Here is a 72,089-nt window from a genome sequence, read left to right on the forward strand (position 1 = left end):
CCCTTCTGGATACGGGGTCACAGGTCACCACCATCCAAAGACCTGCCTTTGACAAGTTCTGGGATCCAAGTCTCCTCACCCTGCCACCAGAGTCCTGGATGGATATCATTGCCAGCAACGGGAAGCCAGTGAAAGTTCACGGATACTGGGAACCTACTCTTCAGGTGGGAGAGGCCACCCTACCACAGCAAGGTGTAATTGTGGTACAAGCAGGAGATAAAGGAGGACACCCTGTGATCCTAGGGACCAATGTCCTTAAAAGTTGTTACTCTGAAGTGCTTGAGGCATTGAACCAAACTATATCCTCAGCCTCGCCTGCTTCTAGAAGGGTTATCCAAAAGACTATCAGCGTGCTGTGCGCTCAACAAAGGTTTGCCAACAAAAAAGGGGAAATTTGTACTGTTCTGATCTGGGACAACCGGCCAGTAACCCTGCCTCCAAATTCTCAAATCATCCTTTGCTGCCGTTCGGTGTTAGGGATCCAGGGTCAGGACTACCAAGCCCTAGTGGAACCCATCCAGACTGAGAATCACCCCTTCGTACGGACAGCCAAGAGTCTGGTGACCGTGTCCCAAGGTAAAGTGCCTGTCCGTTTAATTAACTTTGGTGATCACCCCGTTACTCTTTTTAAGCACTGCCCCGTTGCTCAGCTTTTCCAGGTGTCTTTCCAGGATGTGATCTGTCTGCCTGCCACGGAGGCGTTCCAGACCACACAGAGCAGCAGCATCACCCCCAACACCTCAACAGCATCCTGGTGGGAAGAGCTTCACGTGGGGAACGAATCCACACCGAAAGAGCAAATAGAGGGAGTTCTGAAGCTGGTGATAGAACATCACAAAGCTTTCAGCAAGCATTCCACAGACTATGGAGAGGTCAGTGTAATCAAACACACCATACCCACTGGCTCTCATCCTCCTATCAAGGAGAGGCACAGACCCATACCACCTACTACCTATCAGTCTGTGAAAGAGATGATACAAGAGATGAAAGACTCTAACATAATCCGGGACAGTCACAGTCCCTGGGCTGCGCGCCTAGTCCTTGTGCGAAAAAAAGATGGCAGCATAAGGTTCTGCGTGGATTACAGAAAGATAAATCAAATCACCCACAAAGATGCCTATCCACTACCACGCATTGAGGAGTTCTTGACTGCCCTGGGGTCATCAGCCTATTTCTCCACCTTGGACTTGACTAGTGGGTACTGGCAATTACCTATGGCCCCAGAAGATCGAGAAAAGACTGCTTTCACTACACCTATGGGCCTGTTTGAATTTAACTACATGCCATTTGGACTGTGTAACGCTCCAGGGACATTTCAACGACTGATGGAACGTTGTTTAGGCCATAGGAACTTTGAAACCGTATTGTTATATCTAGATGACGTCATTATATACTCCAATACGTATGAGGATCAACTAGAACACCTGGCAGAAGTGTTCCAAGTCCTTACCAAATATGGCCTCAAAATCAAGCCATCAAAGTGCCACCTGCTGAAACCAGCGGTAAAATACCTAGGGCACGTTGTCAGAGCTGAAGGAGTACAGCCTGATCCTGATAAACTTGCTGCTGTCCGCAATTGGCCTACTCCTACCACCGTAAAAGAGGTGAAAAGTAGGGATGAGCGAACCCGAACTGTATAGTTCGGGTTCGTACCGAATTTTGGGGTGTCGTTGACACGGACCCGAACCCGAACATTTTCGTAAAAGTCCGGGTTCGGGTTCGGTGTTCGGCGCTTTCTTGGCGCTTTTTGAAAGGCTGCAAAGCAGCCAATCAACAAGCGTCATACTACTTGCCCCAAGAGGCCATCACAGCCTTGCCTACTTTTGGCTAGCTGTGATTGGCCAGTGCAGCATGTGACCCAGCCTCTATATAAGCTTGGGTCACGTAGCGCTGCACGTCACTCTGCTGATTCAAGCATAGGGAGAGGTTGCTTCTGCGACGTTAGGGCGAGATTAGGCAGATTAACTCCTCCAAAAGTCTTCATTCTGTGATCGATCTCCAGCTGTGGATCATTGAAGTGCTAATATCGAATTGCTCACTTTTTTTAGGCTGCCCAGAGCGTTTTTATATCACTTTTTTCTGGGGTGATCGGCGGCCAATTTGTGGCTTATGGTGCGCCAGCACAAGCTACCACCAAGTGCTTTTAACCATCAATAGTGTGGTTATTTTTTGCTATATCCTACATCAGCTGCAGGCTGAGCCTGTGTCATCGAAGTGCATTTAACCATCAACAGTGTGGTTATTTTTTGGCCATATACTACATCAGGTGCAGGCTGAGCCTGTGTCACCCAAGTGCATTTAACCATCAACAGTGTGGTTATTTTTTGGCCATATACTACATCAGGTGCAGGCTGAGCCTGTGTCACCCAAGTGCATTTAACCATCAACAGTGTGGTTATTTTTTGGCCATATACTACATCAGGTGCAGGCTGAGCCTGTGTCACCCAAGTGCATTTAACCATCAACAGTGTGGTTAATTTTTGGCCATATACTACATCAGGTGCAGGCTGAGCCTGTGTCACCTAAGTGCATTTAACCATCAACAGTGTGGTTCATTTTTGGCCATATACTACATCAGGTGCAGGCTGAGCCTGTGTCACCCAAGTGCATTTAACCATCAATAGTGTGGTTATTTTTTGGCCATATACTACATCAGGGGCAAGTTGAGCCTGTCACCCAGTGCCTAAAAAATAGACCTGACATTTATATTCCTCCAAATCTGTACTGTTTCAGCTGGTCAAATTATTTGTAGTGACCGTTAAAGCAAAGTTTTTGTTCTGGGTTTAAAAACTATTCCCAAATTTGCCATTCTCAAAATAAGTAGTTTCTGCTATATTAGGCCTACTTTAAATCTATCCCAAAAAGGATATCTTAGATTCAAGGGGCTGATAGTGTCATTCAGAAAAACTTAACACACACGCTACCGTGCAGATACAAGTCTAATTCTGTGATTAAACGTATACCTGTCACACAGCGCAAAAAAAATAGGCCTCACATTTCTATTCAACCAAATCTGTACTGTTTTAGCTGGTCAAATTATTTGTAGTGACCGTAAAAGCACAGTTTTTGTTCTGGGTTGAAAAACTATTCCAAAATTTGCCATTCTCAAAATAAGTAGTTTATGCTATATCAGGCCTACTTTAAATCTATCCCAAAAAGGATATCTTAGATTCAAGGTGCTGATAGTGTCATTCAGAAAAACTTAACACACACGCTACCGTGCAGATACAAGTCTAATTCTGTGATTAAACGTATACCTGTCACACAGCGCAAAAAAAATAGGCCTCAGATTTCTATTCAACCAAATCTGTACTGTTTTAGCTGGTCAAATTATTTGTAGTGACCGTAAAAGCACAGTTTTTGTTCTGGGTTGAAAAACTATTCCCAAATTTGCCATTTTCAAAATTGTGGTGAACGGGAACAATGAGGAAAACATCTAATAAGGGACGCGGACGCGGACGTGGACATGGTCGTGGTGGTGTTAGTGGACCCTCTGGTGCTGGGAGAGGACGTGGCCGTTCTGCCACAGCCACACGTCCTAGTGAACCAACTACCTCAGGTCCCAGTAGCCAGCAGAATTTACAGCAATATTTGGTGGGGCCCAATGCCGTTCTAAGGATGGTAAGGCCTGAGCAGGTACAGGCATTAGTCAATTGGGTGGCCGACAGTGCATCCAGCACATTCACATTATCTCCCACCCAGTCTTCTGCAGAAAGCGCACAGATGGCGAATGAAAACCAAGCCCATCAGTCTGTCACATCACCCCCATGCATATCAGGGAAACTGTCTGAGCCTCAAGTTATGCAGCAGTCTCTTATGCTGTTTGAAGACTCTGCTGCCAGGGTTTCCCAAGGGCATCTACCTAGCCCTTCCCCAGGGGTGGAAGAGATAGAATGCACTAACGCACAACCACTTATGTTTCTTGATGATGAGGACATGGGAATACCACCTCAGCACGTCTCTGATGATGACGAAACACAGGTGCCAACTGCTGCATCTTTCTGCAGTGTGCAGACTGAACAGGAGGTCAGGGATCAAGACTGGGTGGAAGACGATGCAGGGGACGATGAGGTCCTAGACCCCACATGGAATGAAGGTCGTGCCACTGACTTTCAGAGTTCGGAGGAAGAGGCAGTGGTGAGACCGAGCCAACAGCGTAGCAAAAGTGGGAGCAGTGGGCAAAATCAGCACACCCGCCGCCAAGAGACTCCGCCTGCTACTGACCGCCGCCATCTGGGACCGAGCACCCCAAAGGCAGCTTCAAGGAGTTCCCTGGCATGGCACTTCTTTAAACAATGTGCTGACGACAAGACCCGAGTGGTTTGCACGCTGTGCCATCAGAGCCTGAAGCGAGGCATTAAAGTTCTGAACCTTAGCACAACCTGCATGACCAGGCACCTGCATGCAAAGCATGAACTGCAGTGGAGTAAACACCTTAAAAACAAAGAAGTCACTCAGGCTCCCCCTGTTACCTCTTCTGCTGCTGCCGCCTCAGCCTCTTCTGCTGCTGTCGCCGCCTCGGCCTCTTCCTCCGCCTCTGGAGGAACGTTGGCACCTGCCGCCCAGCAAACATGGGATGTACCACCAACACCACCACCTGCGTCACCAAGCATCTCAACCATGTCACACGGCAGCGTTCAGCTCTCCATCTCACAAACATTTGAGAGAAAGCGTAAATTCCCACCTAGCCACCCTCGATCCCTGGCCCTGAATGCCAGCATTTCTAAACTACTGGCCTATGAAATACTGTCATTTAGGCTGGTGGACACAGACAGCTTCAAACAGCTCATGTCGCTTGCTGTCCCACAGTATGCTGTTCCCAGCCGCCACTCCAAGAGAGCCGTGCCTTCCCTGCACAACCAAGTGTCCGATAAAATCAAGTGTGCACTGCGCAACGCCATCTGTGGCAAGGTCTTTTAACCACAGATACGTGGACCAGTAAGCACGGCCAGGGACGCTATATCTCCCTAACTGCACACTGGGTAAATGTAGTGGCGGCTGGGCCCCAGGCGGAGAGCTGTTTGGCGCACGTACTTCCGCCGCCAAGGATCGCACTTCACCACTAACTTCAGCACAGCCCGGTGTAAACGTCAGCAGGCCGTTCTGAAACTCATATGTTTGGGGGACAGGCCCCACACCGCACAGGAGTTGTGGCGGGGTATAGAAAGACAGACCGACGAGTGGTTGCTGCTGGTGAGCCTCAAGCCCGGCCTGGTGGTGTGTGATAATGGGCGAAATCTCGTTGCAGCTCTGGGACTAGCCGGTTTGACGCACATCCCTTGCCTGGCGCATGTGCTGAATTTTGTGGTGCAGAAGTTTATTCGCAACTACCCCGACATGTCAGAGCTGCTGCATAAAGTGCGGGCCATCTGTTCGCGCTTCCGGCGTTCACACCCTGCTGCTGCACGCCTGTCTGCGCAACAGCGTAACTTCGGCCTTCCCGCTCACCGCCTCATATGCGATGTGCCCACCAGGTGGAACTCCACCTTGCACATGCTGGACAGACTGTGCGAGCAGCAGCAGGCCATAGTGGAGTTTCAGCTGCTGCACGCACGGGTCAGTCGCACTGCGGAACAGCACCACTTCACCACCAATGACTGGGCCTCCATGCGAGACCTGTGTGCCCTGTTGCGCTGTTTCGAGTACTCCACCAACATGGCCAGTGGCGATGACGCCGTTATCAGCGTTACAATACCACTTCTATGTCTCCTTGAGAAAACACTTAGGGCGATGATGGAAGAGGAGGTGGCCCAGGAGGAAGAGGAGGAAGAGGGGTCATTTTTAGCACTTTCAGGCCAGTCTCTTCGAAGTGACTCAGAGGGAGGTTTTTTGCAACACCAGAGGCCAGGTACAAATGTGGCCAGACAGGGCCCACTACTGGAGGACGAGGAGGACGAGGATGAGGAGGAGGTGGAGGAGGATGAAAATGAAGCATGTTCACAGCGGGGTGGCACCCAAAGCAGCTCGGGCCCATCACTGGTGCGTGGCTGGGGGGAAACACAGGACGATGACGATACGCCTCCCACAGAGGACAGCTTGTCCTTACCTCTGGGCAGCCTGGCACACATGAGCGACTACATGCTGCAGTGCCTGCGCAACGACAGCAGAGTTGCCCACATTTTAACGTGTGCGGACTACTGGGTTGCCACCCTGCTGGATCCCCGGTACAAAGACAATGTGCCCACCTTACTTCCTACACTGGAGCGTGATAGGAAGATGCGCGAGTACAAGCGCACGTTGGTAGACGCGCTACTGAGAGCATTCCCAAATGTCACAGAAGAACCAGTGGAAGCCCAAGGCGAAGGCAGAGGAGGAGCAAGAGGTCGCCAACGCAGCTGTGTCACGGCCAGCTCCTCTGAGGGCAGGGTTAGCATGGCAGAGATGTGGAAAAGTTTTGTCACCACGCCACAGCTAACTGCACCACCACCTGATACGGAACGTGTTAGCAGGAGGCAACATTTCACTAACATGGTGGAACAGTACCTGTGCACACCCCTCCACGTACTGACTGATGGTTCGGCCCCATTCAACTTCTGGGTCTCCAAATTGTCCACGTGGCCAGAGCTAGCCTTTTATGCCTTGGAGGTGCTGGCCTGCCCGGCGGCCAGCGTTTTGTCTGAACGTGTATTCAGCACGGCAGGGGGCGTCATTACAGACAAACGCAGCCGCCTGTCTACAGCCAATGTGGACAAGCTGACGTTCATAAAAATGAACCAGGCATGGATCCCACAGGACCTGTCCATCCCTTGTGCAGATTAGACATTAACTACCTCCCCTTAACAATATATTATTGTACTCCAGGGCACTTCCTCATTCAATCCTATTTTTATTTTCATTTTACCATTATATTGCGGGGCAACCCAAAGTTGAATGAACCTCTCCTCTGTCTGGGTGCCTGGGCCTAAATATGTGACAGTGGCTTGTTCCAGTGGTGGGTGACGAGAAGCCTGATTCTCTGCTATGACATGAAGACTGATTCTCTGCTGACATGAAGCCAGATTCTCTGCTATGGCATGAATAGACTGATTCTCTGCTGACGTGAAGCCCGATTCTCTGCTATGGGACCTCTGTCCAATTGATATTGGTTAATTTTATTATTATTTTTTAAATTCATTTCCCTATCCACATTTGTTTGCAGGGGACTTACCTACATGTTGCTGCCTTTTGCAGCCCTCTAGTTCTTTCCTGGGCTGTTTTACTGCATTTTTAGTGCCGAAAAGTTCGGGTCCCCATTGACTTCAATGGGGTTCGGGGCGAAGTTCGGGTCGGGTTCGGATCCCGAACCCGAACATTTCCGGGAAGTTCGGCCGAACTTCTCGAACCCGAACATCCAGGTGTTCGCTCAACTCTAGTGAGAAGCTTTCTCAGTTTTGCAGGGTACATGCGTTTCATTCCCCATTTCGCACAAATTGCGGATCCAATCCAGGAACTCCTGAGGGGGCATCCAAAGAAGAGCCCAAAAACTCCAATTCCTGTTGAATGGAACGAAGAACGGGAAATTGCCTTTCAGCTCCTAAAGAAGAAGTTGACTGAACCCCCTGTTCTGGGTTACCCAGATTATCAGAAGCCATTCCACCTCTACACAGATGCCAGTAAAAGAGGCCTGGGGGCCGTGTTGGCTCAAGTGCAAGATAACAAAGAGAGGGTAATTGCCTACGCCAGCAGATCCCTGAAGGGAGCTGAGAAGAACGACCAGAACTACAGTTCCTTCAAGCTGGAGTTTCTTGCCTTAGTGTGGGCTGTGACTGAAAAGTTTAAAGACTATCTCGCCGCCACACCGTTTGTTGCCTTCACGGACAATAACCCCCTGGCACATCTGAATATAGCCAAATTAGGGGCACTGGAGCAAAGATGGGCCTCCCGCCTTGCCAACTATGACTTTACTGTGAAATACCGGGCAGGTCGCTCCAACGATAACGCTGATGCCCTGTCGCGGCTTCCCACTACAGAAGCCCCAGATGAACCAAAGGATGCCTGGGAAGAAGAAGAAATGCCAACGTTCTACAATAAATTTGCCCAGCAGGATAATATCCATACTGAAAACCTCCCTGCTGCTGATCCTCCCTCATCAGATGTTCCTGAGTCCAGAGGCGACCAAGAAAGGTGGATTAAGCTCCAGTCCGAAAGTAGAGTCCTTGGTGAACTGCTCGACTTCCTCACCAGTGGGAAAACCCCTGAGAGAATCCGCAGGAAGAGTGCAGACCCAGAGCTAGCGAGACTGTGGAGACATCGCCACCAACTATTCCTTCAAAGAGGCCTGTTGCTCAGAAGGAGTCTGGATCCAGTGTCCTGTGATAGGATATATCAGATCCTCATCCCATGTCGAGATGCCAGTCTGGTGCTAGAAATGTACCACAACCAGTCCGGATACTTCGGGGTGCAGAAGACTGAGGCAACCATTCGCAGAAGATTCTATTGGATTGGGATGAGAGAAGATATTGAGAAATGGTGCAGAGAATGCACTGCCTGTGCTGTGGGGCGGACTGAACGCCATGACCAGAGGGCGCCTCTCCATCCTATCGTAAGTAAAGCTCCTTTAGAGCTTGTTGCTATTGACCATGTGAAGTTGGAGCCGAGTCGCTCAGGGTATACTTATGCCATGACTATTATTGATCACTTCACTAAGTTTGTCGTAGCAGTGCCTGTGAAAGACCTGACAGCTAAGACTACAGCAGAGGCGTTCTGGAAGCATTTCCTTTTGCCCTACGGCTGCCCAGAGAGAATCCTCACTGACCAAGGGTCTGCGTTTGAGTCACAGCTGTTTCAAGAGATGTGCCTGCTACATAATTGCCAGAAAGTCCGGACCACCGCCTATCATCCGCAAGGTAACGGACTCTGTGAAAAGATGAATAAAACTCTCATTGAAATGCTGAGAGCAGTACCCCCTGAAACGAGGGGTGATTGGCCTACTCTGTTGCCACAACTCATGTACACCTACAACAACACCATTCATTGTTCCACCGGCTACACCCTGTTCTATTTGATGTTTGGCCGACAAGGGAGGTTGCCTGCGGATCACTCCCTGGGTGTGCAAGTGCCGGATGTGATTAACCCACTGCCAACGACTGATTGGGTAGTGGAGCACCAAAGACGTCTCCTCAATGCTAAAGAGATTGTTCAGGAACGCATGGAAAATGCTCGGGAACGACAACAAAAAGACTGTGACCAGGCTGCTCATGCGGAACCAGCAAGTTGGACAGCAAATGGGAAAGGATTCCCTATATTATCTCTGCCATCCCTAATACTGAAGCACATATTTACCAAGTCTCCAGAGAAGGTAAAGGTTCTCAAATTGTTCATAGGAATCGTTTAAAGCCTTGTATAGAAGGAGAACCGGCGGCAGAGGATATGGAGCCGGAGTCTCCTGAACCTGAATTGCCAGCTCCACCTGTGGACCCTATGCAGGCTGTGGAGAACTTACTCTATGACAAAGAACCGCTCCATTGGTTTCTCACACCCTGGTTGAACTTGATGGTCCCAGCTCCAGTTCCTGTTAGCCCTCAGCCTCAGGACACCTTGCCCCAGAGAGCTCCTGAAGTAGCTCCAGAGGCGGTGGGCTCCTCTGACCTTCCTGAGTCCAGGCAGGAAGAACCTCTGCCAGTAAGAAGGTCCACGCGGTCTACCAGGGGGCACCCACCGTTACAGGCACTGGCGTCACGATCCTTAAAGGGACCTTGCCTCAGGCACTCAAAACACCTGCAACATCCAGGGCACCTCACCCAACACCAGGCTAGGTTTCTCCATACAGAGTCTGCCCCAGAGGAACTTGTGTCTACCTCTCCTTCACTGCCGCATGCCTGCCCAGGGTCCTCCAAAAAGTGAGTAACCCTCGATTACCCATAACCGTGACCTCACTGTCGCTATACCCTGCAGGTCTGGCGTGCTGCACATGCTGGTGTAAGGCGGGCACGACACATCATAAAAAAATTGTGGCGACTGGGGACTGCGTACTGAGGGATGGCTCCCGACATCATGCTGCGGAAGGCCTCAGTGTCCACAAGCCTAAATGTCAACATTTCAAGGGCCAGTAATTTCGAAAGTTGCGCATAAAGTGCTATGGCCTGTGGGTGGGTATTTGCGCTTGCATTCAAATGATTGTGTTATGGACATTTGGATGCTGCGCTGGGACAGGGAAGTGGATGTTATGGCTGATGGTTCATGCGAAGGTCCAGATGCAGGGCAAGGGGCATCCAGGCCTGTCCCTTCGACAGGAGATTGGCCAGCAGTGCGTAACACAGGGGAAGAGGAGGCAGTGGTGTAACCTGCAGGGCCAGATTGTTGACCCAGGCGTTTGGCCCATTTATTAGGGTGCTTGGATGCCATGTGGCAGATCATGCTGGTGGTGGTGAGGTTGCAAGTGTTCACGCTCCGGCTCATTTTGGTACGGCACAGGTTGCAAGCTACCACTCTTTTGTCATCTGCACTTTCCTCATAAAAGCGCCACACTGTGGAACACCTACCCCTTGGCAAGGTAGATTTATGCATGGGGGTGCTCAGTGTAACGGTTGCGGGCCTGTTTGGTGTGGGCCGACATCTCCCTTTTGCAACCCCACTGCCTCTTCCAGCCTGTTGCGGTGCTGCGGATCCCTCCCCCTCTGTACTGCTGTCCTCGCTCGGCTTTTCACCTTCCCATGTTGGGTCAGTGACCTCATCGTCAACCACCTCCTCTTACACTTTCTCACTCTGCTTAACCGACTGGAAGCATTATCTTTAGCAATCCAACCGACCAACTGTTTGCACTGGTCCGACTTGGACAGGTTGTCCTGCGCCGCCCAGCTAACTTGGACATAAAGCTGGGTACAGTGGATGTTTTTTTTTTCTGGTGCAATGGCAACAGGCACAGTTTTATTGCGCCGAGGGCCACGGCCTCTGCGTGCACCATCAGCATCACGCCCACTTCCCCGTCCCTTAGTGCTCGCCTTCTTCATGTTAATGGTTTTGTCACTTGATGTGGTGCAGATTGTTTCACAGTCCGCTAAAGACACCGTTTTCGAATGCAGGACAGTATATGTCATAGAAACTCACAGAATATGGACACTATATTAGGCCCAGATTAGTTAAATTTGCCATAAAGAAACAGTTATTGGATGGTGTACTGTATATGTCACAGAAAGCCATACACTATGAACACTAGATTAGGCCCAGATTATTGGAATTTGCCCTAAAGAAACAGTTTTCGGATGGCGTACTGTATATGTCACAGAAAACAACACACTATGGACACTAGATTAGGACCAGATTATTTTAATTTATGCTAAAGAAACAGTTTTCTGATGCAGTACTGTATACAGTACAGACCAAAAGTTTGGACACACCTTCTCATTCAAAGAGTTTTCTTTATTTTCATGACTATGAAGGCATCAAAACTATGAATTAACACATGTGGAATTATATACATAACAAACAAGTGTGAAACAACTGAAAATATGTCATATTCTAGGTTCTTCAAAGTAGCCAACTTTTGCTTTGATTACTGCTTTGCACACTCTTGGCATTCTTTTAATGAACTTCAAGAGGTAGTCCCCTGAAATGGTCTTCCAACAGTCTTGAAGGAGTTCCCAGAGATGCTTAGCACTTGTTGGCCCTTTTGCCTTCACTCTGCTGTCCAGCTCACCCCAAACCATCTCGATTGGGTTCAGGTCCGGTGACTGTGGAGGCCAGGTCATCTGGCTCAGCACCCCATCACTCTCCTTCATGGTCAAATAGCCCTTACTTTCAAAGTTTTCCCAATTTTTTGGCTGACTGACTGACCTTCATTTCTTAAAGTAATGATGGCCACTCGTTTTTCTTTACTTAGCTGCTTTTTTCTTGCCATAATACCAATTCTAACAGTCTATTCAGTAGGACTATCAGCTGTGTATCCACCTGACTTCTCCTCAACGCAACTGATGGTCCCATCCCCATTTATAAGGCAAGAAATCCCACTTATTAAATCTGACAGGGCACACCTGTGAAGTGAAAACCATTTCAGGGGACTACCTCTTGAAGCTCATCAAGAGAATGCCAAGAGTGTGCAAAACAGTAATCAAAGCAAAAGGTGGCTACTTTGAAGAACCTAGAATATGACATATTTTCAGTTGTTTCACACTTGTTTGTTATGTATATAATTCCACATGTGTTAATTAATAGTTTTGATGCCTTCAGTGTGAATCTACAATTTTCATAGTCATGAAAATAAAGAAAACTCTTTGAATGAGAAGGTGTGTCCAAACTTTTGGTCTGTACTGTATGTCTACAGAAACAGTAGATGAGGACTGGCCCCTGATTATTTAAATTTACGCTAAAGAAACTGTTTTCAGATGGCGTACTGTGTATGTCATAGAAAACAACACACTATGGACACTAGATTAGGCCCAGATTATTGGAATTTGCAATACAAACTCAGTTTTCGGATGCAGATAGAAAACAGAGGGTGGTTATTAACGGTACATACTCAGATTGGGTCACTGTCACTAGTGGAGTACCTCAGGGGTCAGTATTGGGCCCTATTCTCTTCAATATATTTATTAATGATCTTGTAGAAGGCTTGCATAGTAAAATATCAATTTTCGCAGATGACACTAAACTGTGTAAAGTAATTAACACTGAAGAGGACAGTATACTACTACAGAGGGATTTGGATAGATTGGAGGCTTGGGCAGATAAGTGGCAGATGAGGTTTAACACTGACAAATGTAAAGTTATGCACATGGGAAGGAATAATGCAAGTAACCCGTACATACTAAATGGTAAAACACTGGGTAACACTGACATGGAAAAGGATCTAGGAATTTTAATAAACAGCAAACTAAGCTGCAAAAAACAGCGTCAGGCAGCTGGTGCCAAGGCCAATAAGATAATGGGTTGCATCAAAAGGGGCATAGATGCCCGTGATAAGAACATAGTCCTACCACTTTACAAATCATTAGTCAGACCACACATGGAGTACTGTGTACAGTTCTGGGCTCCAGTGAACAAGGCAGACATAGCAGAGCTGGAGAGGGTCCAGAGGAGGGCAACTAAAGTAATAACTGGAATGGGGCAACTACAGTACCCTGAAAGATTATCAAAATTAGGGTTATTCACGTTAGAAAAAAGACGACTGAGGGGAGATCTAATTAATATGTATAAATATATCAGGGGTCAGTACAGAGATCTATCCCATCATCTATTTATCCCCAGGACTGTGACTGTGACGAGGGGACATCCTCTGCGTCTGGAGGAAAGAAGGTTTGTACACAAACATAGAAAAGGATTCTTTACGGTAAGAGCAGTGAGACTATGGAACTCTCTGCCTGAGGAGGTGGTGATGGTGAGTACAATAAAGGAATTTATGAGGGGCCTGGATGTATTTCTGGAGTGTAATAATATTACAGGATATAGCTACTAGAGAGGGGTCGTTGATCCAGGGAGTTATTCTGATTGCCTGATTGGAGTCGGGAAGGAATTTTTTATTCCCCTAAAGTGAGGAAAATTGGCTTCTACCTCACAGGGTTTTTTTGCCTTCCTCTGGATCAACTTGCAGGATAACAGGCCGAACTGGATGGACAAATGTCTTTTTTCGGCCTTATGTACTATGTTACTATGTTAGGACAGTATTTGTCACAGAAACCCACAGAATATGGACACTATATTAGGCCCAGATTATTGAAATTTGCGCTAAAGAAACAGTTTTCGGATGGAGTACTGTATATGTCACGAATGTGTATTAAACACACACTATAGACAATAAGTGTGATTATTTGAATTTACGCAAAAAGACACAGTCTGCGGATGATGTACAGTATATGTCAATAGGTATTAAAGAAAAACATCTTGCTGCTGACAAACACACACACAGTAGTCCTTAAAAGGACTTTGGGGTCTTTGAAAAGCTTTTGGTAGTAAAAACAGCAAATTTCTCTCCCTGCACTATCTGTCCCTTCCTCAGCACGGATGTCCCTGAGACTGATCAATTTGGCGCAGGTAAAAATATATTGCTGCTCTAAAACACACACACACACACAGTAGTCCTTAAAAGGACTTTTGGGTCTTTGAAAAGCTTTCTTAGAATAATAACTGTGAATTTCGCTCCCTAAACTGCCTTTCTCTTCCTACCCTCTGCTCTCCCTGACTATGACTGATCCGAGCATGTGTCATCGGGTGCTATATAGCACCCGATGATGCGTTCCGGCCAGCCAATCACTGTAATGCCAGCAGCCAACATGGCTACTGGCATTACAGTGATGGCAGTACTTAACTGCACGTTTATTGGCTGCTTAGCAGTCGCGAAACGTGCGGGAGGGAGACTCGAGCATAGCGCTCGAGCACATGCGGAACTCGGACGAGTACGGCCATGTGCCGAGCATAGCGATGCTCAAGCCAAACCGGTATTCGGTCGGGCATGCACGCTCATCACTAGCTAAAGATAATCACTTTAAAGCTGATACATTATGTATCTTTGAGGAGGATCTGTGACTGATACCCCTTCTGTTAGGCTACTTTCACACTTGCGGCAGAGAGATCCGGCAAGCAGTTCCGTCGCCGGAACTGCCTGCCGGATCAGGCAAAATGTATGCTAACTGATGGCATTAGTAAGACTGATCAGGATCCTGATCAGTCTTAAAAATGCCTGATCAGTCGAAAAAATGCATTGAAATGCCGGATCCGTCTTTCCGGTGTCATCCGGCAAAAACGGATCCGGCATTTATTTTTTCACCTTTTTTTCAGTCTGCGCATGCGCATACCGGAAGGACGGATCCGGCATTCCGGTATTCTGAATGCCGGATCCGGCACTAATACATTCCTATGGGAAAAAATGCCTGATCCGGCATTCAGGCATGTCTTCAGTTTTTTTAGCCGGAGATAAAACCGTAGCATGCTGCGGTTTTCTCTTTTGCCTGATCAGTCAAAACGACTGAACTGAAGACATCCTGATGCAAACTGAACGGATTACTCTCCATTCAGAATGCATGGGGACATACCTGATCAGTTCTTTTCAGGTATAGAGCCCCTGTGACGGAACTCTATGCCGGAAAAGAACAACGCAAGTGTGAAAGTAGCCAGTAGAATGAAGGTGTACACAGAAGATAGTGGGCTAAAAGTTCAAAATAAACTGTTACCATCCACAAAAAAGTACTTACAGTATTATTAAATATTCAGAACATGATTTGATATATCATATTGTATAGTTAGTGCAATTAAAACATAGAGTTTGTCTTGCACTCTTCATGGGTTTGATTGTCATAGATTACTACAAGTAAATACACGTCAGATATATTTTAATTACAATAGACAGATTAATGACAACTGTTGCGTAAACAATCTGGATACTCAAGAGTAATCTTGTATGTCCTATATACAGGTGTCTCCTTTTAAGTATTAAGTTCAACTGGCTGTTACAATCCAACATAAAATGATAATGTACCCTAATGATCGTGAGAACATTGCAGTGATTAGATATAGGGAAATAGATTGCTGAGTTTAAACAGTGCAAGCAAAGCAATATTTCCCAAAGGTGTGATCAGTTAAGCAGATTGATAGGTGGTTGCCAGCTTTGCCAAACCCACTATTGCATTAAACTGGTCTCTTGACACCCATGCAACCAAGCCCAAGTTTCAAACAGATAAAAAGGGACACTGTTGTCTCTCAGTGCAAAGGGGCCCACACTCCTTCACCTTATCTCTACTTTTCGTTCCCTTTCAATTTCATTTTTCAGAATCCATTATGGCTTATTTGCAAAAGCAAAGCAAAAGTGGTGGTGGAAGCAGGGGATTTAGTACCTGCTCAGTAGGTGGCGGAAGAACAGGAAGCTCCCGAGTTTCTGGTTTTGGATCAAGAAGTTTATATAATCTTGGTGGACAAAGGAAAACTTCAATTGGTGCTACCAGCTATCACGCTGGGGGAAGCCATGGTAGTGGTGCAGGAGGATTTGGTAGTGGTGCAGGATATGGTTTTGGTGGAGGAGGATCTGGTGGTGCAGGAGGATTTGGTGGTGCAGGAGGATTCGGTGGGGGAGCAGGATATGGTGGTGCAGGAGGATTAGGTGGGGGAGCAGGATATGGTGGTGCAGGAGGATTCGGTGGGGGAGCAGGATATGGTGGGGGAGTAGGAGGATTTGGTGGCCATGGAGGTGACCATGGTTTTCCTGTTTGCCCACCTGGTGGAATCCAGGAAGTCACAATCAACAAAATCCTTTTGCAGCCAATGAATGTGGAAATAGATCCAGAGATTCAAAAAGTAAAAACTCAAGAAAGAGAACAGATTAAAGCCCTCAACAACAAATTTGCAACTTTCATTGACAAGGTAAGACTCCTATGGAGAAAAACTAAATCAATTGAACATTTGTAAATTGTATAACTTTTTTAAGTAAATGTGTTTATTTATTATAGTCAGCGCATTGAAATTAATTTGGACAAAGCTGTTTCTCAGTTTATAAACATGACTTCCATTTCATTTATAGGTTAGATTCTTGGAACAGCAGAACAAAGTACTAGAGACAAAATGGAAACTCTTGCAAGAACAAGGATCAAAGGGTGGTACCAAAAGAAACAGCTTAGAGCCAATTTTTGAAGCTTATATTAGCAATCTGCAGAAACATCTTTACAGCATAACAAGCCAGAAAGCCAATCTAGACAATGAACTGAAGCGCATGCAAGAAATGGTAGAAGAATTCAAGAAAAAGTATGATGGCATTATAGTTTAGAATATTGATCTGATTACTAAATTAATTAACCTTTCTTTGACTTCTTGGCAAGAGAACAATTTCTAAACTAAGATCTTTTTTTTTGTATATTATACACTAAGCTTTTCCACAACTCAAGTACAAATCATTTATAATAAGGATCAGCCATTTTACATTGTATTTGTACTTTTTGTAGATATGAAGATGAAATGAATAGGCGCACTCAGGCAGAAAATGAGTTTGTGGTGCTTAAGAAGGTGAGTTGTGTTCAAGTGAACTAAGGCTAATTCGACATTATTTTTAAGTAAGCGAAGTTATGGAGCCTCAAAATAAATGAATTGTTGGAATGCATTGACTATTTCTATTTTACAGGATGTCGATGCAGCATATATGATCAAGGTGGATTTGGAAAGCAAGGTAGATGGCCTGACAGAAGATCTTCACTTCTTGAGAACTCTATATGATGCTGTAAGTCTTCTGGTTTATTAACCATTTTTCATTGTACATGGAGTTAAATAAAGGAACAATACCGGTGATTAATTCTGGCTAAAATATATCATCATTTTATGTCATTTTAACAGCATTATTTAATATACCTTAAATTAAAATTAAATTAATAGAAACATTATTATCGTAGCTTTGAACCTTAGCTTATGTGTGATGCTTTGTGTGATTTACAGGAGCTCTCACAAACACAAGGAGGAAGTGAGGATACCTCTGTTATTCTGTCCATGGATAATAACCGAAACTTCGACTTGAATAGCATCATTGCGGCAATTAAGGAGCAATATGAACAGATTGCACAGAGAAGCAGAGCTGAAGCAGAAGCATTATATGACAATAAGGTTAGTGTCAGCCACCTGCTAATGCATGCTAATCTAAACCCTATCAACGCTTATAATTAGACCCCACCCTGTACTCCTAATAGATATATTGCCAATGCAAGTCGAAACTTAGACAGTGTGTTATGAAATACTTTATGGAATACGTATAATTTGTTACATTAAAGGGGTTGGCCACCCTAAGTATCAAAAATCCAAAGTGCCCCAGACAATAGCCAAAACCATGAAGTATTTATATCCTGTGACATGCACTGGCTATATGTCATTTTTCTAACCTGTTCACCATGACATGCCTCCCTGGAGGAGCTCCTCAGACCGGCTGTGTGGGAGGAGCAGCGGCAAAGTGAAAGTAAATATCCCAGCATGCACTGCAGCAAGCATGTTCAGAGGAGCGGTCACATGACATCCCCGCCCACCTGTGTTTCCATAGAGACAAGAGCCCCTCTGACCACTGTACAGACATAGCAATAGGAAGTAGGCCCCAGTCCCAGCAGCACACAGGAATATGATGCTAATGTATCACACATATGTTACTGGGGGGAGGGGGGGCCCTGTTCATAAACCTGCTGTAGGGCCTAGTCATTTCTAGTTGCACCACTGGATTTAAACCATGAACAGAATGAATAGAAGGGGAGATTTATCATTTCCTTTGTTTCTGAAAAGTGGTGTTAAAAAGTTGCAAACTATGTGTTTGCAACTTTTTAACTGTGCCTTTAAAAAAGAAAAAAAAAGGGGCGTGACAATGGCAGGGAGGGGGCGTGACCAGTCGCCCCAACAAATTTACGTTAATTTTCACCAGTTTTCTGACACAAATGAAGCCAGAAGTCCATGGCAGCTCTGAGCTGTCATAGATTTCTGTTTAGGTGCATGGACGGCCATAGAGGGGGCTGTTGAGCGGGGGACAGATCTCTGATGAATACATTTGTAGAAATCGATCTGCTCACATGGAGAGGAGCCTCCTGTCTATCATCACACGACTAAGGCTACTTTCACACTAGCGTTAGCAGGGTCCGGCAGGCTGTTCCCCTGCTGGATCTGTGCTAACGCTAGCCCACTAGTGCCGCCGGAAGTCCGCTCCGGCCCCATTCACATTCACTGATGCCCAGCACGCTGCGTTTTTACTCCGGCCGCCTCCCGGCAAGTTTGTCGTGCTGTGGCCACATCTCCGACCTTAACCACTTCAGCCCCCAGTGCTTAAACACCCTGAAAGACCAGGCCACTTTTTACACTTCTGACCTACACTACTTTCACCGTTTATTGCTCGGTCATGCAACTTACCACCCAAATGAATTTTACCTCCTTTTCTTCTCACTAATAGAGCTTTCATTTGGTGGTATTTAATTGCTGCTGACATTTTTACTTTTTTTGTTATTAATTGAAATTTAACGATTTTTTTGCAAAAAAATGTCATTTTTCACTTTCAGTTGTAAAATTTTGCAAAAAAAAACGAGATCCATATATAAATTTTGCTCTAAATTTATTGATCTACATGTCTTTGATAAAAAAAAAATGTTTGGGTAAAAAAAAAATGCTTTGGGTAAAAGTTATAGCGTTTACAAACTATGGTACAAAAATGTGAATTTCCGCTTTTTGAAGCAGCTCTGACTTTCTGAGCACCTGTCATGTTTCCTGAGGTTCTACAATGGCCAGACAGTACAAACACCCCACAAATGACCCCATTTCGGAAAGTACACACCCTAAGGTATTCGCTGATGGGCATAGTGAGTTCATAGAACTTTTTATTTTTTGTCACAAGTTAGCGGAAAATGATGATTTTTTTTTTTTCTTACAAAGTCTCATATTTCACTAACTTGTGACAAAAAATAAAAACTTCTATGAACTCACTATGCCCATCACGAAATACCTTGGGGTCTCTTCTTTCCAAAATGGGGTCACTTGTGGGGTAGTTATACTGCCCTGGCATTCTAGGGGCCCAAATGTGTGGTAAGGAGTTTAAAATCAAATTCTGTAAAAAATGACCTGTGAAATCCGAAAGGTGCTCTTTGGAATATGGGCCCCTTTGCCCACCTAGGCTGCAAAAAAGTGTCACACATCTGGTATCTCTGTATTCAGGAGAAGTTGAGGAATGTGTTTTGGGGTGTCATTTTACATATACCCATGCTGGGTGAGATAAATATCTTGGTCAAATGCCAACTTTGTATAAAAAAATGGGAAAAGTTGTCTTTTGCCAAGATATTTCTCTCACCCAGCATGGGTATATGTAAAATGACACCCCAAAACACATTCCCCAACTTCTCCTGAGTACGGAGATACCAGATGTGTGACACTTTTTTGCAGCCTAGGTGGGCAAAGGGGCCCATATTCCAAAGAGCACCTTTCGGATTTCACAGGTCATTTTTTACAGAATTTGATTTCAAACTCCTTACCACACATTTGGGCCCCTAGAATGCCAGGGCAGTATAACTACCCCACAAGTGACCCCATTTTGGAAAGAAGAGACCCCAAGGTATTCGCTGATGGGCATAGTGAGTTCATGGAAGTTTTTATTTTTTGTCACAAGTTAGTGGAATATGAGACTTTGTATGAAAAAAACAAAAAAAAAAAAATCAGCATTTTCCACTAACTTGTGACAAAAAATAAAAAATTCTAGGAACTCGCCATGCCACTCACGGAATACCTTGGGGTGTCTTCTTTCCAAAATGGGGTCACTTGTGGGGTAGTTATACTGCCCTGGAATTTTCCAGGGGCCCTAATGTGTGGTAAGTAGGTAAATGACCTGTGAAATCCTAAAGGTGCTCTTTGGAATATGGGCCCCTTTGCCCACCTAGGCTGCAAAAAAGTGTCACACATGTGGTATCGCCGTATTCAGAAGAAGTTGGGGAATGTGTTTTGGGGTATCATTTTACATATACCCTTGCTGGGTGAGAGAAATATCTTGGCAAAAGACAACTTTTCCAATTTTTTTATACAAAGTTGGCATTTGACCAAGATATTTCTCTCACCCAGCATGGGTATATGTAAAATGACACCCCAAAACACATTCCCCAACTTCTCCTGAGTACGGCGATACCAGATGTGTGACACTTTTTTGCAGCCTAGATGCGCAAAGGTGCCCAAAGTCCTTTTAGGAGGGCATTTTTAGACATTTGGATACCAGACTTCTTCTCACGCTTTGGGGCCCCTAGAATGCCAGGGCAGTATAAATACCCCACATGTGACCCCATTTTGGAAAGAAGACACCCCAAGGTATTCAATGAGGGGCATGGCGAGTTCATAGAAATTTTTTTTTTTTGGCACAAGTTAACGGAAATTGATATTTTTTATTTTTTTCTCACAAAGTCTCCCGTTCCGCTAACTTGGGACAAAAATTTCAATCTTTCATGGACTCAATATGCCCCTCACGGAATACCTGGGGGTGTCTTCTTTCCGAAATGGGGTCACATGTGGGGTATTTATACTGCCCTGGCATTCTAGGGGCCCTAAAGCGTGAGAAGAAGTCTGGAATATAAATGTCTAAAAAATTTTACGCATTTGGATTCCGTGAGGGGTATGGTGAGTTCATGTGAGATTTTATTTTTTTACACAAGTTAGTGGAATATGAGACTTTGTAAGAAAAAAAAAAAATAGTTCCGCTAACTTGGGCCAAAAAAATGTCTGAATGGAGCCTTACAAAGGGGTGATCAATGACAGGCGGGTGATCAATGACAGGGGGGGTGATCAATGACAGGGGGGGTGATCAATGACAGGGGGGTGATCAATGACAGGGGGGGTGATCAATGACAGGGGGGTGATCAATGACAGGGGGGGGTGATCAATGACAGGGGTGGTGATCAATGACAGGGGGGTGATCAGGGAGTCTATATGGGGTGATCACCACAGTCATTGATCACCCCCCCTGGAAGGCTCCAGGGAGACGCCTGTATGTGTTTTGCAGATCCGATCCATCTATCAGTGGATCCGTAAAAATCATGCGGACATCTGAATGGAGCTTTATAGGGGGTTGATCAATGACAGGGGTGTAATCAATGACAGGGGGGTGATCAGGGAGTCTATATGGGGTGATAACCACAGTCATTGATCATGCCCCTGTAAGGCTTCATTCAGACGTCCGGATGCGTTTTGCGGATCCGATCCATCTATCAGTGCATCCGTAAAAATCATGCGGACATCTGAATGGAGCTTTACAGGGGGGTAATCAATGACAGGGGGGTGATCAGGGAGTCTATATGGGGTGATAACCACAGTCATTGATCATGCCCCTGTAAGGCTTCATTCAGACGTCCGGATGCGTTTTGCGGATCCGATCCATCTATCAGTGTATCCGTAAAAATCATGCGGACGTCTGAATGGAGCTTTACAGGGGGTTGATCAATGACAGGGGGGTAATCAATGACAGGGGGGTGATCAGGGAGTCTATATGGGGTGATCAGGGGTGATCAGGGGCTAATAAGGGGTTAATAAGTGATGGGGGGGGGTGTAGTGTAGTGTAGTGGTGCTTGGTGCTACTTTACTGAGCTACCTGTGTCCTCTGGTGGTCGATCCAAACAAAGGGGACCACCAGAGGACCAGGTAGCAGGTATATTAGACGCTGTTATCAAAACAGCGTCTAATATACCTGTTAGGGGTTAAAAAAAAACACATCTCCAGCCTGCCAGCGAACGATCGCCGCTGGCAGGCTGGAGATCAACTCTCTTACCTTCCGTTCCTGTGAGCGTGCGCGCCTGTGTGCGCGCGTTCACAGGAAATCTCGCTTCTCGCGAGATGACGCATATATGCGTGACTGTGCGCAGGGCTGCCACCTCCGGAACGCGATCCTGCGTTAGGCGGTCCGGAGGTGGTTAAAGTGAATGGGGTCGGAGCGGACTTCTGGCGGCACTTGTGGGCTCTGTATACAGATCACTGTATATAGTGTACAGGGGGTCACGGATCTCTATATGCAGTGGTGGGGGTCACATATCACCATATACAGAGTGCAGGAAGGAGAGGGCACACAATTATAGATGGTGAGACCAGTGACTGCTGTAGATATCACTGACCTCAGCCATACTGACAGCTCTCAAGGGGTTAAAGCTCCTGAACTGTTGGTCTGGCTGTAATATCATGTCTGTAATAGAGGAACCATAAACAGGACAGACCCTGGGATTGCTCACAGTTTGTGGTTCACAGCGCTGCGCTGGCTCTGCTACATCGTCACATGTTGGCAGGATCCTGTCAGTACAGGGGAAACAGAGGGGGCAGAACCTGCAGTCAGATCAGCCATCACAGCTTTCCCTTAGTCTTTCTTCCACCTGCAAACATTTCTTTATTTTAGCTTTCAACAAGTGTCCCTGCTAAGCCCCTGCCAGCCAGGAGTACCAGCCACAGAAGGATAGCACCTCTGATACAAGAAGGATGCTTTAGGACCCAGACAGCAGCACACTCCTTCAGGCATGGACAAGGAAGCTCCTCCATGGCACCTGCAAGGATGGACAGATAGGCAGCTGTGAGAGCAGGACAGGAGGGGGCGTGGTGAGAGCAGGACAGGAGGGGGCGTGGTAAGAGCAGGACAGGAGGGGGCGTGGTGAGAGCAGGACAGGAGGGGGCGTGGTGAGAGCAGGACAGGAGGGGGCGTGGTGAGAGCAGGACAGGAGTGGGCGTGGTGAGAGCAGGACAGGAGGGGGCGTGGTGAGAGCAGGACAGGAGGGGGTGTAATGAGAGCAGGACAGGAGGGGGCGTGGTGAGAGCAGGACAGGAGGGGGCGTGGTGAGAGCAGGACAGGAGGGGGCGTGGTGAGAGCAGGACAGGAGGGGGCGTGGTGAGAGCAGGACAGGAGGGGGCGTGGCTTCCAATAGCAGGAAAACCAGGCAGTTCTACTTAAGAAGATATATTAGTAAGTGTAATATCTCCCTACTTTCTTCATAGCTTTAATAAGTGCTAACAGAGTGGCCAACCCCTTTAATATTCACTTTTATACTTATTGTTAATCATACAGTATAACATTCCAGTAAATTATCCCTTAAGGACCAAGCGATTTTCATTTTTTGCATTTTCTTTTTCCTTTTTTTTAAAGGGGTGGTCACTTTCTAGCTAACTATGACCAATGTTTAGTTTAGATGATAATATGGCAATTGCTAATACAGCCTTTGTTTATATTTGCTGCCGTTCACTATATTTCATAAGCCATGCCTCTTGTTAGGCAAATCTTCTGTGCTGTCCATGAAATGGCTGCTGAAATAGGGTCATTTGACCAGGAAAATAACCTCCATGTGATGTCTCCTGCCTTGAAATACACTGCATCTGCACTAAAGGCCTAACAGTGCAAGTGCAGTGTATTTTAACAGAAGAGACTTCACAGTGGAGGCGATATAACTTGTCACATGACCTTCCATCATCAGCCATTTTATGAACAGGATCTCTCTGTGGACAGCACAGAGGATTTGCCTAACAAGGAGATGTTGCTTATGAAATATAGAAAATGGTGCAGAATTTAACAAAGGCTAAACTAGTAAGTGACATATTATCATATTGCTAATATTAGCCAGAAAGTGGCCAACCGTTTAACATGCAATCATCTGATCATTCTCCCTTAGACTGCAGTGAATTACCATTGCACTCTATGGGATGGTTAACATGTTCCTATGAACATAGCTGTGGTAGGTCTCAGATCCTTCAGAAGGCTCGAGGATACCACAGCAACCAAATTGCTCCCTCTACCTCGGTGCAAGGTAAAATACCCTTACAACTTAATATATTATTTATAAATGTAACACTTAGCATGTGCTATGCTTGCGTCCATATTAAGATGCTGAGATGTTCTCTTTTTAACTCTTTTAGTACAAGCAGTTGCAAGCTGCTGCTGGAAAACACGGTGACAGCCTAAATAGCACAAAGACTGAAATTTCAGAACTCACCCGTATGATCCAGAGGATGAGGTCTGAGATCGAGAGCACGAAGAAGCAGGTAAGCCTAGCTGGTTAGAATAGATGCATTGATAATGACTGAATTTGTCCTTATACAGTATGGAGATTGCTTTGGGAATCAAGAAAATAATTGCAATTATTTTATTAGATTGAATCTCTCAAGGCCGCAGTTGCTAAGGCTGAGCAACGTGGTGAGGCTGCTCTGAAAGATGCCAAACAGAAGTTGGCTGAACTTGAAGCTGCATTACAGAAGGCCAAAGAAGACCTGGCCCGTCAACTGCGTGACTTCCAGGAGCTCTTGAGCGCGAAAATTAATATTGAGGTTGAAATTGCCACTTACAAAAGAATCCTGGAAGGAGAAGAGGAAAGGTCAGTTTTATGAGATACATAAGGGGTCTTTAAAATATTAACATATGTTTAATGTTTGTTCCTTGGTTTCCGTTTGAAGGACAAAGGCCTGGACATACTGCTAAGCTTGCCATCAGTAATATATTTCCCAGATATAGGCTTGTTTCACACTAGTGCTAAACTGTTCTGCTAGGCTGTTTTGGTAGAGCAACAACCTGTCATAATTCATTGCATCCGGCTTAGCCGGAAACTATCGGAGCACCGACTGCACCCGTTGGCGATCGAGCCTGTTTCCAGAATTACTGCTGAGATTTACCCGGCTAAATACTGTCCATCCGAATCCTGGCACTAATTCCAGAAACAGGCCGGATGCCTGCTGGGTCTCATTACAGTCAATGGGCTCTGGCGGGGAAAGGTAGTATATGGCTGGATACGATAAACTCCAGCAGGCTGGTTCTCTACTGGAACAGCCTGCTGGAAAAGTATAAAGTGTGAAACAGTGCTAGTGTGACACTAGCCATATTCACCGGATCCATATAAGGCTCCCTTTACACAAGCAGATGGACTTTAACACACACCGACAGATCATATGGGAAATTGATCGGTCAATTATTGGGACAGATTGGAATGAACGATCGTTCCAATGATTGTTTGTTCAAACCCCTCCTCTCAAAGAGTTACTGTTGCTGACAAATGATTCTTTTTATCCCCATGTGAAGATGCCATCAACAACAAATAAGTGTTTCCTATTTTGTCAGTTGATTACTGACCATCGCTGGAAGTTGACCCATGTAAAAGAACCTTAAAGGGAACCTGTCATGTGGATATTTCATTATAATCTAACTAATTATATACAATCATTAACTACTAAAAAGTACCTTAGATGTATTCACTTACTGGTGTGACAGATGGTTACCCCTTAATATACACACAAAGATTCCGCATGCTAATGAGCTGATTTGAGTCCGGCGTGATGTCATTGAGTCCAGCATATATTTTATTCAGAGCTATAGCCACTCCCCTGCCCACCTGCTGCTGGTTCCTATGGAAACAAACTGTCACTCAGCAGCAGGTGGGCGGGGAGAGTCAGGAGCTCATGAATATTCATGACTCATCATTATCAGCTGGAGCTTTTCAATACAAGATGTTGGCAGATTGACTGGGTCAATTAAAGAAAGTGACCCAACATTGTGCTAAGAGAATCAGTCACTTATTTATGTTGCCCTTAGTTAGGACACCATAAACCTGGTGACAGGTTCCCTTTAAGGGTTGTTACCAACCTGATAGAATCTCAACTAGTCTAATGTTACTACACATATTCTTGTATTTTCAGAATGTCTGGAGAAGTTGTCAGCAATGTCACCATCTGTAAGTATAGCTCACCAATGTTATTAAGGTAATATAATAATTATGCTAAAGTAATTTATGAAACATAACTGAAGTTTATTCTTTCTAAATCTAGCCGTTGTTGGCGGTTCTTCAAGTCACTCTGGTGGAGTAGGAGGAGGATTTGGTGTTGGTGGAGGAAGTGGATATGGCACTGGAGGAGGCAGCTCTGGCGGTGGAATATCATATGGAGGAGGCATGTCTGGCAGTGGAGGGTCATATGGAGGAGGCAGCTCTGGCGGTCGAATATCATATGGAGGAGGCATGTCTGGCAGTGGAGGGTCATATGGAGGAGGCAGCTCTGGCGGTGGGATATCATATGGAGGAACCAGCAGTGGTCAACATGGTGCCTCTCAAGGAGGCAGCAGTTACAGCCATTCTGGAGGCAGAAGCTCAGTGGCGGTTTCAAAAACATCAACATCCTCAGTGAAGAAAACCTATTAGCATGTTCCAATGCCCTAGCACTAGTCACCACCCTTCATCTCCAAACTGCACTATACTTTTGTCAGTCTGCTCAAATACATGAAGCTTCACTAGTATGTTCAGTTGTATCATCCTGGCTCATATCGTGTTTTCTAAGGGATACAATTGACTATAATGTAGACATTCCATACTTCCTTTAACTATCTTAGTTATATCCATCAGTCAAATTGTTGAATATATTATCAGGAATTTGGGAAGTTAACACCACTGTATTTGTCAAAACAAAAGATCATGACCACATCATTTAGAGGGTGACGTGTCCCTTATATTCCCTTTGTATGAATGTAATTGCACTCATGTGTATCCCTGTAACATACCTAGGTGAGTTTGCTTGAAACTTCTGAGCTAGGTAATGGATGGTGCCAGTCTTGTATGTTCCTGCTTTCTTTGTTTCTGAGAGTTACGTAAGTCAGGGATCCGGGTGTTCGATGTATATAAATACTGTTTACTGGATCTTTCAGCTCCAGGCTCGCATGTCTTGTCTTTTCTTTATATCTTCAATAAACTGCATGTGAATCTTACATGAACTGTAGTTTGTGTACTTTTATGCCGCAATACATTTTTTTAGATATCACAAACTGCTGTTGAATGGTACAATGCAAAATGATTGCAGATGCAGGACCACAATGTGTTTACCCTGCTTTCATTGAAAAACAAATACACATGAGCTGCCATAAACATAACACAAAAATCGATTAGCTGAAAAAAAAAATGAAAAAAATAATTCTTATTCTATAAATTATCTTAAGCTAGTTTCACACCTGCATTTGGCTGTTCCGGCAGTGAACGATTGCAGTAGTTTTTGCCTGGCTGATTGCTGGCATATTTGTCAGGCGGCAGTATCCAGTAATGTCAGATCCGGAGAACTCCAGTAGGCCGTTGTGTGTCAGAACAGCCTGTCAGAGAGACAGCCGCAAGTGTGAAACTAGCCTTACATAGGTTAAAAGAAAAAACACAAGTCCATCAACTTCAACTTTTTTCACTGAACTATCCACCTTCATCATTAATTACGTACTGAATGCTGAAACGCTTAATGCCATTTGCTACTGGGTAAAGCTTCTGGCCCTATGTAAATGCTGACATGGTATTGGCCATTACTTCCGCTCGGTTTAGGGTATTCTATAGTCTGACTACTCTGTACAGAATCCTTTCCTATATTGATTTCTAAATTATCTTTCCTCCACATGTAAGGAACGTCTCCTGGTTCCTTTGTAAACTCCTTGGAATGAATAAATCCTGCGCCAGTTCCTTGTATTGACCACACATATATTTGTACATGTAAAGAAGGCCACCTCAAAGGTGTCTTTATTCCAAGCTGAACAAGCCCAATTTTAACCCCTTAAGGACCGGGCTCATTTTCACCTTAAGGACCAGGCCACTTTATGTGTGAATATCTTTAAAACGCTTTTACTTATCCAGGCCATTCTGAGATTGTTTTTTCGTCACATATTTTACTTCATGACACTGGTAAAATGGATTAAAAAAAACATTATTTTTATTAATAAAAAAATACCAAATTTACCAAAAATTGTTTCAATTTCTCTACTTCTATAATACATAGTAATACCTCTAAAAATAGTTATTAATTTACATTCCCTATAAGTCTACTTCATGTTTGGATCATTTTGTGAATGCCATTTTATTTTTTGGGGACGTTACAAGGCTTATAAGTTTAGAAGCAAATCTTGAAATTTTTTAGAAAATTTCTAAAACCCACTTTTTCAGGACCAGTTTAGGTCTGAAGTCACTTTGTGAGGCTTACATAATAGAAACCACCCAAAAATGACACCATTTTACAAACTACACCCCTCAAGGTATTTAAAACTGATTTTGCAAACTTTGTTAACCCTTTAGGTGTTCCACAAGAATTAATAGAAAATAGAGATAACATTTCCAAATTTCACTTTTTTGGCAGATTTTCCATTTTAATAATTTATTTCCAGTTACAAAGCAAGGGTTAACAGCCAAAAAAAACTCAATGTTTATGGCTATGATTCTGTAGTTTACAGAATCACCTCATATGTGGTCGTAAAATGCTGTACAGGCACATGGCAGGGCGCAGAAGGAAAGGAATGCCATACGGTTTTTGGAAGGCAGATTTTGCTGGACTGTTTTTTTGACACCATGTCCCATTTTAAGCCCCCCTGATGCACCCCTAGTGTGGAAACTCAAAAAAAGAGACCCCATTTTAGAAACTACGGGATAGGGTGGCACTTTTGTTGGTACTATTTTAGGGTACATATGATTTTTGGTTGCTCTATATTACACTTTTAGTGAGGCAAGGTAACAAGAAATAGCTGTTTTGGCACCGTTTTTATATTTTGTCATTTACAACATTCATCTGACAGGTTAGATCATGTGGTATTTTTATAGAGCAGGTTGTCACGGACGCAACAATACCAAATATGACTACTTTTCTGGTTGTTTGTTTCAGTTTTACATAACAAAGCATTTAAAGGGAATCTGTCACCTGCTTTTACCATTTTAAGCTGTCACCATCGCCATGTTCACTAAAGTATCTTATTTCCTGCAGTCTTCTTCTTACTTTATTTAGTTTTGTCCTTTTGATAAAAAAGCCCTTTTTATGATATGCTAATGAAGCTCCAAGGTGCCCAGAGGGGCGTTTTTTTTCCTCTCTGGTGCCCAGTGACGCCCCCCTGCAGTGCCTAACCCGCCTTAATTTGAATCCCAAGAACGCCTCCTGATCCTGAAATAACCTCCCACAGCCCCAGCAAACGGTTCTGCCCCCTCCCCACGTCATCGTCTACCTTCTAGAAATGTCCCGTCCTTCTTCCAGAGAGGAAAAAAATGCCCCTCTGGGCACTTTGGAGCTTCATTAGCATATCATAAAAAGGGCTTTTTTATCAAAAGGACAAAACAAAATAAAGTAAGAAGAAGACTGCAGGAAATAAGGTACTTTAGTGAACATGGCGATGGTGACATCTTAAAATGCTAAAAGCAGGTGACAGATTCCCTTTAAAAAAAATGATTCTTTAGTGTCTCCACATTCTGAAAGACATAGTTTTATTTATTTTTTGGGTGACTGTCTTGTGCAGGGGTCATTTCTTTCAGAATGAGATGCTGGTTTTATTGGCACTATTTTGGGGTGCATATGACTTTTTGATTGCTTGCTTTTACACTTTTTGTAATGTAAGGTGACAAAAAAGGCTTTTTTTTTTTACACCTTTTTTTTTTTATGGTATTCACCTGAGGGGTTAGGTCATGTAATTTTTTTTATAGAGCAGGTTATTACGGATGCTGCGATACCTAATATGTATACTTTTTTTTTACTTATGTAAGTTTTACACAATAATATAATTTTCGAAACCAAAAAAAATAAAATCATGTTTTAGTGTCTCCATATTCTGAGAGCCATAGTTTTTTTTCAGTTTCTGGGCGATTATCTTAGTAGGGTATCATTTTTGTGGGATGAGATGTCGGTTTGATTGGCACTATTTTGGGGGTGCAAATGTCTTTTTGATTGCTTGCTAATTGCTATTACACTTTTTGTGATGTAAGGTGAAAAAAAAATGGCTTTTTTGATACAGTTTTTTTTTTTTATGGTATTCACCTGAGGGGTTAAATCATGTGATATTTTTTTATAGAGAAGGTTGATACGGACGCGGTGATACCTAATATGTTTACTTTTTTATTTGTTTAAGTTTTATACACTAATATTATTTTTGAAAAAACAACATAGTCTGAGAGCCATAAATTTTTTATTTTTTGGGCGATTCTCTTAGGTAGGGTATCATTTTTGTGGAATGAGATGACGGTTTGATTGGTACAATTCTTGGGTGCATATGACTTTTTGATTGCTTGCTATTACACTTTTTGTGATGTAAGGTGAAAAAAAAAAGGCTTTTTTTACACTTTTTAAAAAAAAAATTACGGTGTTCACCTGAGGGGTTAGGTCATGTTGTATTTTTATAAAGCAGGTTTTTAAGGACGTGGCGATACCTAATATGTATACTTTTTTTTTTTACATTTAACACAGTAAAAGCATTTTTGAAACCAAAAAAAATCATGTTTTAGAGTCTCCATAGTCTGAGAGCCATAGTTTTTTTTATTTTTTGGCGATTGTCCTTTGTAGTGGCTAATTTTTTGCGGGATGAGGTGACGGTTAGATTGGTACTATTTTTGGGATCATATGCCTTTTGATCGCTTGGTGCTGCACTTTTAGTGATGTAAGGTGACATGAATGGCTTTTTTTTTTACACAGTTTTTATTTTTTATTTTTCTATCGGACGGGGTGGATCATATGATATATTTATAGAGACGTTCGTTACGGACGCGGCAGCGATACCTAATATGCGCGGTCTTTCTTTTTTTTTCTTTTTTTTCTTAGACAATCAGGGGACTGGGGCATGTTTTTTATTCAAAACACTTTTTTTTACATATTTTTTTTAAACTTTATTCTGTCCCACTCTGGGACTTCAACTTTTGGGGCTCTGATCCTCTCTGCAGTGCATTACAATACATTTGTATTGTAATGCATTGCCTGTTCGTGTACTACAGTGAGTAGTACACAGACAGGAGAACTAGGAGACCAAGCCCGCCCGATCATCCCGCCGTGAATGTACGGCGAAATGCATTCTGGCAATGTATCCCCCGCCGTACATGCACGATGTTCTGCGTTAAGGGGTTAAGCTTCTCATTATAAGATCCCCCATCCCGTTTGAAAATCTGGCTGCCCTGGGTTTTTAGATCTCTTTTATAAAACCCTACAAATGTCTATGCTTTTGACATTGAGTACTGCTGCTTAGCTTACTTGTAGCTGGAGTACCCATGCCTTTTCTTGTACTGATATCCCCATTCTATGTAATGTATAGGCAGCTATACGATTAGTGTGACTTAAGCGCATTACTCTACATTTATCAATATTAAGATTCATCTGCCATGCTCTTGCCCACTCTATAAGCTTCTCTAGGTTCTCCTGTAATATTTGAATATTAAGCTGTATTTTAAGTATCCTACACAATTTTGTGTCATATGTACGAACTGACACTTCACTCTCGTCTCATTCACAAGATAACTGATAAAGAGATTCTGGAGAACTGGGCTAAATGGGCTTAACACAGATTCTTGTGGTACCCCACCACTGACTCTAGCCTTTTTAGAGTTTGTCCCACTTGCAATAACTCTCTTTTCCGTCCCCTAACTAGAGATGTCATGAACATTAAATTTTCCGTTCGCGAACTTCCGCAAATTTCCGCAAATGTTCGCGAACGGGCGAACCGCCATAGACTTTAATAGGCAGGCAAAATTTAAAACCCACAGGGACTCTTTCTGGCCACAATAGTGATGGAAAGGTTGTTTCAAGGGGACTAACACCTGGACTGTGGCATGCCGGAGGGGGAACCATGGCAAAACTCCCATGGAAAATTACGTAGTTGACGCAGAGTTGGTTTTTAATCCATAAAGGGCATAAATCACCTAACATTCCTAAATTGTTTGGAATAACGTGCTTTAAAACATCAGGTATGATGTTGTATCTATCAGGTAGTGTAAGGGTTACGCCCGCTTCACAGTGACAGACCAAACTCTGACAGGCCAAACTCCCCGTTTAACGCACCGCAAACAACCGCAAACAGTCCATTTGCACAGCCGCAAACTCCCCATTTGCACAAGGTTGGATACCAAGCTAGCCATGTCCTGTTTCTTGTCCTCACTGACGTCATTGAAGGTCTCTTCCTCCACCCAGGCACGTACAAAACCAAGGGTCCCCGAAAGGTGACAACAAGCCCCTGGGACGCCTACTGTGGTTGGTCTTCCACCTCCTCAAAGCCACCTTCCTCCTCTGACTCCTCTTCTTCAGACTCCTCTCTCTGCGTTGCCGCAGGTCCAGCAATCAACGACGACAAGGCTGCTTCTTGTGGTGATGGTGACCACAACTCTTCCTCTTCATGCTCATCTATGGCCTGATCCAGCACTCTTCGCAGGGCACGCTCCAGAAAAAATGCATATGGGATGAGGTTGATGATGTTGCCTTGGGTTTGACTGACCAGGTTTGTTACCTCCGCAAAAGGACGCATGAGCCTACAGCCATTGTGCATGAGCATTCAGTAACACGGCCAAAAAATACCCAGCTCCGCAGAGGCTGTCCTCTTTTTTTTAAATTAAAAAAATCTGTTCTTACCAGTTTAATCTCTGTTTTGTCCCCTATCAGGGGCCGGTGTATGGAACAGATTTTAGGAACCGGGAGATGGAAAAAGATGCTTGGTCGGTCCTCTTACTTCAAATTCGGGGCACTGCGCGTGCGCCGTGCAATGTACTGTGCCACCCTATATGAGTGGTGTGTTAAGTAGTACTATTCCTATAAGTTTAATCCCTGTTACGTCCCCTATCAGGGGCCGGTGTTTGGAATAGATTTTAGGAACCGGGAGATGGAAAAAGATGCTTGGTCGGTCCTCTTACTTCTAATTTGGGGCACTGCGCGTGCGCCGTGCAATGTACTGTGCTACCCTATATGAGTGGTATGTTAAGTAGTACTATTCCTATCAGTTTAATCCCTGTTACGTCCCCTATCAGGGGCCGGTGTATGGAATAGATTTTAGGAACCGGGAGATGGATAAAGATGCTTGGTTGGTCCTCTTACTTCCAATTTGGGGCACTGCGTGTGCGCCGTGCAATGTACTGTGCCACCTTATATGAGTGGTGTGTTAAGTAGTACTATTCAGTTTAATCCCTGTTACGTCCCCTATCAGGGGACGTGTATTGAATAGATTTTAGACAACCGCAAAGAGTTGTCAATAGCGTCAATCTTGGTGTAGTGATGACTGTGCTCGTGCGCACGTTTGGGAGATTGCAGGCGATGGCGGTTTTTCAAAGCAACTGACCCAGAAAACAATGACTCTGCAGTGTGGGCCCATTTTTGGCCTAGTAGGCTTTAATGATCACCTTAGATGATCACAAAGAAAATTAATGTTCTTTCTATGCAAAATTATCCAGCCGATCGCTTTTGGTCTGTTCACAATGAAGCAACGACCTTATCATCTGGGGTGTGCCAACATTGCCATTGCCAAAACACTCATAGAGGTGATCACTTCATTGTGATACCCAAGCCCCTTCACCACAACAAGGTATCGATCATGAAGGGGAATTGACACATGTATGTGCCTTTTTTTTTGTTTTGTTTTTGCAGCCACAGTGCAGAACCAGAGGCCAGAAAAATTAGGCATGTACACATACTAGAAAAATTATGTATTGTTGCAACCGCTGCTATAAAAATTATGTTTTCCAGGCAGAAAGTGCACTAAAACATTGTGGCTTGAACCCTAGTTGGTGGCGGAGAAGTCACGCAAGTCATCCTGCATGCAGAGATTAAGTATAGCAGCGTCTGGACCATTTTTAGCCCAAGGCATCTCATCAGGCCTTTTTTAGTCAAATGCATCCCCCACTGTCAGTCCCTTCGGGATCCATGCCTCATTCATCTTAATAAAGGTGAGGTAATCTAGACTTTTTTGACCTAGGCGACTTTTCTTCTCAGTGACAATACCTCCTGCTGCGCTGAAGGTCCTTTCTGACAGGACACTTGAAGCGGGGCAGGCCAGAAGTTCTATCGCAAATTGGGATAGCTCAGGCCACAGGTCAAGCCTGCACACCCAGTAGTCAAGGGGTTCATCGCTCCTCAGAGTGTCGATATCTGCAGTTAAGGCGAGGTAGTCTGCTACCTGTCGGTCGAGTCGTTCTCTGAGGGTGGACCCCGAAGGGCTGTGGCGATGCGTAGGACTTAAACAGCTCTGCATGTCCTCCATCAACAACACGTCTGTAAAGCATCCTGTCCTTGCCGGCATGGTCGTGGTAGGAGGAGGATTACTTTCACCTCTTCCCCTGTTAGATTCCCGTTGTGCTGTGACATCACCCTTATACGCTGTGTAAAACATACTTTTTAACTTGTTTTGAAACTGCTGCATCCTTTCCGACTTCCGGTAATTCGGTAACATTTCAGCCACTTTCTGCTTATACCGGGGGTCTAGTAGCGTGGCCACCCAGTACAGGTCATTCTCCTTCAGCCTTTTTATACGAGAATCCCTCAACAGGCATGACAGCATGAAAGACCCCATTTGCACAAGATTGGATGCCGAGCTATTCATGTCCCGTTTCTCATCCTCACTGATCTCATTGAAAGTCTGTTCTTCCCCCCAGTCACGTACAACACCAAGGGTACCAGATAGGTGACAACGAGCACCCTGGGATGCCTGCTGTGGTTGGTCTTCCTCCACCTCAAAGCCACATTCCTCCTCTGACTCCTCTTCCTCAGACTCCTCTTCCAGCGTTGCCGCAGGTCCAGCAAGCGATGATGATAAGGCTGTTTCTGGTGGTGATGGTGACCACAACTCTTCCTCTTCCTCTTCACGCTCATCTACGGCCTGATCCAGCACTCTTCGCAGGGCACGCTCCAGGAAGAAAACAAATGGGATGATGTCGCTGATGGTGCCTTCGGTGCGACTGACTAGGTTTGTCACCTCCTCAAAAGGACGCATGAGCCCACAGGCATTGCGCATGAGCGTCCAGTAACGTGGCAAAAAAATACCCAGCTCTGCAGAGGCTGTCCTAGCACCCCGGTCATACAAATACTCATTGACGTTTTTTTCTTGTTGGAGCAGGCGGTCGAACATTAGGATGTTGAATTCCAACGTGTCGGGCTGTCGCAAATCAAGCGCCTCACTGGCATGTTGTTTCGCCGCTGAATATCGAAAAAGTGCGCCATGGCCATGTAGGAACGCCTGAAATGGTCACACACCTTCCTGGCCTGCTTGAGGACGTCCTGTAAGCCTGGGAAACTTATACACAAAGCGTTGTATGGTCAGATTCAACACATGTGCCATGCACGGCACATGTGTCAACTTGCCCAAATTCAATGCCGCCAACAAATTGCTTCCTTTGTCACACACCACTTTGCCGATCTCCAGTTGGTGCGGGGTCAGCCACTGATCCACCTGTGCATTCAGGGCGGACAGGCGTGCTGGTCCGGTGTGACTCTCTGCTTTCAGGCAAGTCAACCCCAAGATGGCGTGACACTGTCATATCCGGGATATGGAATAGCCCCTGGGGAGCTGGGGGGGGGGGGTGCAGTTGATGTGGAGCAAGACGCAGCAGCAGCAGAGGACTCAGCCGAGGAGGTTAGCGAAGAGGATGGGGTAGGAGGAGTAGAGGAGGTGGCAGCAGGCCTGCCTGCAAGTGGTGGCGGTGTCACCAACGCCTCTGCAGAGCCACGCATTCCATGCTTGGCAGCCGTCAGCAGGTTTACCCAATGCGCAGTGTACGTGATATACATGCCCTGACTGTGCTTTGCAGACCAGGTATCAGTGGTCAGATGGACCCTTGCCCCAACACTGTGTGCCAGACATGCCATGACTTCCTTTTCCACAATAGAGTACAGGTTGGGGATTGCCTTTTGTGAAAAAAAAAATTCGGCCGGGTACCTTCCACTGCGGTGTCCCAATAGATACAAATTCTCCACCTCAGACTCCACCAGCTTTTATGGTAAAAGCTGGCGGGCTAAGAGTTCCGACAAGCCAGATGTCAGACGCCGGGCAAAGGGGTGACTCTGTGACATTGGCTTCTTACGCTCAAACAATTCCTTGACAGACACCTGACTGTGGGCAGATGAGCAGGAACTGCTGAAGGTGAGAGGCGGAGTGGCGGGTGGTTGAGAGGGGGCAAGGAGGACAGCAGTGGTTGACGTGGCTGAAGATGCTGGACCAGGAGGAGGATGGTGGCTTTGAGTTTGTGTACTGCTTGTTGATCCCATAGGCGTTTGTGATGTGAGATCATGTGCCTTCGTAAAGCAGTTGAACTTGGTGGGTGTTGGACTTACCACGATTCTTTTGGCACAGGTTGCAAATGGCATCGCTGTTTTTAGAGGCAGACACACAAAAAAATGCCACACTGCTGAGCTTTGCAATGACGGCATTCTGGTGGTGGCAACAGCATGCGTTGATTGGCATGCTGTCTGGCTGACCCCGGGTGCCGATACATGCTGCCTGACTGTGCCACTAGCTCCTTGCGACGACCTCCCCCTGCTTCCAACTCGTCTCCTCCTCCTCTCTGTCTCCCCATCTGAACTTTCCCCCTGTTCTTCTTCTTTTTGAGCTGGCACCCACGTGACATCCATGGACACATCGTCATCATCATCGACTTCACTTGTATCTGACAACTCAGCAAAGGAAGCAGTAGCCGGTACAACATCATCATCATCACACCATACGTTCATGTGTGTAATGCTGCCTGACTGAGACATATCCCTGTTATCTACATCCTCTGGCAATAATGGTTGCGCATCACTCATTTCTTTAAACTGATGTGTAAATAACTCCTCTGACAGATCAAGTGAAGCGGCTGTGGTGCTAGTGTTGGTGGTGGCGGCGGGCGGCGAGTGGTAACTTGAGAGGTGCCCGAAGCTGAGCTGGAGGAGGATTCCAAGCGGAAGCAGTAGAAGATTGGGTGTACTGTGTAAGTCAGTCAACTATGTCCTCAGAACTTTTCGAGTTCAGGGTACGTGGCCTCTGAACAATGGGCATTATTCTAGGGCCAACGGAAATCACAGCACCACGACCACGACGGCCCCTGCGGGGTGGCCTGCCTCTGCCTGTCATTTTTTTTTTTAGATTAGTGGTACTATGCGTGCAAGGTACTGTGCCACCCGATATGAGTGGTGGGCAGTGGGCACAGTACAGTCTGTGGGCCTGACATTCACTGGCAGGCAACTGCAATTATATTAAAGGGTAAAAATTTAATTACTTTTTATCTGCAAGGTTCTGAGCCACCTGATATGAGTAGTCGGCACTGGCAGTGGGCACAGTACAGTCAGTAGGCCTGATACACACTGGCAGGCAACTGCAAATATATTACAGAGAAAAAATGAAATGACTTTTTATCTGCAAGGTACTGTGCCACCCGATATGAGTGGTGGGCAGTTGGCAAAGTACAGTCTGTGGGCCTGACACTCACTGGCAGACAACTGCAATTATATTAAAGGATAAAAATTAAATGACTTTTTCATCTGCAAGGTACTGTGACACCCGATATGAGTGGTGGGCAGTGGGCACAGTACAGTTTGTGGGCCTGACACTCACTGGCAGGCAACTGCAATTATATTACAGAGAATAAATTAAATGACTTTTTTATCTGCAAGGTACTGTGCCACCCGATATGAGTGGTGGGCACTGGCAGTGGGCACAGTATAGTCAGTGGGCCTGACACACACTGGCAGGCAACTGCAATTATATTACAGAGAAAAAATTTGATGACTTTTTTATCTGCAAGGTACTGTGCCACCCGATATGAGTGGTGGACAGTGGGCACAGTACAGTCTGTGGGCCTGACACTCACTGGCAGGCAACTGCAATTATATTAAAGGGTAAAATTTAAATGACTTTTTTATCTGCAAGGTACTGTGCCACCCGATATGAGTGGTGGGCAGTGGGCACAGTACAGTCTGTGGGCCTGACACACTGGCAGGCAACTGCAATTATATTACAGAGAAAAAATTAAATTACTTTTTTATCTGCAATACTGTGCCACCCGATATGAGTGGTGGGCAGTGGGCACAGTACAGTCTGTGGGCCTGACACTCACTGGCAGGCAACTGTAATTATATTACAGAGAAAAAATTCAATGACTTTTTTATCTTCAAGGTACTGTGCCACCCGATATGAGTGGTGGGCACTGGCAGTGGGCACAGTACAGTCAGTGGACCTGACACACACTGGCAGGCAACTGCAATTATATTACAGAGAAAAAATTAAATGACTTTTTTATTTGCAAGGTACTGTGCCACCCGATATGAGTGGTGGGCAGTGGGCACAGTACAATCTGTGGGCCTGACACTCAGTGGCAGGCAACTGCAATTATATTACAGATAAGAAATTAAATGACTTTTTTATCTGCAAGGTACATACTGTGCCACCCGATGAGTGGTGGGCACTAGCAGTGGGCACAGTACAGTCAGTGGGCCTGACACACACTGGCAGGCAACTGCAATTATATTACAGAGAAAAAATTAAATGACTTTTTTATCTGCAAGGTACTGTGCCACCCGATATGAGTGGTGTGCACACAGTACAGTTTGTGGGCCTGTGGCCTCTCACACGAGTGAGTCGCTCTGCGGAACAGCACCACTTCACCACCAATGACTGGGCCTCCATGCAAGACCTGTGTTCCTTGTTGCGCTGTTTCGAGTACTCCACCAACATGGCCAGTGCCGATAACGCCGTTCTCAGCGTTACTATCCCACTTCTATGACTCCTTGAAAAAACGCTGTTGGCGATCATGGAAGAGGATGTGGCACAGGAGGAGGAGGAGGAAGAAAGATCATTTCATAGGGTTTCCGGCCAGTCATTCACAAGTGGCTCCGAGGGTGGGTTCCTGCACCCACAAACGGCAGGTACACAATTGTCCAGCCAGGGCACAGTTCTGGAGGATGACGAGGTGGAGGATGAGGATTAGACGATGGAGGAGGAGGAACCATGTTCACAGCAGGGTGGAACCCAAACCAGCTCATGGCCATCACTGGACACATACGATACACCTCCCACAGAGGACAGCTTTTCGTTGCCTCTGGGCAGCCTGGCACACATGAGCGATTACATGCTGCAGGGTCTAACTTGTGCTGATTACTGGGTGGCAATGCTGCTGGATCCCCATTTCAAGGACAACGTACCATCCTTAATTCCATCACTGTAGTGTGATCGTAAGATGCGTGAGTACAAGTGCATGCTGGTAGACGCGCTGCTGTTGGCATTCCCACCTAACAGCGTGGGCACAGTGGAAGCACAAGGCAAAGGCAGAGGAGGAAGAGGTCGCCAATGCAGCTGGGGCACCACCAGCACCTCAGAAGGCAGGGTTAGCATGGCCGAAATGTGGAAAAGCTTTGTCAGCACGCCACAACAACCAGCACCACCAGCTGATATGGAATGTCTTAGCAGGAGGCATCATTTCACCAACATGGTGGAGCAGTATGTGTGCACACGCCTACACGTGCTGAATGACGGGTCTGCCCCCTTCAGCTTCTGGGTCTCCAAATTGGGCACATTGCCTGAGCTTGCCCTTTACACCTTGGAGGTGCTGGCCTGCCCTGCAGCCAGTGTATTGTCTGAACGTGTGTTTAGCACTGCAGGGGGTGTTATCACAGACAAGCGCAGCCGCCTGTCCACAGCCAATGTGGACAAGCTCACGTTCATTAAAATGAACCAGGCATGGATTCCACAGGACTTGTCCGTACCTTGTGCATTTTAGACATGTATACTGGCCTTATCCAGCCATTGTTATACTACAGCGCAATTGCTCATTGTTGTATTTTGGATATTTCACACCCTTTTGGAGTGTACCCTAATTTAAAAAAACAAAAACAAAAAAATTTAAACCAAAAAACAGTGTTGGCTACCTCGTCCTCCTCCACCGCCACTTCCACCTACATCGCTATGTCCACCGCCTCCTCAAACTCCTACTCCATATGCACCTCCACCTCATAAATCAAGTTTATTTTTTTTAATTTGTACGTATTTTATTTTATGTCATTTCACTAATTTGTCTGTTACATTTTTGGGTGAAATTTAGCAATTTTTGGCTGTGATATACCACTGTCATACCAAGTAGACAGGTAAAAAAATGTCATTAATTTGTCTGTTACATATTCGGGTGAAATTCACCAATTTTTGGCTGTGATATACCCCTGCTCTACCTAGTAGACAGGTAACATTTCACTAATTTGTCTGTTACATATTTGGTTAAAATTCAAAATTTTTTGGGTGTGATATACCCCGGCTGCACCTAGTAGACAGGTAAAAATATTTCACTAATTTGTCTGTTACATTTTCGTGTTAAATGCAACAATTTATGGCTGAAATATATGACAGCTATACCTAGTAGACAGGTAAAAGAATTTCATTAATTTGTCTGTTACATATTCAGGTGAAATTCACCAATTTTTGGCTGTGATATAACCCTGCTCTACCTAGTAGACAGGTAACAAAATTTCACTATTTTGCCTGTTACATTCTCGGGTGAAATTAACCAATTTTTGGCTGTGATATACCCCTGCTCTACCTAGTAGACAGGTTAATAAATTTTACAAAGTTTTCTGTTACATTCTTGGGTGACATTTTAAAATTTTTGCCGTAAATAAACCCCGGTGACAGGGACCGAAATTTTTCAAAATCATCTGTTCCATTAGTGGGTGACATTAACCCATTTCTGGCAATGAAAAACCCCTGCTCTGCATAGGTGCCAGGGAATTAAATTTGCAAAATTCGTCTTTAATTGGCCCTTTCATTCGATTCTTCCGCTTTAATAACTTGTCCCACATTTCAGCTCGATCACATTCCAGCCATTGACCTCCCTTGGATGTGGTATCCCTCTCCGGCGTGGAACCCTGATTCGCTGATAACTGTGATCAACATGGTAGGCTCAGAAAAGAACATCGAAAGTTGATAGAGAAGATATCCAATTGGATCGTGGATGTCATGGGGACGTGCGATCAGGCAGAAGTTATCTAGAGTCAACAAAGCGGCAGCAGGGCCTCTCCTGTCTGATGTTTCCAAATCCTAAATACCCCAGTGACATTCCCTATAATTTTTTATTTGTGTCCGTGGCCACGGTCCGTAGCATGAAGGGAAGAGACCCTAACAATGGCTGATGTGTGCCAGGAGCCACGTCACGTGGGCAGGCCTAAAAGAGGGCCCACCCTAGGTAGAGTAAAAAGGACAAGAAAGAAAAAAGGGGGGGGGGTAGAAACGGGGTACGTGGCGAGGATAGTTAAGGAGCGGGGTTTAAAAGGGGTGACCTGGCCCCGCCCACAAATACAGACTGCACACAGCCTTAACCACTTGTGTCCGTGGCCACGGTCCGTAGCATGAAGGGAAGAGACCCTAACAATGGCTGATGTGTGCCAGGAGCCACGTCACGTGGGCAGGCCTAAAAGAGGGCCAAAAAGACAATGAGTAGGGAAAACAAATGTCATTTAATATACATTACAAAGCCAAAGAAGGGAACACTTCACGGGTTTCTGATTGCGGATCCGGAATGTACCAAGAAAAACAGGCAGATCTCCACCTACCCATATGACGTATGACGTGCGGAGGTGTCCCGTCCTTGGAGGCTGCAGATGCCGCTCCGATGCGGAAAGAATGACCGGATATCGTTTTGGGGTCTACCCCCAACCCTGCGACCAGGGATCTGATGTGGGATACGAACTGCAGCGTGAATAGGGGTTTCCCTTGGAACGGAAGTAGAGGTGATTCGGGGTCCGGAGATAGTATGGTGTTCAAGAAATGCCGGAGTACAAGAACCGGACACCAGGCGTTCTTGGACTCAAAGAAGCGAATCTGTGTTGGGGGTTCGGTCTGAGACGTCTTCGTGGAAGGAAGGCTTAAAACGAGGTGATCCTGGTTCCAGGATAGTTGTTTCCTCTTTAGGAAGGTCGCCCTTGGGGAAGTAACGGAGAACTCTCCGGGGCGCAGGAAGCCGTAGAAGCTTAAATACATTGTGGCCTTGATAACCAGACTGAAGGAACGGCCAAAAGGGTTTCCATTTAGGATTGCTGATAGCTGCCTAAAAAGTTCGCCGGAGACCGGCCGTCGAGAAGGAGTCGTGTCCCTACTGCTCTTCTCAATGCCCCTAAGTGTGGCTTTGACGGCTTGAGACGTGAACGCAGAGCGATGTTCCGGATTCTGTAGTACCAAGAAATGCTGCGCCCCGGCAAGGTACAAGCGGATGGTGTTGGGAGCCAGTTTAAGATTGACATGACAATGGGCCATGAAAGCCATGATATAGGGTGTGAAAGCTGTATCCCGTTGGGGATGATCTATGGTGAATTTTGAAAAAAGATTCCAACCGGTGCGATAATTGCGGGCCGTGTTGACGGAGAGGGATCGGTGCATGAGGTCCTTGGCCGTTGCCAGTAGTGACCCTAATCCAACATTAGGTCGCTGAATCTGGGAATCCGTGCCCCGGTCTAGTCGGCTTCTGGACATGCCTGAAAAAACGTGTGAAAATTGAAGCGAGATAATGCATCGGCCGCAGTGTTGCTAACACCTGAAATGTGGGAACATGAAAAGTGAAAGTTGTTAATCATGGACAGCCAGACCAGTTTGCGCAGAAGGGACATGATTTTTGAAGACTTGGCTCGACCCTTGGTAATGATGTCCACCAAGTCTTGACTGTCTGATATGAACATGACACTGGAATTGGCCCATAGGTGACCCCAGGTCGTGGCTGCTGCCACGATGGGATAAAATTGCAGGAACGGAGAAGAACTGAGGGCCTGAGGCAGCCATGGTCCAGCTAACCAGTGGGACCCAAAGATTGCTGCGAACCCCCGGGAAGCCGCGGCATCGGAAAACACCCTAGCTGAAGATTGGGTCCAGGATGGGACGAACAGGCTAACCCCGTTCCATGCTGAAAGGAAGTCGTTCCACATGCGTAAGTCTGCCATGTCTGCCCTGTCTAAGTGAACAATGCTATTGGGTTCTGGGGCTGCTGGGAGGAGCGAGAGCAGACGTGAAATAAAGGCCCTACCCTGGGGCATCACCCTTAAAGCAAAATTTAATCTACCCAGGAGGGACTGTAACTCTACCTTGGTCAACTGGGAAGATGCTAGAGCCCCGGAAACGACTTCGCGGATTTGGGCCAACTTGACTTCCGGTAGCCTGGCTTCCATCCTGTCAGAATCCAGGATAATGCCCAGGAAGGTGATGGAGGTGGCAGGACCAGAGGTCTTGCCCTGCGATATAGGAATGAGTAAGGAGGAAAAAAGCTCCAGGAGAGAGTGAAGCCCTGACGGGTGGCATTGTGGTTGTTCTATGAGGAGAAAGTCGTCCAAGTAGTGGATGACCGATGGAGTACTTCCATGTTGGATCAGAATCCAGTGTAATGCCTGAGCCAGTTGGTCGAACAACCATGGGCTGCTTTTTGAGCCGAAGGTCAAACGTTTAGCAAAATTAAACCTGCTCTCCCATTGTATGCCATAGAATTGCCATAAATGTGGTGCGATTGGTAGTAGCTTGAATGCGTCTGCGATGTCGGTTTTAGACAACCAGGCGCCTTTCCCAGCCCTGAGGACGAGAGCAATGGCCTCATCGATGGACGCATACCTCATGGCAAACTCTTCGGATGGAATTAATGAGTTGATACTAGGGATGATGGAATCATGAGGGGCTGAGAGGTCATAGATCAAGCGTTTTTTATTGGATTCTTTTTTTTATACAACTCCTATGGGGCTGATCCGCCAACGAGAAAATGGAATCAGGTTGAAAGGGCCCAAAAGGAACCCTTTCTCAACCTCCGAGTTCAGGAGCTCCTGAACAGCGGCGGGATCCGACCTGGCCGACTGAAGATTGTCGCACACCCAGTTAGAGTGGGGGAGCGCCACCATCCCAGTGTTAAAGCCAAAGCAGAGGCCGGAAATCAAGGAGTCCACAAATCCCGGAACCGGATGTTCCCGCAACAGAAAAGCCAGGAGATCAATATTACAGTCGGCTAGTCACGGCTGTTTGGAAAACCTCTTCGGACATGTGGACCTGGGGTGAGCCCTGAAGCAAATGGTGCAGATGTGCAGGGCCCTGCAGCCACTGAAGAGACAAGTGCCAAAGTTAAAATTATTACAGACTTGGCTGTTGCCAAGATAGACAATGGGTCTACCTAACTTGTCTGTGGAGGAGGGGCTGCGGGAGACCGGGAGGGGCCGGGGGTGACCCTGTCTGGTTGAGCCGTGGCTGCTTGGGGGCACCACTCCGTGGAATGAAAGATCGACTGGCAAGTCGAACAGGAGGGAGCACGGAGGCCGGCGAAATGCCGGCAGAACAACTCCATATCAAGAGTGGCCCAGTTAACGGAAAACTGAAATTGAGTCAGCGCAGCGGCGGCCTTAGCTGAGAAGGAGCGGTGGTAATCGTAGAAGGCCGTACCGCCGTACTTGTGCCCAAGATCAGTGACTCTGTATAAATACGTATCCAGCTCCTCCCTCCGGAATGGGTAGGCGGAGCAGATCACATCTCTATACAGGCTAAAGGCCAAAACGAACTCCGGGACGGAGAGCTTGCGGTTAAGACGGGCATCCTTGGCCCTAAGAACAACCGAGATTTCCCCGCAATCAAAGGTCTTGTTGTCAGCAGCATCATGGGATGCTATAAGAATGGAAGCCAGGTTCACATCCTTTCCTGCCAAGATGTCTTTTTTAATATTGTCCGGCACGAAGTGTGCTGGTGCTACCACAGGAACTGCTGGAGCCGTACCTGGTGCCAGTAGCTGATACGAAGAGGGGTCGGTGAGTGGGACCACCGCCTGGGATGACGGGAGTGTTCTGGATTCCAAGTCCACCACCCTGGCCCTGATGTCAGCCACGGAAGAGGCGAGGGAATCCATGGTGGCCTGCAACTGCACCAGAGATTGCTGAATGGATGGGGACGAATCTTCCCCTTCTGAAGGACCGGGTTCCGACATTAACAGCCTGTATAGTTCGGCCTTTCTTGCTGACGCTGGATGCCTGATGCCCCTTCTGTTCAATTCCGCGACGAGCCTTGGTACGGTCCACCTCCTAAGGGATTCTGGGCCGCCTTGACCAGAGACCGAGGTACCCGGGAGGGACAATGCGTCGTCCACGTCCGATACCTGCGACATGGCTCGGAAGACCTCGAAGTGACCTTACGTAAGACCTGAAATTAAAGACAAAACATGGCAGCTGGAGAGGCCACGAGGACCGTGTTCCGTATTTACTAAGCCCATGAGCAATCGCAATTGAGAACGTACCTGTGTCTGTGGACCCGATACCCTTGCCTTACAGCTTGAAGCTAGACGGATGAGACCCGACTCGCCCTGGGGACTGGAAAAGTTAGGAGCCGACGTGAGTGAGTTATGCGGGGCAGGATATAACAACCAGTTGAGGTGTTGATGGACGAGAGGATGGACGCACCGACGTGCTGGTTTGACCTGAGAAGCAGAGTGACGTTGGATGAGTAAGGCAGGAAACCCAGGAGAGGCTCCCGTGAGCAGAGCGGACACACAGCTAGGGAGGAAAGTAAGGTGTAGAAGGGTGTCTAGGGTGCCAGGAGGAGGAGTCATGGTTACAGCGGCGAGAAGGAGACCTGGACGTTTCAGGCCGAGTAGACAGGTTTGACCTGAACGCTTCAGGTTGAGAGGATGAGTTAAGTCAGGCCGGACTGGAGCGCAGCGGTGGGGGAGGACGAGTGGGACCATGAAGAGGCCGGGCGGGTGAAGGACTGGTGAGGAAAGGGTTAGTTGTTTGTGGGGGGCGGTTGTAAGAGGAAAGGCGGGAGTTGCCAGGGCGGCGGGGGGCGTGGCCGGAGCAGTGACTGAGGAAGGAGGCGGAAGTGAGGTCAGTGCGGCCAGGGGAGACAAACGAGCAGGACGGGCCTCAAGATGTCGGCACCAGGGATGTCGGTGGAGGAGATGCTGGAGAGGCTGAGGCGAGAAGCGGAGGTGAGGGGGCCTGGCTGGCTACAGGAGCAGGTGGGCGCCTGCATTGTATCGCCTGCTCCGGTGGCTACCCCCATTGCCAGGGCTGCCTGGCTGCGGCGGAGTATACCGCCGGCACGCCTAAGCCCTGAAATCACCCCCCGGGCCCGGCGCCGAATAGGGAGCCCCCCTGTGGACCCTCGGGCGGCGGAGAGCGGCCGCTCAGCCTCCTGCGAGCCGCTCTCGCCGTGGGAGGAATCCCGATTCTCGGCGGGGCCCTGGTAGGAGCGGGACGCCCCTTCCCCGTTCCTGCAGCAGTCGACTCGATGCGGGACCAGGGACGGTGGACCGGCCCAGGCCTTCCTTAAGCGGGCGGTCCACTCGGCAGTCAGATAGCATCAGGGTTCCTCGGGCTGCTCTGAGGGGAGAGGAGTTCCAGGGCAGGCCCAGAGAAGATTCCAGCAGTGTGGAGGAAGATCCCCTTGCGGTGGTGGGTGCTGCGGTCTCATCCAGGCGTCCAGCCAGCGTGGTGCAGAGGGTCGTGCAGATGGTCCAGGAGGAGCAGCGTCGACGTCCAGGAGCTTTGATGGTGAAGTGGCATTACGGCGGGAGTCAGGATCTACGGCAGCGGGAGTCACAGCGCCCGTGGTGCCTGGTGAGATTGGTTGGGGATCTGTTTTTAGCTCAGGGTTTCCCGGGTGGGGGGGGGGTGGAAACATGGGTGAATTTGGTAAAGGTTTGGGGCAGTTTTTGGGGGGATTGGCGGGTTGGTTGTCAGGTATGGGTGCTGGCGCTGGGTCTCCTTTGCCGGGGTGGGGAGTGGTGCCGGGGTTAGGGTCAGGGACGCAGGTTGGTACGGCAGGGGCAGGGTCGGTGTCAGTGGAGACGCAAGCGGGGGGGGGAGGAGGAGGGGCAAAGGTTGGATGATAGGGCTCGGGGTGAGGTGTACGTGTGCTTTGAGGGGCCGCTGGGGGCTCATTTAAAGCAGGAAGTGAGAGAAAAGATCTGGAAGGGGGAGTATGTGGAGATATTCTCGCTGCTCCCGTTGGAAAGGTTTAACCTGGATAGGGGTAAGAAGGATGAGGGGAAAAAGGAGGAAGAGGATAAGCGTAGGCATCGATTGATTCCACGTACTTTTGCTAATTGGCTACAGGCGTTTGCCATATTAGCAAGTGTCATTGGTGAACGGGCGCCGGAATGCTTTTCGGCGCTTTTTTGCTATCAGGACCGCTATAGGGGAGGCTTATAGGGTGTATGGGGGTGTGGGCTGGCTCCGTTATGACGAGCAGTTCCGGCAGCGTAAGGCGGTGAGGCCTGATATCCGGTGGGATCATAAAGATATTGGGTTGTGGTTGAGGGTGACGGCGCCTCCTAGGGCTGGGCAGTCCTTTCGGGGGGAGTCCGGGGGGTCATCCCCTGGGGCGTTGGCAGCAGCATCGGCAAAAGGGTTGTGCTTCCTTTTTAATGAAGGAAGTTGCAGATTTGGTGCCAAGTGCAAATTTAAGCACGAGTGCACGGGGTGTGGGGGAGCCCATGGAGCTAACCGTTGCTTCAAAGGGGGTAAGAATAGGGGGGGTGATGGTGCTGGAAAAGGGACGGACGCCGGTGCGGGTGGAAGAGATGCAGGTGTTCCTAGATAGATATCCGGATCGGGTTGCGGCCGGGTTGTTGGGGGATGGTTTTAGGTTTGGCTTTCGTATTCCATCAGTGGTTACGGCGGGGCCTACGGTTCTTAAGAATCTTAGGTCCGCGCTTGTTCACGCAGGGGTTGTGGCGGAAAAGTTAAAGAAGGAAGTGGAGTTGGGGCGGATGGCGGGGTCCTTTCAAGGAGCCGCCGATTCTGGGATTGAGGGTGTCCCCGTTAGGTGTGGTGCCTAAGAAGGAGCCGAATAAGTTTCGGCTCATTCATCATTTGTCTTATCCAAAAGGTGCGTCGGTCAATGATGGTATAGATCCTGAACTTTGTTCGGTGGTATATACCTCCTTTGATGCGGCTGTAAGATGGGTGAGGCGGTTGGGGCAGGGGACGTTGATGGCTAAGGTGGATGTGGAGGCGGCCTTTCGGTTGCTTCCGGTACACGTGGAGAGCATGGGTTTGTTGGGTTTGTTTTTGGGATGGCGAATATTATGTGGATAGGTGTTTGCCGATGGGGTGCTCTCTGTCATGTGCATATTTTGAGACCTTCAGCTCGTTTTTGGAATGGGTAGTGGTGGAAGTTTCAGGTTGTTCATCCGTTATCCATTATTTAGACGATTTTTTGTGTTTAGGGCCGGCGAATTCGCGGGTGTGTTCTTTGTTGCTGCACACGGTGCAGTCGGTTTTTGCGCGTTTTGGGGTACCATTGGCGCATGAGAAAACGTTTGGGCCGGTGACAGAGTTGTGTTTTTTGGGGATTGTCATAGATACTGAGCGGATGGAGTGCAGGCTTCCGCTGGATAAGTTGGTGGATTTGCGTTTGGAGATTGATAGGGCCTTGGGCAGGGAGAAGATTAGGCTGAGGGAGTTGCAGTCATTGTTGGGTAAATTAAATTTCGCTTGTCAAATTATGCCAATGGGTAGAATTTTTTGTAGACGACTGGCTGCGGCTACGGCGGGGGTGTCAGCGCCGTATCATTTTATCAGGTTACGCAAGGAGTTGAAAGGGGATTTAAGGGTGTGGGCGGAGTTTTTGGGTCAGTACAATGGCAGGTCTTTAGTGATGGCAGAGTTGTGTGATAGTGTGGAGTTCGAGTTGTACACTGATGCGTCGGGGGGAGTGGGTTTTGGGGCTTATTGCCAAGGACAATGGTGTGCGGGGGTATGGCCGGATTCGTGGGTAAGTCGGGGTTGGGTGAGGAACATGGCGTTGTTGGAACTTTTTCCCATTGTGATGGCGGTGGTATTGTGGGGTGAGAAATTTGAAAACAGGAAGGTGCGTTTTCATTGTGACAATTTGGGGGTGGTTCAGGCTATCAACAGTTTGTCCGCATCTTCCCCGCCGGTGGTTAGGCTGTTACAGTTTCTGGTATTACGATGTTTGTCGATTAACATGTGGTTGGTGGCAGAACATGTGGCTGGTGTGTCTAATTCAGTGGCGGATTCTCTTTCTCGTTTACAGTGGGAGCGGTTTCGGCTTCTTGCGCCAGAGGCGGAACCGGAAGGTCTGGAGTGTCCGCCGTGGCTGTGGGGGATCCTGGAGGAGAAGTGATGGGGATGTTGAGGGATTCGTTGAGCCCGGGTACCTGGAGGGAGTATGGTAAGGCGTGGGCGACTTGGGAATCTTGGAACGGATCCTGGGGGGCTGGTGTAGGGGATGGTGATGTGAGGTTGTTGATGTTGTTAGGACAGTTGAAGGGTGAAGGGTGGTCGGTGTCAAAGGTGAACCACTTGATTGCGGGGGTAGCGTTTGGCTTTAAGTTGCGGGGGTTGCCGGATTTGACTAAGGGTTTTTTGGTTAGGCAGGTGTTGAAAGGATGGCGTAGGGGGGCAGGCAGGGTGCCGGATTATCGGAGGCCGGTGTCCTTCGAGTTGCTGGTGAAAATGGGTGAGAGGTTGAGTTGTGTTTGTAGTTCTGGTTGGGAGTTAGTGCTGTTCAGGGCTGCATTTGCTTTGGCGTTTTTCGGTGCTTTTCGCTTGGGGGAGTTGGTGTGTAACAGTGTGAGGAGAGCAGGTGGACTTAGGAGTGAAGATGTTGAGTTAGCTGGGGATAGGGTGTATGTCCGGATTCGGAGATCAAAAACTGATCAGGAGGGCAGGGGGCAGCGTTTTACGTTGTTCCAGGTACCAGGTTGTAGTATGTGTCCGGGTCTTACGGTGCGGGGCTACCGCGTAATGAGGTTCCTTTCCTTAGGCATGAGGATGGCTCCTTTTTGTCCAGGTTTCAGTTCCTGGCGGTTTTTAAAAAATGTTTGAAGCTTTTGGGCGTGTCGGTCAAGGAGTATTCGGGTCATTCGTTCAGAATTGGCGCGGCAACTGAGGCAGCCAGGTGGGGCGCCAGTGAGGAGGTGATTAGGAGGATTGGGCGTTGGGAGTCGGTGCGTTTCAAATCATACGTGAGGCCAGCGTTATTGTAGTGGTAAGGTTGGTGTTAGGTGGGTTTTAATTTGTTCTTTTTTGTGTGTTCACAGGTCGGACGGAGGCGGCTTTGGTATGGATTCTGGGGCACTCCTATGTGTTCTGGGGTGCGATCAGAGCAGATGTAAGGCCGAGTGGGCGACAGTTGGGTTTTAGTCCGGAGTGCGCTACGGTCAGGTGGTTAGGGGTTAGAGGTATGTTGTGGGGTGGAGTTTTGCGGGAGGTGCATCATTTTGTGAGATTGGATCGTCCTCCGGATGTGTTAGTTTTACATGTAGGGGGGAATGATTTGGGTAAGCGTCCTTTTAGGGAATTGGTCCGTGACGTCAAGTTTGACTTGCTCAGGATTTGGGCGTTGTTTCCGGGGATCATAACAGTTTGGTCAGACATTGTGCCGCGGAAGGTGTGGAGAGGTGCGAGGTCAGTGGAGAGCCTTAATAAGGCGCGGATTAAGGTGAACAGAGCAGTTGGCCGGTTTATGGCAAGGAATGGCGGTGTGGTGGTGCGGCATGAGGTGTTGGAGAAAGGTGAGGGTGCATTTTGGAGAGCAGATGGAGTGCACCTGAATGCGGTTGGTACGGATTTGTGGGCTCTGGGGATCCAGAGGGGGGTTGAAATTGCTTTGCGTGTGTGGAGGGACGCGCAGGGTTGAGGTTGTCAAGCTGCGCGTTCTTGGAGGCGGGGGAGGTCCTTGAAGTGGAGGAATATGGTGGTACCTGAGGATGGGAGGGCCCCGCGGGAGGGGCTGGACTCTCATTGAGGAGCTGGTAGGAACTAATTACGCGTTCCATCAGTTGCTGCCTCCGAGCTGGGTTCAACGGCTGGGGGCAAGATGGAGACGCAGGTGTTCCAGTGTTTATGGAGTTATTGGGGCTTCTAGGACCTCCCTCGTCAGGGGTTAACTTATGTTATTTATTTTGTATGTATTCAATAAACGGCTGCTGTGGCCGATTAAATCCAAGCAGTGGTGTGGTGTGTTTATTTCTTGGTTTAGGATGTGGGGTTGGGGGTAGGATGATGGTTGAGCTGGTGGGACTGAACAAATAGCCAGTGCCCTCTTCATGTTACCTGAACGCTTCAGGCTAAAGATAGCAACGTCGTCTGAATGCTTCAGGCTAAGAAGGACAGGGAAGACACCTGAACGCTTCAGGCTAAAATGGACAGAGAAAACATCTGAACGCTTCAGGCTAAGATGGACAGGGAAGACACCTGAACGCTTCAGGCTAAGACGGACAGGGAAGACACCTGAACGCTTCAGGCTAAGACGGACAGGGAAGACACCTGAACGCTTCAGGCTAAGACGGACAGGGAAGACACCTGAACGCTTCAGGCTAAAATGGACAGAGAAGACATCTGAACGCTTCAGGCTAAGATGGACAGGGAAGACACGTGAACGCTTCAGGCTAAAAATGGACAGAGAAGACACCTGAACGCTTCAGGCTAAGACGGACAGGGAAGACACCTGAACGCTTTAGGTAAAGACTGACAGAAACATCACCTGAACGCCTCAGGTAAGGAAGACCACAGTGCGACCTAAATTTATTTATTTATTTTTTTTATTTTTTTTATATAGAGGCCAGGGCAGTGGGCCACAGAGCAGTAGTGAAAGAAAGATGTGCAAAGGACAAGAAGGTTTAGATGGTGGTAGCTAGCTCGCACCCAGGACCCTGGTGTAGCGGGTGGAACTGCGGAAATGCGGAGTGCAGCACTAAATACCTACCTGAGAAGCCACTCAGGCCTAAGAGATACACTAGATTGACTGGCAGGAACCCTCAGAAGTGCCTGTTGGAAAAAGATGTTTTTTTTTTTTTTTTATATTATATTAGCAATAGGCGTACGAAACCCATCCCAATACCTAAACCTGAGACGTCGGAAGGCCAAGAACACAACACGGCAGAAGCCACGAACGCTAAAGGAACCTGAGGAAAAGACACAAATGTGAGGTATTAACTTAAGTGAGACCGGGGGCTCACTGGACGAGGCGAAATATGGAGCCTGGTGGCGAAGTATGATCGCTGGGAACAAGCAGGCAAGGTGTGAGTTGCAGAATGCAGCATGGCCCGGTACCAGCTGTGCTAAACCAGGACCGACAGGCCACAGGATTGCGCCACAATGAGTGGCTGGCAGGACAGAGATGGCCTCCAGGACCCACTGGCCAGTATCTGAATGGAAGCAGAAAACCGTGGATACCTGTACATTCCTTTTTTTTTTTTTTTTTGCGAAAATGACAGACATAACAGCATACTAAATGACATTCATATAATGTGCAGGTGACTACAAATAAACACTTGTCTGCACAGTTTATTTTTACCGTTGTATATGTTTGCTCTCAGATCAATCCATGGCACTGTAACTAAATTAATTCAATTTCACAGCTGAACAATTGGGTTGTACACTAGTCTCCTGTTAGCATTGTGTTTAACTGAATAAAGACCCCGTTTAACACACATAGCAAAAACACATTTAAAAGTAATGGAGCATGTCTGGCCCTTCACCCTGAGACATTATGAGGCGTAAAGATATTGTGCTACATGAACGGGGGGGGGGGGGGGGGGCTGAGTCAGCAGGGCACGCTCGTGGTGTGGGGCACCCCTTTCCTCTCCCAAGTGAAGGAGGGCGCGCGATGGCAGCCGCCGAGCTGCCGGAGAGAGGGCGGTGAACATGTGAACGTCCTCTCGCTAGAGGACGGATGCGCAGGAGGCTGCAGCGGACCGACCGGAGATGGAGGGAGCGCGAATCCTCGGGGAACCAGGAGAGGGAGGGTGAGTCGGACGTGGGAGAGAACGAGGGGAGGAACGCTCGGGCGCCTAGGATGCCGTGCGCCACAACATACCTGGACAGCGCGCTTACCGGAAGTGACGTAAGCCGCCAGGGAGGAGTAGAAACGGCGTACGTGGCGAGGATAGCCAAGGAGCGGGGTTTAAAAGGGGTGACCTGGCCCCGCCCACAAATACAGACTGCACGCAGCCTTAACCACTAATCATTCCAATAACAGGGCATCTTAAGAGTCCTGTATTGTTAGTTATTGTCACTACCTCCCCGAGTCGGGAGTGGGTAATTGCCGCGCGCCCCCTCCTTTCCTTCAATTCTTCCATTTTAATAGCTTCTCCCACATTTCCGCTCGATCACAATAAAATTTCATCCATTGATCTCCATTGGAAGTGCTATCCCTTTCTCATGCTCCCTCTCCAGCGTGGAATCCTGATTCGCCGCTAACCGTGATCAACATGGTAGGCGCAGAAAAGAACATCAAAAGCATGATAGAGCAGATATCCAATTGGATCGTGAACATCACAGGGACGTGCGACATGGTGGGGCAGTATGTGTGCACATGCCTACACGAACTGACTGATGGATCTGCCCCCTGCTACTTCTAGGTCTCCAAATTGGGCACATGGCCTGAGCTTGCCCTTTACGCCTTGGAGGTGCTGTCCTGCCCTGCAGCCAGTGTATTGTCTGAACGTGTGTTTAGCACGACTCGAGGGGGTTATCACAGGTTATATTTCCCAATGTTTTGGGGTGTACCCTAATTTAAAAAATATAAATAAGTGTAAAACCAAAAAGCAGTGTAGGCTACCTCCTCCTCCTCCCGCCACATCCACTGCCTTCTCAACCTCCTACTCCATATGGACCTCGTCCTCCTAGATCAAGATTATTATTTTTTATTTTTATGTATTTTATGTTATTTAACCACCTCAGCCCCCTTAGCTTAAACACCCTTAATGACCAGATCACTTTTTACAATTCTGCACTACACTTCTTTCACGGTTTATTGCTCGGTCATACAACTTACCACCCTAATGAATTTTACCTCCTTTTCTTCTCACTAATAGAGGTTTCATTTGGTGGTATTTCATTGCTGCTGACATTTTACTTTTTTTGTTATTAATCGAAATTTACCAAAAATTTTGCAAAAAGATTACATTTTTCACTTTCAGTTGTAAATTATTTTTTTTTTAAATACATTTCTATATAAATTTTTCTCTAAATTTATTGTTTTACATGTCTTTGATAAAAAAAATGCAATAAATGTATATTTATTGGTTTGGGTAAAAGTTATAGCATTCACAAACTATGGTATAAAAATGTGAATTTTGAAGCAGCTCTGACTTTCTGAGTAAATGTAATGTTTCCTGAGGTTCTACAATGCCCAGACAGTAGAAAAACCCCACAAATGACCCCCTTTCGGAAAGTAGACACACTAAGGTATTCGCTGATGGGCATAGTGAGTTCATAGATCTTTTTATTTTTTGCCACAAGTTAGTGGAAATGATGATTTTTTTTTTTCTTACAAAGTATCATATTCCACTAACTTGTGACAAAAAATAAAAACTTCCATGAACTCACTATGCCCATCACGAAATACCTTGGGGTGTCTTCTTTCCAAAATGGGGTAACTTGTGGGGTAGTTATACTGACCTGGCATTTTAGGGGCTCTAATGCGTGAGAAGTAGTTTGAAATTCAAATGTGTAAAAAATGTCCTGTGAAATCCTAAAGGTGCAATTTAGAATTTGGGCCCCTTTGCCCACCTAGGCTGCAAAAAAGTGTCACACATGTGGTATCACCGTACTCAGGAGAAGTTGGGCAATGTGTTTTGGGGTGTCTTTTTACATATACCCATGATGGGCGAGAGAAATATCTCTCTAAAAGATAACTTTTCAATTTTTTTTATACAAAGTTGTCATTTGACAGAGATATTTATCTCACCCAGCATGGGTATATGTAAAAAGACACACGAAAACACATAGCCCTACTTCTCCTGAGTACGGCGAGACCACATGTGTGTCACTTTTTTGCAGCCTAGGTGGGCAAAGCGGCCCAAATTCTAAAGAGCACCTTTAGGATTTAACAGGGCATTTTTAACACATTTGGATTTCAAACTACTTCTCACGCATTAGGCCCCCTAAAATTCCAGGGCAGTATAAGTACCCCACAAGTGACCCCATTTTGGAAAGAAGACACCCCAAGGTATTCCATGAGGGGCATGGAGAGTTCCTAGAATTATTATTTTTTTGGCACAAGATAAAATTATAATTTTTTGCCCACTTAGGCTGTAAAAAAAGTGTCACACATGTGGTATCGCCATACTCAGGAGAAGTAGGGCAATGTGTTTTGGGGTGTATTTTTACATATACCCATGCTGGGTGAGAGAAATATCTCTGTAAAAGTCAACTTTTCCCATTTTTTTATACAAAGTTGTCATTTTAGAGAGATATTTCTCTCACCCAGCATGGGTATATGTAAAAAGACACCCCAAAACGCATTTCCCTACTTCTCTCGAGTACGGCGATACCACATGTGTGACACTTTTTTGCAGCCTAGGTGCGCAAAGGGGCCCAAATTCCTTTTAGGAGGGCATGTTTAGACATTTGGATCCCAGACTTCTTCTCACACTTTAGGGCCCCTAAAATGCCAGGGCAGTATAAATACCCCACATGTGACCCCATTTTGGAAAGAAGACACCCCAAGGTATTCCATGAGGGGCATGGCGAGTTCATAGAAGTTGCTTTTTTCTGGCAAAAGTTAGCGGAAATTGATTGTTTTTTGTTTTTTTCTCACAAAGTCTCCCTTTCCGCTAACTTGTGACAAAAAGTTCAATCTTTCATGGACTCAATATGCCCCTCAGCGAATACCTTGGGGTGTATTCTTTCCGAAATGTGGTCACTTGTGGGGTATTTATACTGCCCTGGCATTTTAGGGGCCCTAAAGCGTGAGAAGTCTGGAATATAAATGTCTAAACATTTTTACGCATTTGGATTCCGTGAGGGGTATGGTGAGTTCATGTGAGATTTTATTTTTTGTCACAAGTTAGTGGAATATGAGACTTTGTAAGAAAAAACAAAAACAAAAACAAAAAAATCAATTTCCGCTAAATTGTGACAAAAAAATAAAATAATCTTCTATGAACTCGCCATGCCCCTCAAAAGTGATCTTTTTATTTCTGTCACTGCGGTGGGGCGGACTGAACGCAAGTGTGCGCACAAGATCAGGCCTGATCGGGCGAACACTGCATTTTTTGTAGAGCGTATAGAACATGTCCTATTCTTGTCCGCAATTGCGGACAAGAAAAGGCATTTTCTATATAGTTCTGGCAATGTGCGGATCCGCAAAATGCGGAAAGCACATTGCCGTTGTCCGTGTTTTGCGGATCCGCGGTGTCCGTGTTTTGCGGATCCGCCGATCCGTGGATCCGCAAAACACATACGGAGGTCTGAATGGTAGAGATGTCGCGAACATAAAATTTTCCGTTCGCGAACGGCGAACGCGAATTTCTGCAAATGTTCACGAACGGGCGAACTGGGCGAACCGCCATAGACTTCAATAGGCAGGCGAATTTTAAAACCCACAGGGACTCTTTCTAGCCACAGTAGTGATGGAAAAATTGTTTCAAGGGGACTAACACCTGGACTGTGGCATGCCGGAGGGGGATCCATGGGAAAACTCCCATGGAAAATTACATAGTTGACGCAGAGTTGGATTTTAATCCATATAGGGCATAAATCACCTAACAATCCAATTTGTTTTTGAACAACGTGGTTTAAAACATCCAGTGTGTATACGATCAGGTATGATGTTGTATCAATCAGGTAGTGTAAGGGTTACACCCGCTTCACAGACATTGACAGACCAAACTCCCCTTTTAATGCACCGCAAACAACCGCAAACAGTCCATTTGCCCAACCGCAAACTCACCATTTGTACAAGGTTGGATACCAAGCTAGCCATGTTCCGTTGATGTCATTGAAGGTTTCTTCCTCCACCCAGCCACGTACAACACCAAGGGTCACGGAAAGGTGAATTGAATTGATTTTTCGAACGGGGAGATGGTTAAAAAAACGCTGGCTCCCTCCCCTTTGTTTGAATCCACGGTCACTGCGTCTGTGCCGTGCAATTTACTGTCACACCCGATATGAGTGGTATTTTCTGTAGTTCTCTCTTCTCATCAGTTTAATCCCTGTTATGTCCCCAATCTGGGGTCCATTTATTAAATAGATTTTTCGAACGGGGAGATGGTTAAAAAAACGCTGGTTCCCTCCCCTTTGTTTGAATTTACGCCACGGTTACTGCGTCTGCGCCGTGCAATTTACTGTCACACCCGATATGAGTGGTATCTTCTGTAGTTCTCTCTTCTCATGAGTTTAATCCCTGTTACGTCCCCAATCTGGGGTTCATTTATTGAATTGATTTTTCGAACGGGGAGATGGTTAAAAAAAAGCTGGCTCCCTCCCCTTTGTTTGAATTTACGCCACGTTCACTGCGTCTGCGCCGTGCAATTTACTGTCACACCCGATATGAGTGGTATTTTTTGTAGTTCTCTCTTCTCATCAGTTTAATCCCTGTTACGTCCCCAATCTGGGGTCCATTTATTAAATTAATTTTTCGAACGGGGAGATGGTTAAAAAAAAGCTGGCTCCCTCCCCTTTGTTTGAATTTACGCCACAGTCACTGCGTCTGCGCCGTGCAATTTACTGTCACACCCGATATGAGTGGTATTTTCTGTAGTTCTCTCTTCTCATCAGTTTAATCCCTGTTACGTCCCCAATCTGGAGTCCATTTATTAAATAGATTTTTCGAACGGGGAGATGGTTAAAAAAAAGCTGTCTCCCTCCCCTTTGTTTGAATTTACGCCACGGTCACTGCGTCTGCGCCGTGCAATTTACTGTCACACCCGATATGAGTGGTATTTTCTGTAGTTCTCTCTTCTCATCAGTTTAATCCCTGTTACGTCCCCAATCTGGGGTCCATTTATTAAATAGATTTTTCGAACGGGGAGATGGTTAAAAAAAAGCTGGCTCCCTCCCCTTTGTTTGGATTTACGCCACGGTCACTGCGTCTGCGCCGTGCAATTTACTGTCACACCCGATATGAGTGGTATTTTCTGTAGTTCTCTCTTCTTATCAGTTTAATCCCTGTTACGTCCCCAATCTGGGGTCCATCTATTAAATAGATTTTTCGAACAGGGAGATGGTTAAAAAAAAGCTGGCTCCCTCCCCTTTGTTTGAATTTACACCACGGTCACTGCGTCTGCGCCGTGCAATTTACTGTCACACCCGATATGAGCGCTATTTTCTGTAGTACTATTCTCATCAGTTTAATCCCTGTTATGTCCCATATCAGGGTGGGATTGCCTTTTTTGAAAAAAAATTAAGGCCGGGTACCTTCGACTGCCTTCACAGTGACAGACCAAACTGTGATACACCAAACTGAATTGATTTTAGGAACCAGGAGATGGAAAAAGCAGCTTGGTCGGTCCTCTTACTCCCAAGTTGGGGCACTGCGTGTGCACGGAGCAATGTGCTGTGACACCCTATATGAGTGGTGTCTTAACTAGTACTATTCCTATCAGTTTAATCCCTGTTACGTCCCCTATCCGGGGACATGTGTCGAATTGATTAACCATTGTCGAATTAACGAACCATTACGACATCCTGGAATAATTTAGTTCTGAGCTTTGTACTTGCTTTGTATTGGAATTGATGGGGATTTTTTAAATTGTCTGCATTATTTCTAATAAACTATTAAGAGACTTTATTATGATTTTTTTATTTTATGTATTAAAAACCTACCCATACATCTTAAAAAAAATATATAAAAAAATGTAAGTTTTTTCTATGAAAAATTATCCAGCCGATCGCTTGTGGTCTGATCATAATGAAGCAACGGCCTTATCATCTGGGGTGTGGCAACATTGCCAAGACACTCAGAGGTGATGATCGCTTCATTGTGATTCGCAAGCCCCTTCACCACAACAAGGTAACGATCACGAAGGGGAATTGACACTTGTATGTGCCTTTTTTTTTGTTTTGTTTTTGCAGTCACAGTGCAGCACCAGAGGCCAGAAAAATTAGGCATGTACACATGCCTGAAAAATAATGTTATTGTTGCAGCCACTGTTGTAGCAGCGGCCGGAAAAATTGATGTAACGGTATAAGTGGAGGCCTAGCCAGTGGTCACAATACAGTCTGTGTGGGCCTGACACACGGGCTTGCAAATGTGGTTAGATCACAGAATAATATTAAATAGAATTTTTATTTATCTGCAAGGTATTTGTGAGTGAGTGACACCCTGTAACGGTATAAGTGGAGGCCTAGCCACTAGCCAGTGGCCACAATACAGTCTGTGTGGGCCTGACACACACTGGCTTGCAAATGTGATTAGATCGCAGAAAAATATTAAATAGAATTTTTTATATCTGAAAGGTATTTGAGTGAGTGACACCCTGTAACGGTATAAGTGGAGGCCTAGCCAGTGGCCACAATACAGTCTGTGTGGGCCTGACACACACGGGCTTGCAACTGCAATTATATCACAGAAAAATATTAAATAGAATTTTTTTTATCTGAAAGGTATTTGAGTGAGTGACACCCTGTAACGGTATAAGTGGAGGCCTAGCCAGTGGCCACTATACAGTCTGTGTGGGCCTGACACACACTGGCTTGCAACTGTGATTAGATCACAGAAAAAGATTAAATAGATTTTTTTTTTATCTGCGAGGTATTTTCTGTCACACCCTGTATGAATGGTGTGCACACAGTACTGTCTGTGACTGTCCAGGAGGTGGGAGGGTCTGGGAGGGAGGGTCTGCTGCTGATTGGCTGGAATGTGTCTGCTGACTGTGAGGTACAGGGTCAAAGTTTACTCAATGATGATGTATAGGGGGCGGACCGAACATCGCATATGTTCGCCCGCCGCGGCGAACGCGAACAAGCTATGTTGGCCGGGAACTATTCGCCGGCGAACTATTTGGGCCATCACTACTGAATGGAGCCTTACAGGGAGGTGATCAATGACAAAGGGGTGATAAGGGAGTCTATATGGGGTGATCACCCCCCTGTAAGGCTCCATTCAGACGTCCGTATGTGTTTTGCAGATCCGCGCATCCGTGGATATGTGGGTCCCCGGATCCGCGAAACACATACTGACGTCTGAATGGAGCCTTACAGGGGGGTGATCAGGGAGTCTATATGGGGTGATCACCCCCCTGTAAGGCTCCATTCAGACGTCCGTATGTGTTTTGCGGATCCGTGGTTCCGCGGATCCGCAAAACACATACGGACGTCTGAATGGAGCCTTACAGGGGGGTGATCAATGACAGGGGGTGATCAGGGAGTCTAATATGGGGTGATAACCCCCCTGTCATTGATCACCCCCCTGTAAGATTCCATTCAGACGTTCGTATGTGTTTTGCGGATCCGCGGATCCGTGGGTCCGCGGATCCGCAAAACACATACTGACGTCTGAATGGAGCCTTACAGGGGGGTGATCAATGACAGGGGGGTGATCAGGGAGTCTATATGGGGTGATCATGGGTTAATAAGGGGTTAATAAGTGACAGGGGGGTGTAGTGTAGTGGTGATTGGTGCTACTTACAGAGCTGCATGTGTCCTCTGGTGGTCGATCCAAGCAAAAGGGACCACCAGAGGACCAGGTAGCAGGTATATTAGACTTTGTTATCAAAACAGCGTCTAATATACCTTTAAGGGGTAAAAAAAATCGCATCTACAGCCTGCCAGCGAACGATCGCCGCTGGCAGGCTGCAGATCCACTCAGTTTCCTTCGGTTCCTGTGAACGCGCGCTCCTGTGTGCGCGCGTCCACAGGAAATCTCGCCTCTCGCGAGATGACACACCGGCGCGTGAAGGTGCCTGAATCGACCGCCTCCGGACCGCAATCCTGCGTTAGGCGTTCCGGAGGCGGTTAAATACATTTACCTATCCATATTTGTTTGCAGAGCATTTGCCATGCTCTTAACCACATTTTGATGTCATTTCCAGCTCTCTAGTCCTTTCTATGACATTTTTAGAGCCATTTTAGTGCTCAAAGGTTCATTTCTCCATTGACTTCAATGGGGTTCAAGGTCAAGTTCGGGTTCCGAACTCGAACTTTTTTGTAAAGTTCGGTCAAACCCGTCGAACTCGAACCTCCTGGAGTCCGCATAACTCTACTAATAGTTCTACTTGCTGAATTTGGTCATAATTTGCAGTATGCAGTTAGCAGTAACTATTTGCAGATTGGTTGAGTATGATCTGGTATAGTTGTATGCAATTTGGATTGCAATATGGAATTTGAATTTGGATTGTAAACTTTATAATTTGCAATTGGATGCAATTTGCAATTGTATGCTTGCAATTTGGTGGAACTGTAAATAAACACACATATAACTGGTTCAGTATACAGTTCTAATCACAATACTAACAATATGAACATTATATAACTGTTTTAAATACCTACTTTGGCCTCTTGTTCCCATAAAACTGGACTCTGACTGGAAATGTGTGTCTGTTCAGCTCCTCTCTCTGGTGAGTAATGATTCCAGCTAGGGGAATTCCCCACACACGCTGTGTGTTAGGCTGGCTGTGATTGGTGAAAACTCTTGGTCTAGACTTCTGCCCAGCAACAACAGATTAACACTATGCTTTCTGTTGTTTCTGCTTTGTTACTGAGCTTACTTTACTTTACAAAATGAATCTTAAAGGCATATTATCTTTTTCTGCTTTTGTGAACACAAAATATAACAGTTACATGATGTCACAGTAAATAACTCTGCTTTTGTCTCTAACACATAAACATAGGAACTGTATTAAGGCTATTGGCAGGTCTAGCTGTATACAAATATAAGCTATACGCTGCGTGCAGAATTATTAGGCAAATGAGTATTTTGACCACATCATCCTCTTTATGCATGTTGTCTTACTCCAAGCTGTATAGGCTCGAAAGCCTACTACCAATTAAGCATATTAGGTGATGTGCATCTGTGTAATGAGAAGGGGTGTGGTCTAATGACATCAACACCCTATATTAGGTGTGCATAATTATTAGGCAACTTCCTTTCCTTTGGCAAAATGGGTCAAAAGAAGGACTTGACAGGCTCAGAAAAGTCAAAAATAGTGAGATATCTTGCAGAGGGATGCAGCACTCTTAAAATTGCAAAGCTTCTGAAGCGTGATCATCGAACAATCAAGCGTTTCATTCAAAATAGTCAACAGGGTCGCAAGAAGCGTGTGGAAAAACCAAGGCGCAAAATAACTGCCCATGAACTGAGAAAAGTCAAGCGTGCAGCTGCCAAGATGCCACTTGCCACCAGTTTGGCCATATTTCAGAGCTGCAACATCACTGGAGTGCCCAAAAGCACAAGGTGTGCAATACTCAGAGACATGGCCAAGGTAAGAAAGGCTGAAAGACGACCACCACTGAACAAGACACACAAGCTGAAACGTCAAGACTGGGCCAAGAAATATCTCAAGACTGATTTTTCTAAGGTTTTATGGACTGATGAAATGAGAGTGAGTCTTGATGGGCCAGATGGATGGGCCTGTGGCTGGATTGGTAAAGGGCAGAGAGCTCCAGTCCGACTCAGACGCCAGCAAGGTGGAGGTGGAGTACTGGTTTGGGCTGGTATCATCAAAGATGAGCTTGTGGGGCCTTTTCGGGTTGAGGATGGAGTCAAGCTCAACTTCCAGTCCTACTGCCAGTTTCTGGAAGACACATTCTTCAAGCAGTGGTACAGGAAGAAGTCTGCATCCTTCAAGAAAAACATGATTTTCATGCAGGACAATGCTCCATCACACGCGTCCAAGTACTCCACAGCGTGGCTGGCAAGAAAGGGTATAAAAGAAGAAAATCTAATGACATGGCCTCCTTGTTCACCTGATCTGAACCCCATTGAGAACCTGTGGTCCATCATCAAATGTGAGATTTACAAGGAGGGAAAACAGTACACCTCTCTGAACAGTGTCTGGGAGGCTGTGGTTGCTGCTGCACGCAATGTTGATGGTGAACAGATCAAAACACTGACAGAATCCATGGATGGCAGGCTTTTGAGAGTCCTTGCAAAGAAAGGTGGCTATATTGGTCACTGATTTCTTTTTGTTTTGTTTTTGAATGTCAGAAATGTATATTTGTGAATCTTGAGATGTTATATTGGTTTCACTGGTAAAAATAAATAATTGAAATGGGTATATATTTGTTTTTTGTTAAGTTGCCTAATAATTATGCACAGAAATAGTCACCTGCACACACAGATATCCCCCTAAAATAGCTAAAACTAAAAACAAACTAAAAACTACTTCCAAAAATATTCAGCTTTGATATTAATGAGTTTTTTGGGTTCATTGAGAACATAGTTGTTGTTCAATAATAAAATTAATCCTCAAAAATACAACTTGCCTAATAATTCTGCACTCCCTGTACTAGCAACCTAGGACAGGTCTTAGCTGGCCAGCTACACCTAGCAACTTTCGATGTTCTTTTCTGCACCTACCATGGTAACGGGGAATCGGGATTCGATGCCGGAGAAGGAGCTTGAGAAAGGGATACCACATCCAAGGGAGGTCAATGGCTGAAATCTGACTGGCTGTTGTTGCCTTGCCCCTTTTTTCCCCTAATTGTGAACCACCCAGAGAGGGTGTTTCAAGTTATTAAAGCACAAGAATCCAAGGAAGGCAGCAGGCACGCAGCAATTACCCACTCCCAACTCGAGGAGGTAGTGACAATAAATAACAATACAGCACTCCTAGGCGGCCCTGTTATTGGAATGAGTATACTTTCCGTTAACAAGGATCTATTGGAGGGCAAGTCTGGTGCCAGCAGCCAACTTGCTCCCAGCATCCACAAAGTTCACCCAGTGTGCCATCATGGTTAGACTTGTGTTGACCAGACTCTTGGCTACCAAGACTGGACTTGAAAGTGAGGGCCTGCTGCCGTGACGGCGACGATCCATTTGGATGTCTTCCCTATCAACTTTGGAGCAATTTTTCAACAAGGACCTTCTGGTATAGCACCGTTTTGCTTGTCCTCTCCATCAGAGGAATGAGAGATGAGAAGTTCTCTTTGTATCGGGGGTCGAGAAGGGTGAACAACCAGTAATCCGTGTTGACTAAAATGCATATAACGCGGGGGTCATGGGAAAGGCAGCCTAACAGGAAGTCAGCCATTTGTGCCAGAGTACTAACAGGCAAGACTTCGCTGTCATCATCAGAAGGTGAGCTGACCCTGTAAAAGATTGTAGGTGCAGAAAATAAACTCCAGAGGCATAAGCAGGTATTCTTGCTTAGTGAATTTTATTAGTTATGTGCCTAGGCACGACCGGAGGATGCGTCTGCACACATTACACATTCAGCCATCGCCTTCTCAAAACTCCTTCTTACCTTCCTACAGAGCGGCACCAGTTTGAAAAAGGCCTTGAAGGCCGAAACGTCATGCCTAAGCCGCATAACTAATAAAATTCACTAAGCAAGAATACCTGCTTATATCACTGGAGTTTATTTTCTACAGCCAACGGGGTAGGAACCCTACTTCCAGTGACGAGGATCGATAACTGCAGCTTGCATCCAAGCTATTGCCTATAAAGAATGAGGGCCTGCGGGTGAGCTGACCCTGTAAAACATTATATGCGAGGGCCTGCAGTTGAGCTGACCCTGTAAAACATTATATGCGAGGGCCTGCAGGTGAGATGATCCTGTAAAACACTATATGCGAGGGCCTGTAGTTAAGCTGACCCTGTAAAACATTATTTGTGTAAGGGGCTTACGGTAGTACAGTGAAGAGCCCTGGGAAAGCAGGGAATGAGTGCAGTCGGTTGTGGTGTGCCGAAACCGAGGATGAGGTAGGCCTGAGAAAGAAGAGGGCCTACCCAAGGAAAAGATATGGAAGAAATGAGTTGTAAATGAGTGGAGTGGTGGGAGGGTCAAAAGCTCAGACCTCAATGATGCAGGAGCCAGGTAAGGGGAGTGCCCTAAATAGGCTGGAGGCGGACCTCAGCCCCTCCCACAAATCCAGGCAATCTGCCTTAATACTTGTGTAAGGGGCTTACGGTAGTACAGTGAAGAGCCCTGGGAAAGCAGGGAATGAGTGCAGTCGGTTGTGGTGTGCCGAAACCAAGGATGAGGTAGGCCTGAGAAAGAAGAGGGCAAAAATGGAAATAAACCAGTTTATTGTAGCCAATTGAAGTATCAATAGCTTGACCCGACATGTTTTGGAAAGCCACTCTTAACTCTTGTGTTGGATTGGGAATGTATTGCGCGTAAGCGGATGACTCCCAGCGCCCTAATTCCCTGATGACATGAGTGAGGATGTTGGCACTGGAGGCCGTGAACGTGGCTCCAATGCGAAAGGAGTGCCCTGAGGAGTTGGCTGCGTAGAGGCCTAGTTGTGTGAGGGATGACCCGGCATGTAGTTGAAGTAGCGGTTGAGAGGGTAGAACTTGTGACGCTGATTGTAAGCATCCAGGACCCTGACTGGACACCATCTGTTGTGCGTGGGGTAATATGAAATGTTGACGGGTAGGTGCTGTCTATTCTTGGAGTGAGGTAAGGACAGGATGTAGTGAACCATGTGTTTTGACACGTGGGCGACAAGAAGACAAGGTGAGGTTCGGGTCGTGGAGGCTGTAGTGAATTTCCCGGAACTCAGGAATCCGTAGAAGGCCAAGTAAATTGCCGTTTTGATGATTGAGTTGGTATCTGTTTCAAGAGGCGTGGCGTCCAGTAAGTCGGATAATGCTTTGAAGATATGATTGATTATGGGTAGCCTCTGGGCTGGACGTGCGGGTTCCGTTTCCTGAATCCTCTGAGTATGGATTTGATCTGGTGCGAGGACATGAAGCTGATGTTATTGGGGTGTATGATTAGCATATGATGTTGAAATGCCGGTGAGATAGTTTGATGGTATTGTATGACATTTGAGTTTGAGGTGGCAAAAGAAGCCAACCCCGGAAGAGACGTCATGACAAAAGGGGTGCGTGATGTTGTGTTCCAACAGGAACCTGTTGAATAGTGTGAACGCTCTGTCGTATGTTCTATGTGTATTGTCTGATAGTGCTAAGTGGGACAGAGACAGGCTATGCCGCATGATGCCTTCTAATCCAGAATGAGCTGTTTGAAATGATGGAGTGATGGAGGCCGTGGGTGACGCTGATGGGAGAGCTTGATGAAATGCCTGAAATTTGACGCGAGACAGATTGTCAGCTGCCGTATTGCACACCCCCTGGGACATGGAAACAATGTAAGAAGAAATTATTGCCAGTGGCCAACCAAGGAAGTCTCCGCAGAAACCTCACGATTGTGAGAGATTTGGAACGATCCTGTTGATGAACTGGCAGGTCGTATGGTTGTCTGAATAGCACCGGACCGACATGTTCTCCCATGAATGACCCCACGCTACGGCAGCCGCCACGATGGGGTAGATCTTGAAAAGCGCTGAGGCAGTGGAGAATCTCTCCAACCCCGGACCGCAGGAGGCCAGCTGCCCCACAGCCAATCGTTCCCAAAAATGGCCGCGAAGCCTGTGGTAGATGCCGCATCTGACCAGATAGAAGGGGAAGAGTCCGACGGCTGAGGGAGAAACAAGCTCCCGCCATTCCAGGTGGACAGAAATCTCCCCCACATGCCCAGACCTGCCGCAGTGTGGGCATCCAGGGACAACCCGTGCGAGTCGTGTAGGAAAAAAGGGGGGAGGTGCAGGAGCCGTGATATAAATGAGCGACCCTGAGGTGGATGCGCATGGCAAAGATCAGGGAGCCCAGCAGGGACTGCCGTTCTTTGCGGCTGCCGGTGCTGAGTTGAAGGTAGTTGTCTATGTGGGCGAGAATGTCCTGGATCTTCCCGGATGGCAAACTGGCTTGCATTGAGGCTGAATCCAACTGGGTACCCAGGAAAGGTGATGACCGTGTCTGGCCCTTCTGTCTTCTTGGTGGCGACGGGTACCCCAGGTTCCTCCTCCGGTATTATGTGCGCCGGGCTGACTTCTTGGTCCTCCAGGCTAACGGTCGACGTGATCACTGGCAATCCGGCCGGCGCCGGTGACGCTGCCGGTGGTGGCCCTGCCAGGGAGAGGGTTGTGGTGACCGATTCCAGCCTCTCCAACCTGGCGTTGACTTTAGACATGGATGACATTTAGAGAGGACAGCATGGTATGTATATCCCCTGTGCTGGACTGGCTAGGTCCTTCCCCTGCCTCCCTGTTATCGATTGGCGTGCGCAGCAGCCGGAAAAGCTCTGCTCTCGTCGCCGTGGCGGGGAAGGGAACAAGCCGCCACCTTAACTCCGTCGTTATGCGCGGGATTGTCCAGGATCTGATGGGTGCTGGACTGGCTAGACCGTCTCCTTGGGTAGCAGTGACGGATCTAGCAGGGGTGCCAGGTAGGGAGAAGTTCTCTATCCCTTCCAGAGACATGGTAAAACAAAACAGTTGATTAGCTTGGGGAAACACAGGATCGTGCTGGCAAGCTAGCTAGGCCGGATGGCGAAAAAATTATACTTGCATGGTGACAGATGAGGCCCTGCTAATTTGCCAAGCGGCTTGAGAGGCTCTACCTATGATTTGGCGCGAGGGGTTAATGAGGCCACTTGTGGCAGTGGCAGGAGCGTTGGCCTCTCGGTGACTGTAAGACAGGACTAGGGGAAGGGAGTGACAGGTGAGGCCCTCTCTATGCAACACGCGAGGCGGCTTACTAACGAGGTGGCGCGTTGGGCGGGTGCCTCTGTACGTTTGAGGCGGGGTGTCGGCCTCGCGGGACCACTAACTGCTGGCGAAGCCAAGAAGGGGGTAACCTAGTGGGATGATGGTGCCCCTAAAGCCAGCACGCTGACCCTAACGGGATCATTCGAAATGTAAGGAAGACTTTTGTTAAATGAGCAGGTGAACGTACCTGGTGGTAAGAAAAAATTCTCCGGATACACGGTAGTGCAAAATACAATATAGGTTGACCGCCTGAAAAAGGGGGAGGGGAGACATAAAATAGTGTGATGAAATGTGACAATGTACATGGTACATATGCATGACCCGGAGGATCATGACGGTTGTTCATGAAATGATAGCTTGCGCCTGGTGTGAGAAGAGACCAGCGCGTGGCGCATGGCCATGCACAAGTGGGAATGTGCGTTTTGCAATCCAATGGAACGTATTGGTCTGTGTCCTTTAATTCGTTTTTTTTTTTATTTTTTCCTTTATTGGTAACCAGACGATAACTCCTCCCCCCATTTTTTTTTTTCCTTTATTAGTAACGGGACCATCCGAAATGTAAGGAGAAAATCGTTTAAGAGCAGGTGTACGTACCTGGTAACAGAAAGTAGTATGACGAGAGTGGACTGTGGTATAAACATTAGCATGACCCGAGAGGATCATAACGTGAATATGCAATAATGCAGCGCCTGTGATGTGCGAAATGAGGCCTGTGATTTATTACGTGGCGGAGCGTGTGATCGTGCGGCCTATATGGATTTCCCGTTTTATTTTTTATTTTATTTTTTATGGTGGAACGTATGGCCATGGACTATATGGCGGGTTTCCCTTTATATATTTTTTATTTTTTTATTATTTATTTATTTATTTTTGACCCTGGGGCAAAGTGGTGGGTTTATGTTTATGTGTGGGGGCTGTTTGACCTGATGGCGGTGGGGTGTTTTAACAAGGAGGGTTTGTGTGCAAGGCAAAACAGGCTGGATGCCCCCTGGACTGTGCAGCCTGTGTGGGTGGGGCATGACGCTGAACTACTGGCCCAGGGCTCCGCCGGCCAGTCAGGAGGTCGGACAGACCCGGCGGCGGCACCCTGCACCAGCCACAACGGCGGACGGCCGCCGGGACACCGCGCACGCGCCGACGGCACCGCCGCGCATGCGCAGTACCCCGGCCGCGCGTGCGCAGACCAAACGCAGAGACGCGGCCGGCCGCCATCGGCAGCACGGCAGGAGGAGTGGCGGAATGGGACCGGAGGCAGCGGGGGGTCGCCTTGAAGCAGCGTGCGTGCCCGGCAGTGCTGACCATGAGGGAGGGTGTGAGCAGTGTGGCCTTTTTAGCTGCGCAAGGTCATGTGAGCAAGTGTGTGATTTTTTGGCCCTGCTGTGACATGAAACGGGGGGGGGGGGGGGGGCATGAATGTAAGTGAGTGCAGGGTGGTTTGTTGAACTGGAATGGGAGGAAAACCCAGGAACAATAACCTGGGCTGGCTTGCTGCAGGGTGGTGACTGGAGTACTGCTGCTGTGTGGTCGTATCCCTTGCCTCATAGAAGGCATGACAGACATGAAATGGCAAGTGACTTGTGAGCGAGAAACCGTGACATGGGTGCAATGATTGTGAAATGGAATGGTACAGGGGCAGGCACCGGGACGCGGCCGGGCGCCATCGGCCGCGCGGCAGGAGGCGGTGGGGAGGGGATGTCTGTGCAGCGGTAAGCCCAGTGGAGGTTGAAATGAATGGGGGGGTGTGCCGGGTGTACCGCAGCTGGCCCCTGTGCTGTGTACATGAATACGAGGAGGGGAGGGAGGGGGGGGGGGAGGAGGGCATGAATGTTGGATGTTGAGTGGTGAACTGAAATAAACCAGAAATGGGGAATGGGGCTGGAACCATCAGGGAGATGACCGGAGTGACGGTCCTGTGGGGAGACGCCAGAATAGGCATGAGCAATGAGCTGCCGGTGATTGCTGCGAGAAGCCGTGACATGGGTGCAGTGTGTGAAAAGAACAACAGAAAAGGGGAATTTAATCCAGGAACCATTGGCCGCATGCTGCCAGAGCTGTTGACCGGATGGTGGTGCGGTTTGTGAATAAATACGCATGAAACAGGTGTGACAGAAATGAATGCTGGTGACTTGTATGAAACCTGTGATATTGGTGCGCATTGATGAAATGAAATGAACCGGTACAGGGGCAACCGTGAGGCCCTGCTGTACCGTATGAATGACTCATACGCATTTGTGCTCCTACAGCCGTGCACATGAACATGAGGAGGGGATTGGGGGGGGGGGGGGCATGAATGTGGGTGATTGTGGGGTGATATGGACTGAAAAAGAAATGGGGAACGAGCCTGGAACCACAGGGGTGCTGACCGCAGTGTTGTTTCTGTGGGATTGCTTGAACAAGACATGACAAAATGAGATGCTGGTGACTGTGAGAAATCCGTGATATTAGCGCAGCGTCCATGAATGACATGAAACAGAAATGGCGGATTAGGCCAGAAACCATTGCCGCATGTTGCAGAGGTGTTGACCGGAATCGTAGTACTGTGTGGACAAATTGCGCATGAACAAGGCGTGACAGAAATGAAAACTGGTGACTTGTATGAGAAACCGTGACATTGGTGCAGCGTATGATGAAATGAATGAACCGGTACAGGGGGCAACCGTGAGGCCCTGGCTGTACCGTATGGATGACTCGGAAACCACTGCCTGCATGCCGCAGGGGTGTTGACCGGAGTGGTGATACGGTGCAGATAAATTTATGTATGAACGAGACATGACAGAAATGAATGGCTGGTGACCTGGGCGAGAAAGCTGTGACATTAGTGCAGCGTTTGGTGAAATGAAATGAACAGAAATGGGGGATTGCCCAGGAACGACTGCATGCCTGCCGCAGGGGTGCTGACCGGAATAGTGGTACGGTGTAGACAAATTTGTGCATGAACAAGGCGTGACAGAAATGAAATACTGGTGACTTGTACGAGAAAACAGTGACATTGGTGCAGCGTATGATGAAATGAAATGAACCAGTACAGGGGGCAACCATGAGGCCCCGGCTGCACCGTATGGATGACTCGCAGTTTAACGGGCAAACGTGACCCACAGTGAACCTGAGTAAAGCCGGAAAAATAGAACCGAAATGCTCCAAATCCAGAACCGATGGCAACGAAAAACTCCCAGGAATTCAGCGACTCGCAGGCAACTCTCCAGACACTCCACAAGCGACCTCCTCTCTCAAAAGCTCAGACCTCAATGATGCAGGAGCCAGGTAAGGGGAGTGCCCTAAATAGGCTGGAGGCGGACCTCAGCCCCTCCCACAAATCCAGGCAATCTGCCTTAATACATGCGAGGGCCTGCAGTTGAGCTGACCCTGTAAAACATTATATGCTAGGGCCTGCAGTTGAGCTGACCCTGTAAAACATTATATGCAAGGGCCTGCTGCTGAGCTGACCATCTAAAAAACATTATATGCGAGTACATGCTGTACAGCTGACGCTCTAAAACATTACTTAGAAGTGCATGTTGTTCAGCTGACGCTCTAAAACATTATTTGCGAGTGCCTTTAGGTGAGCTAATGCTCTAAAACATTATATGCGAGTGCATGCTGTATAGCTGTTGCTCTAAAACATTATATGTGAGTGCATGCTGTTCAGCTGACCCTATAAAAAAAAATTGAGTTGAGGGCCTGCAGTTGAGCTGACCCTATGAAAAATTTGAAGAGAATATATACAAGCTGGATGAGGAGGAGAAAACAGGATTCAACCATATACTATTTTTTAGTGGTGGAAAAGGTGCATGGAAATACACTACAGTAGATTGAGTACATTATAAATGATAGATTGAAATTGCCTTTATGTTCATCATCAGCTCATCTCTCCTCTGGTGGAGTTGAGAAGTCAGGGGCAATCCAGGCCTTGTTCATTTTTACCTGAGTCAACCTGTCAGCATTGCCAGTGGACAAGTGGATACACTTATCTGTTATTATGCCACCAGCAGCACTAAATACACGCTCAGACAAAGTGCTGGCGGCAGGGCAGGCCAGAACCTTCAAGGCGTAGAGCGCAAGTTCGTGCCATGTGTCCAGCTTGGACACCCAGTAGTTGTAAGGCACTGAGGGATCATTTAGGATGCTGACACAGTCTGCTATGTATTCCTTCACCATATTCCAAAACTTTTCCCTATTTGTACCACTAGGCCACGCTTCAGGGTGAGGTTGCTGGTGGGGTGTCAGGAAAGTGTTCCACGCCTTGGAGAGTGTTGCCCTGCCTTTGTTGGAACTGCTGTGTGTTCCCCTTGTACGGATTATGCCGGCCGCGTTGTCAGATGGAAAATTTTGGAGGAATCTTTCTCCCTTCAACCACAGGAATTGGAGATGAGAAGTTATTTTTGAAGCGAGCGTCGAGAAGGGTGAACACCCAGTAATCCGTGTTATCTAAAATGTGTATAACGCGAGGGTCGCTGGAAGGGCAGCCTAACATGAAGTCAGCCATGTGTGCCAGAGTACCAACAGGCAAAATGTCGATGTCGACATCAGGATGAATCTCCATCTCCTCATCATCCTCCTCCTCCTCTTCTGCCCATCCACGATGAACCGATTGAATTAAA

The 72,089-nt window shown here is 46.9% G+C and overlaps 1 protein-coding gene across 4 annotated transcripts; it reads left to right on the top strand.

The window, feature by feature from the left end:
- The first annotated feature begins 15,595 nt into the window (after positions 1 to 15,595).
- LOC120996187 (keratin, type II cytoskeletal 4-like) lies at positions 15,596 to 27,082 on the top strand. Of its 4 annotated transcripts, none has more exons than XM_040425949.1 (10): positions 15,596 to 15,895; positions 15,950 to 16,263; positions 16,421 to 16,641; positions 16,839 to 16,899; positions 17,015 to 17,110; positions 17,323 to 17,487; positions 24,259 to 24,384; positions 24,493 to 24,713; positions 26,026 to 26,060; positions 26,155 to 26,522. In XM_040425949.1, the coding sequence occupies exons 1-10, from the start codon at positions 15,685 to 15,687 to the stop codon at positions 26,520 to 26,522; spliced, it is 1,818 nt and encodes a 605-aa protein (XP_040281883.1). In that variant the 5' UTR covers positions 15,596 to 15,684. The 4 variants fall into 4 exon arrangements, with proteins under 4 accessions (XP_040281883.1, XP_040281882.1, XP_040281884.1 ...); XM_040425948.1 differs by having other exon boundaries at positions 15,597 to 15,967; positions 16,004 to 16,263; XM_040425950.1 differs by having other exon boundaries at positions 15,597 to 15,895; positions 15,986 to 16,263.
- The last annotated feature ends 45,007 nt before the right edge of the window (positions 27,083 to 72,089 follow it).

The sequence above is a fragment of the Bufo bufo genome, chromosome 3, assembly GCF_905171765.1.
Source record: "Bufo bufo chromosome 3, aBufBuf1.1, whole genome shotgun sequence".
NCBI classification, from domain to species: domain Eukaryota; kingdom Metazoa; phylum Chordata; class Amphibia; order Anura; family Bufonidae; genus Bufo; species Bufo bufo.

Bases quoted from the DNA above. Each gene is read 5' to 3' on its own strand.
- LOC120996187 (XM_040425947.1), top strand. From the start codon at position 15,685: ATGGCTTATTTGCAAAAGCAAAGCAAAAGTGGTGGTGGAAGCAGGGGA. The intron at 16,900-17,014 runs GTGAGTTGTGTT...TCTATTTTACAG, and splicing joins AGTTTGTGGTGCTTAAGAAG to GATGTCGATGCAGCATATAT. The intron at 24,385-24,492 runs GTAAGCCTAGCT...TTATTTTATTAG, and splicing joins TCGAGAGCACGAAGAAGCAG to ATTGAATCTCTCAAGGCCGC.